The sequence below is a fragment of the Chiloscyllium plagiosum genome, unplaced genomic scaffold (genome assembly GCF_037043375.1).
Source record: "Chiloscyllium plagiosum isolate Xiang-an unplaced genomic scaffold, Cpla_swu_hap1 HiC_scaffold_27, whole genome shotgun sequence".
Taxonomy (NCBI): Eukaryota; Metazoa; Chordata; class Chondrichthyes; order Orectolobiformes; family Hemiscylliidae; genus Chiloscyllium; species Chiloscyllium plagiosum.
Window position 1 is genome coordinate 44,571,678 of NW_028270165.1, and position 51,345 is coordinate 44,623,022.

The 51,345-nt window shown below is 45.9% G+C and overlaps 1 long non-coding RNA gene across 2 annotated transcripts; it reads left to right on the top strand.

The window, feature by feature from the left end:
* Nucleotides 1-11,299: 11,299 nt before the first annotated feature.
* LOC148143840 (uncharacterized) lies at nt 11,300-26,563 on the top strand. 2 transcript variants are annotated; one of them, XR_015751327.1, is made up of 2 exons: nt 11,300-11,496; nt 25,051-26,563. It is a non-coding gene; the product is annotated as an uncharacterized LOC148143840 (long non-coding RNA). The 2 variants fall into 2 exon arrangements; XR_015751326.1 differs by having other exon boundaries at nt 11,300-11,434.
* The last annotated feature ends 24,782 nt before the right edge of the window (nt 26,564-51,345 follow it).

Here is a 51,345-nt window from a genome sequence, read left to right on the forward strand (position 1 = left end):
GGAAGCTATACGGGCTGACTCTAATATAACGGCCCCGAGGGTTGGTACAGGTTAAACATAAAGTTACCCTATATGCAGATTATGACCTCCTTTTTCTTAGTAATCCTCTGATGTCCGTGCCTCACTTAATCCAAGTTATTAATACATGTAGTGCATTTTCAGGCTACAAAATTAATTTTTCAAAATCAGAGGCCATGCCTCACTAGTATGTCCCACTTATTGGATGGAGGATTTCTTATACTTAGGCGTTTTCATCACCCCAGTATTTGGCCAGCTATACAAGGTCAATTTTGTGCATCTATTGAAAAGGGTAAGACAGGGCCTTAAACGCTGGGGAAACCTTCCAATTTCCTGGCTCGGTAGAATAGCCCTAATTAAAATGAATGTCTTGCCCCGTCTCTTATACCCTATGAGAATGCTTCCGGTGATGCTGCCGAGGCATGGTTGGCTGGGTTCTTTCATCTGGAATCCTAGACGGCCCCTCATTAAGTTAAGGAAGCTACAGCTTCCACAGGCAAGGACGTAGGGCTGGACTTTCCAGACTTTAGGAAGTATCAGTTAAGTTCCTTGTTAAGCTACATAGCCGATTGGGTCACGTCTGACCCGCAATCAATCTAGATGGACATCGAGGCTTCTCAAGTACAGTGCCCTCTTATTAACCTCTTATTTTTAGATCAAATGAAAATCATTACGGACCACTGTAGAAACCCTACAGTACTAAACACAATTAAAGCTTGGAATATAATGTTGCAAAACGAGGGTAATTCACATAAAACATCCCCCTATACTCCTATAGTGGGGGCATGGGGTTTTCAACCAGGGCTTACAGATGCCATATTCAAATCCTGGAGATCCAGGGGTATCTCCTGTTTAGGGGATCTGTTTGAGAAGGGGGTCCTGATGTCTTTTGAACAGCTGCATCAGGAATTTGGATTACCTAATGGAGACCTCTTTCGATACTTCTACATTCGAGACTACATACAGAAGACGACTACGTTATTAGATGTTCTCTATAAATCAGATAGAGAAGGTAGGTTGTTGTGGCCAATAGGTCAGCACTCTTTATCATTTATTACGTGATGAAGTGTTGGAAGATATGGGCCGTCCGCTTAGAACATTGGATCAGGATTTGGGGCTGGAAATTTCTACAGAAATGTGGAATGACATCTGGGAAAATGCCAAAAAAAATCTCCATTTGTAGCAGAACCCAGGCCATTCAGTTAAAGATACTCCATAGGGCCCATATGGCACCGGAAAGATTGGAGATGCTCCTGTCCTAAATTTTGCCAGTGTGTCCCAAATGTAAAGCAGAGGTGGGCATTCTTACACACCGCTTATGGACATGCCATAAGATCCTCAAATACTGGACCAAAGTAGTAAACGCCCTGACAGAAATCTTGGGAACGGAAATTACAGTAGATTCAGTATCTCCTCTTCTGGGCTACTCGAGCTTACCTTCTCTGGATGTGCACGGGAGGAAATTATTTTCCATTCTCTCCTTCTATGCAAGAAAAAATATCTTAGTAAACTGAATTGGCACAGATTAATCATGGAATGTATTCCCTTCGACTTCCTTACAAATATGGTGCACCAAAAAACTGAATTATTCTATAAAATATGGCAGCCCTTTTTGAATTTCATAGATACAGATATTTCGGTCATTCTTTCAAGGGTTTTCATCTAGTTGAGGTAACAGTTCTGGCTCGGGCCCCTTGGGAGAGGAATCCCGCATGAATACTGGTTTTATTACGACTTGATGTTAACTCATCCCGAACATGTACTTCACTACTTCATTACTATGTTATCCTTTTTTCTTTTGAATAATGTAAGATATTTGATCATACACTCTGGTTAGTTATAGGTTAGATTAGTAGTTGAGTTTTGTCTTTTTCTTCTCTGTATCTCTTCTTTTTGTTTGACAGGTTTTGGCTATTTATTTAATATTTAATTGTATATTAGTGTTTGTACTTGTTTTTTTTATTTGTAAACTTGTAAAAACATGTTAAATTTTCAATAAAAATATCTATAAAAAGAAAAAGGTTCATCTGTACAGATGCATGAGTAGGGGGAGAGCAGAGGGATACAGATTCAGGAATTGCGTGATAGGTTCACACAGGGGATTTTGATCGGCTTAGGCTTGAAGGGCCGAAGGGCCTGTTCCTGGGTTGTAAATTTTCTATGTTGAGGTTGTACAGGATGTTGGTACAGTTCTGGTCACCCTGTAATAGGAAGAATACTATTAGAGACAGTTCGGTAAGGATTTACTTGGACGTTGCCAGGACTGGAGGGTTTGAGTTATAGGGAGAGGCTGGGACTTTTTCACTGGAGTGGAGGAGGTTGAGGGATGACCTTATTGAGATTTGAAAAATCATGAGGGGTGAGGGTAAGGAGAATAGCGAGGGGCATGCGCGGTTATGTCGAGCTGGGGGTGGGGAAGTGAAACAAAATTGTGGCTCTACCCTTTTTTCCTCCTATTGACATTTGGCCAGTTGAATCTGTCAGTTACACCAGCATATCTACAGAGCCTACTGCGTGTGCTCCTCGGTGTCAGCAAAAAACTGCACATGCTTCTATCTGTCTGTAAAAATGGTGCATGAATTTCATTTGCCGGCCCAATGAGGAGCCTGGTCCTCCTACCATTCAGAACAGCCCTATTGTCTGAATCGGAGACGTCGATTTTCCTGCTCCTCTGATGCTGCCTGACGTGTGCTTTTCCAGCATTACTCTAATCTTGACCCATGAGCTTCTGAAGCTGCTGCTGCTCCTCTCTCTCTCTCTGAATGAGGATTGAGATTCATCCAAGACTGTAATTTCCTTCCTCTGTCCAACTGCACTCTCTTCTCTCACTCCCTTTTCTATTTCTTTTATTTTCATGCTGGGATCCAATTGTTGACTTGCAGCAACTGAAAAGAAAGGGAGTGAATCCAGAAAGAGTACAGACTCTGTAAAAGCTGGTCTTGGTCTGTGCCTCAAACACATGGCAAGTGCAGTACCACAGGGTGAAGTTATAGCCTTTGCTGTGGAAAAAAAAAGCAGAAATGAGGTATATTGTTTAAATGGTGATATATTGGGAAGTGGAGAAAGTGAGGACTGCAAATGCTGGAGATCAGAGTCAAAATGTGTGTGGCGCTGGAAAAGCACAGCAGGTCAGACAGCATCCAAGGAGTAGGAAAGTTGACGTTTCAAATACGAGCCCTTCATCAGGAATGATGTGTGGATGTGCAAAGGGGCCTCAATGTCCTCCTACACCAGTCACTGCCAGTTGTCAGACAGGTGCAGCAAGCAATCAGCAAGGCAAGTGGTATATGAGCAAGAGGAATTGAATTTAGAAGTGGGGGTGTCTTCCTGCAGTTAGGGGGTCATTGAATATATTCAAGGCTGAGTTCATATCACTTTTGAACAACAGAGAAGTGGATGGTTCTTGGGGAAGGCAAGAAAATAGTTTTAAGGCTAGTACAGAACAGTGACAGTCATACAGCATAGAAACACACCCTTCTATCCATGCTGACTATATTCACAAATTAAATTAATCCTACCTGCCTGTGTTTGGCCCATGTCCTTCCGAACCTTTCCTGTTCATGTACTTATCAAAATGTATTTTAAACATTGTAACTGTACCTGCATTCACCACTTCCTCTGGACATTCATTCCACACACAAACCACTCTTTTTTTTAAATAAAGTGCTCCTCATGTCTTTAGACTCGTTCTACTCTCACTTTAAACATTTGCTCCCTAATCTTGAAATGACACCTGCCATTCACCTCACCTATACCCCTCATGATTTTTAAATAATTTTTAAACCTCTCTAAGGACACCTCTTAACCTCCGATGCTCCAGTGAAAAAAGTCCCAGCCTCTGCATCTCGATGTAGGGAGATCCATATCCATTTGTGATCTGTTCAATGCTGGTGCAGGCTTAAAAGACCAAATGGCCGACTCCTGCTCCCAATTCTGTGTCCTGGACAGCAAGAGACTATAAGACATCGGAGCAGAAAGTAGGCTATTCAGCCCATCGGGTCTGCTCATACCATTCAATCGTGGCTGATCAGTTTCTGGGTGCGATTCTGCTGCTTTCTCCCTGTCACCCTCGATCCCCTCAATACTCAAGAACCTAGCTATCTAAGTCTAAATATCCTCAGTGACCTGGCCTCTGCAGTTTTCTATGCCAATGAATTCCATAGATTCACCACTCTGACTGAAGAGGTTTCTCCTTATCTCCATTCTAAAAAGTCTTCCCTTTCCTCTAAAGCTGTGCCCTCGGGTCTTAGTTTCTCCTATCAATGGAAACATCTTCCCAACATCCACTCTGTCTAGGCTGTCCAGTATTCTGTATGTTTCAATTAGATCTCCCCTGAGTATGGCCCTGCTAATCAGCATGAACCAGACCCTTCAGGATGAGGTACAGCAGGGGATTAGGTTCATCAAATTGAAAATTGAGGGAGAGTGTGTGGGATGGAGATCTTCAGCTTCTAAGGAATAAGAGAGGAAAGAGAGTTCACTATAAATTATAATTGATTGGATGGGCTGATAGGCTAAGGAGGGGCAGATGGAGTTGAACTTGGAGAAATGTGATGTGTTGCATTTTGGTCAAGCAATGCAGGCAGGACTTACACAGGGGGAGTGTTGCAGAAGAAAGAGACCTTGGAGTGCATGTTCATAGTTCCTTGTAAGTGGAGTCGCAGGTAAACAGGATAGTGAAGATGATGTTTGGTATGCTTTTCTCTATTGGTCAGAGCATTGAGTGAAGGAGTTGGGAGGTCATATTGTGGCTGCACAGGACATTGGTTAGGCCACTTTTGGAATATTGTGTGTAATTCTGATCTCCATCCTATGGAAGGATGTTGTGAAACTTGAAAGGGTTTGGAAAAGGTTTATAAGGCTGGTGTCAGAGTTGGAGGGTATGAGCGAGAGGGAGAGGCTGAATAGGCTGGGGCTGTTTTCCCTTGGTGTCGGAGGCTGAGAGGTGACATCATAGAAGTTTATAAGGGGCATGGATAAAGGTGAATAGCCAAGGTCTTTTTCTCTGAGTAGGGAAGTCCAAAACTAGAAGGCAGTGGTTTGAGCTGTCTCAATCAGATCCCCTCTGTCTTCTAAACTCAAGGGTATACAAGCCCAGTCGCTTCAGTCTTTCAGTGTAAGGTAATCCCCCCATTCCAGGAATTGACCTCGTGAACCTACGCTGCACTCCCTCAATAGTCAGAATGTCTTTCCTCAAATTTGGAGACCAGAACTGCACACAGTACTCCAGGTGTGGTCTCTCCAGGGCCCTGTACAGCTGCAGAAGCACCTCTTTGCTTCTATACTCAATTCCTCTTGTTATGAAGGCCAGCATGCTATTAGCCTTCTTCACTACCTACTGTACCTGCATGCTTGCCTTCATTGACTGGTGTACAAGAACACCCAGATCTCTCTGTACTGCCCCTTTACCTAAATTGATTCCATTGAGGTAGTAATCTGCCTTCCTGTTCTTGCCACCAAAGTGGATAACCATACCTTTATCCACATTAAACTGCATCTGCCATGCATCTGTCCACTCACCTAACTTGTCCAGGTCACCCTGTAATCTCCTAACATCCTCATCACATTTCACCCTGCCACCCAGCTTTGTATCATCAGCAAATTTGCTAATGTCATTGCTGATACCATCTTCTATATCATTAACATATATTGTAAAAAGCTGCGGTCCCAGCACGGATCCCTGCGGTACCCCACTGGTCACTGCCTGCCATTCCGAAATGGAGCCGTTTATCACTACACTTTGTTTCCTATCAGCCAACCAATTTTCAATCCAATGTAGTACTTTGCCCCCAATACCATGCGCCCTAATTTTACTCACTAACATCCTGTGTGGGACTTTATCAGAAGCTTTCTGAAAGTCCAGGTACACTACATCTACTGGATCTCCCTCGTCCATCTTCAAAGTTACATCCTCAAAAAATTCAAGAAGATTAGTCAAGCATGATTTCCCCTTCATAAATCCATGCTGACTCTGTCCTATCCTGTTACTACTATCCAGATGTGCCGTAATTTAATCCTTTATAATAGACTCCAGCATCTTTCCCACCACTGAGGTCAGACTAACTGGTCTATAATTTCCTGCTTTCTCTCTCCCACCTTTCTTAAAAAGTGGTATAACATTAGCCACCCTCCAATCCTCAGGAACCGACCACGAATCTATCGAACTCTGGAAAATAATCACCACCGCATCCACGATTTCCCGAGCCACCTCCATCAGTACCCTGGGATGCAGACCATCAGGCCCCGGAGACTTATCAACCTTCAGACCTAACAGTCTCTCCAACACCAAATCCTGGCAAATATAAATTCCCTTCAGTTCAGGTCCTTCAGCCACTGTTACCTCAGGGAGATTGCTCGTGTCTTCCCCAATGAACACAGATCTGAAATACCCATTTAATTCCTCTGCCATCTTTGTTCCCCGTAATATATTCCCCTGTTTCTGTCTTCAAGGGCCCAATTTTAGTCCTAACCATTTTTTGCCTTGCACATACCTAAAAAAGCTTTTACTATCCTCCTTTATATTATTGGCCAATTTACCTTCGTACCTCATTTTTCCTCTGCATATTTCCTTCTTAGTAATCCTCTGTTGCTCTTTAAAAGCTTCCCAGTCCTCAGTTTTCCCACTTATCTTTGCTATGTTATACTTTTTCTCTTTTAACTTTATATGTTTCTTAACTTTTCTCGTCAGCCACAGCCACCCAATGCCGCCTCCTGGGATCTTTCTTCCTTTTAGGAATGAACTGATCCTGCAACTTCTGCATTATATGCAGAAATATCCGCCATTGTTCCTCCACGGTAATCCCTGCTAAGGTATTGCACCATTGAACTTTGGCCAGCTCCTCCCTCATAGCTCCATAGTTCCCTTTATTCAACAGAAGTACTGTCACTTCTGACTGTACCCTCTCCCTCTCAAATTGCAGATTTAAGCTTAATGTATTATGGTCACTACTTCCCAATGGCTCCTTCACTTCAAGGTCTCTGACCAATTCTGGTTCGTTACACAATACCAGATCCAGAATTGCCTTCTCCCTGGTCGGCTCCAGCACCAGCTGCTCTAAGAATCCATCTCTGAGGCACTCCACAAAGTCTTTTTCTTGAGGTCCAATACCATTCTGATTCTCCCAGTCTACCTGCATGTTAAAATCCCCCATAACAACTGTAGTGACATCTTTAAGACAGGTCAATTTCAGCTCCTGATTCAACTTACATCTGACATCCAGATTACTGTTTGGGGGCCTGTAGATGACTCCCAAGAGGGTTTTTTTTACCCTTAGTATTTCGCAGCTCTATCCACACTGACTCTACATCCCCTGACTCTAGGTCCCCCCGCGCAAGGGACTGAATATCCTCCCTTACTAACAAGGCCACCCTACCCCCTCTGCCTGCCGGTCTGTCCTTACGATAGCACATGTAGCCTTGAATATTTATTTCCCAGGCCCTGTCCACTTGAAGCCACGTCTCAGTTATCCCCACAATATCGTATCTGCCAATTTCCAAAAGAGCCTCAAGCTCATCCATCTTATGTCTAATGCTTCGTGCATTCATGTATAGTATTTTTAATTTGTTACTGCTCTCACCCTTCCCATCAACCCCTATTTCACTCAACCTTACAGCATGATCCCTTTCCGAGTTTTCTGCCTCATTGGTAGTTGTCTTTCTTGACTTCTCTTGTTCTAACTTTCCCTTCAATTTCCTTTTTAAACATCTAGTTTGTCCCCTCCCCCCCGCTACTTCGTTTAAATGTAGCGGTGCTGCAGTAGAAAACCTGCCTGCCAGAATGCTGGTCCCTAACCTATTAAGGTGCAAACCGTCTCTCTTGTAGAATTTATGTTTACCACAAAATATACCCCAGTGATCCAAGAACTTAAATCCTTGCTTCCTGCACCAGTTCCCCAACCACACGTTCAAGTCCATTATCTCCCTGTTTCTGGCCACACCAGCACGAGGAACTGGAAGCAAACCGGAGATAATCACTTTGGACGTCATGCTTTTCAGCCTTCTTCCTAGTTCTCCGAAGTCCCGCTGTAGTATGTTCCTCCTCTTCTTCCCGACATCATTTGTGCCGACATGTACCACCCACCTCTGGCTCTTCACCCTCGTCCTTGAGGATTTCCTGCACTCTGTCCGCGATGTCTTTCACCCTGGCACCAGGAAGGCAACACACCATCCTTAAATCCCATCTGCTGCCACAAAAACCCCGGTCAGTTCCTCTCATGATGGAGTCCCCTATTACCACGGCTCTGTGCGATGTCCGACTCTTCCGTTCTGCCTCTGCGCCAACTTTTGATTGACAGACCTGGCTGCCTTGCGAACTGGCAGTGTCATCAGTCTCTACTGTTTCCAAAAGCTTCAACTTGTTCCTGACAGGTACTTCTCCCGGGGTCTCTTGCACCTGTCTCCTCTCTGCCTTCCTCATCGTCTGCTCTCTTCTGGTATGGTCAGTGTAATAACCTCACTGAAGGTCTTATCCAGAAAGATCTCGTTCTCTTGGATGAGCCTAAGGTCCTCGAGTTCTTTCATCAGCGCTGCAATATGCTCGGTCAATAGCTGAATATGCACACACTTTCCACACATATACGAGCCAGACACACCAGAGTCGTTGCCCTCCCACATCAAGCACGTAGCGCACTGAACCAGCTGGGCAGTCATGTCTTCACCCTCTTCAACTGTGGTGTAATCAATTCACTCAAACTTCTTGTCAAAGATTCCTGAGCTGAAGCCTCACTCTTCGATCCAAACTTCCTTAGACCCTCTTTTTGTGGCAAGTCTGAGGACCTGGGGTTAGAACTCACCCACTCTAATAGCAATCACTTACCTTCCCGACCGGCTTTGCGCTCCGCTTGAACTTCCGCCCAGCTCCTGCTGCTCTCTGCTGTGAAAAGACTGTTGGCGTCGAGGTAAGTTCTTTATATAGCAATCACTTACCTTCCCGACCGGCTTTGCGCTCCGCCTGAACTTCCGCCCAGCTCCCGCCGCTCTCTGCTGTGAAAAGAAAAGGGTTTTGGTTAACTGATGGAAATATTTTCCACTTGTCCAACAATCCAATATCAGCTGTTTCAGTCATTGAGATGGTTTTGATTAATCTACTAAATACTCTTATTAGACAATATTCATGACAATGTATGCGAGGTGATACTATATATGCAAGTTGTAGACAAGTAAAAAAGGCCGACCAGGCAAGGAAGTGCTTAACAAACACAGGGCATCCCTCTTCGAGTATGCATCTTGTTTGTTTACAAATTAAACACGCTTCAGATCTTTTCCTAGCTGCTTTCCGAAAATCTGGGTACCACCAGGTTTGAGTATGTTAACAATAATGTACATCAACTGAAATAGGCAGCAGCAAAGAATGAACACAAACCAGTCCAGCAGGGGTCACCCACATTTTGGTTTGAGTATTGAGGGATTACCCTTTTTGAGGCCCCTGTGATATCAGTACCATACCCAGGCTAATGTGCATTGAAACCAGATTATGAAGTGTTAACTTTTCTGCAAACTTCTGCCTGTGTGTGTCTCTCTGTAACATTTTCCAACTTTCTTCATATCTCAGTTTGTCAGCTCTTGTTTATTCCTTCCTTCCTTCCAAGGCTAATGAAGCACACACTTTCCAGAACAGTCCAAATTAGGGAGTTGAGCCTCGTAAAGATTAGATTAGATTAGATTACTTACAGTGTGGAAACAGGCCCTTTGGCCCAACAAGTCCACACCGCCCCGCCGAAGCGCAACCCACCCATTCCCCTACATTTACCCCTTAGCTAACACTACGGGCAATTTAGCATGGCCAATTCACCTGACCTGCACGTCTTTGGACTGTGGGAGGAAACCGGAGCACCCAGAGGAAACCCACGCAGATACGGGGAGAACGTGCAAACTCCACACAGTCAGTCGCTTGAGGTGGGAATTGAACCCGGGTCTCTGGCTCTGTGAGGCAGTAGTGCTAACCACTGTGCCACCCACAAATCCTAGCTATGACACATAGCTGCCTAACCAAGTATGCAAACTCGCAATATCTGTAAGCCGTTCCATTTGCAACTCGAACACTCTTTTCAAAGTAAGTTGTTCGTGTCTCTGCATGAGTCCACAACCCGGTGAAATACAACGGAGTCTTTAATGGTTGCCCAATGTGTCCTGTGCCAAATTCATTCAAGTCTAGATGTCCTGAAGCGAACAATTGTACTTCAGATTTCTACGACCCAATTAAAACTAATGTTGGGCACTCTAATGGATCGGGGGCATTTTACATAAATAATTATTCCCTCCGGTGTGGAAACGGGCCCTGCAGCCCAAAAAGTCCACACCGATGCTGCGAAGAGCAACTCACCCAGACCCATTCCCCTACATTCACCCCTGACGAATGCACCTAACACTATGGGGCAATTAAGCATGCCAAATTCACCTAACCTGCACATCTTTGGACTGTGGGAGGAAATCCGCTCAGACACTGGGAGAATGTGCAAATGCCACACAGACAGTTGCCCGAAACGGGAATTGACCCAAATCACTCCAAAAGTTACTGCTTCCAAAAATAGACAAATTATTTTCCCTGGGATCGGGGAGTCCAGAACGAGAGGGCATAGGTTTAGGGTGAGAGGGGAAAGATATAAAAGAGACCTAAGGGGCAAATTTTTCACGCAGAGGGTAGTACATGTATGGAATGAGCTGCCAGAGGATGTGGTGGAGGCTGGTACAATTGCAACATTTAAGAGGCATTTGGATGGGTATATGAATAGGAAGGGTTTGCAGGGATATGGGCCGGGTGCTGGCAGGTGGGACTGGATTGGGTTGGGATATCTGGTCGGCATGGACAGATTGGACCGAAGGGTCTGTTTCCATGCTGTACATCTCTATAACATTCCAAAAGTTACTGCTTCCAAAGAAGCCTGTTGGACTCCAACCTGCAGTTGTGTAATTTTAACCTTTATCCAGGTTAAAGTGGATTAGCCATGCTAAATTCCCCATAGTGCCCAGGGATGTGCAGGTTAGGGTGGATTGGCTATGCTAAATTAGGCATAATGCGCATGACTCAGGGTGAAATGTCGAGCAGTGCGGATAGGGGTGGGTGAGTGACCCTTGGGAGGGTCGGGTCGGTGAGGCCGAGAGGCTTGTTTCCACACTCTGGGAATTGTCTGAAGGAGGAGTTTAGGGAAAGTGTTGTCCTCCCCCTGCTGCAGGGCAGCGCATGCGCAGTGCGGTGGCCCGCTGACGGTCTCGCCCTGTCCTCTTGCCGTCACTATTCTCGCCCCGCCCCTCGTTCCTTTATTGACGTCACAACGCGGAAGTCGCCCTGTCAAAGTGAGTCTCCCTCCCTCTGGGCAACTCTTCATCCTGGGAGGGAGACAGAGATGGGAGGAGGGGAAATTGTTCACTTGTAGCAACTGGAGTGAATCCAGGGAGGGAGCAGACTGCGCAAACTCCGGTATGTGTCTTAATTATCCGGATGAGGAGGAACTGAAGAATCGACGTTGGGATGGCGGAGGGGTAGATAGCTTTTCTATTTTTGTGTTTAAAATGCACCCGATTCCCACCAGTAACTGCAACAGGTGCAAGTACAGCACATGCAATATTCCTCATTGCAGCTTCAAGCCGGTTTTGCACCCTCTGTTCTTCCTCCACCTTGGCTCCAGCACATTCAGCTTCCTTCCCTCATTCCCATCCCCCCGCCCTGATGTTCCAAGCTGACCCTCAAAAGATCGGTTTGTGTCTCCATTCTTTTTTGTGGGTTTTGAAAACTTTCCCAATCCTCTAATTATAAGAGTTGGGAAGTTATGTTGTAGCTGCACCAGACATTGGTTAGGCCACTTTTGGAATGTTGTGTGCAGTTCTGGTCTCTCTGCTAGAGGAAAGAGGTTGTGAAACTTGAAAGGGTTCAGACAAGATTGACAAGGATGTTGTCAGGGTTTTGAGCTGAACAGGCTGGGGCTGTTTTCTCTCGAGCGCCAGAGGCTGAGGGGTGACCCTACAAACTTTTATAAAATCAGGAGGGGCATGGATAGGGTAAATAGACAAGATCTTTTCCCTGGATGGGTCATAGGTTCAGGGTAAGAGTGAGATTTAAAAGGGGCAACTCCTATATTCAGCAGTTGGTGCGTGCAAGGAATGAGCTGCCAGAGGAAGTGGTGATGGCTGGTACAATTACAACATTCGAAAGGCATTTGAATAGGGTAGGGATGGGTAATTGAATAGGAAGGGATAGAGGGACATGGGCCAAGTGCTGGCAAATGGGACTATATTGATTTAGGATATCTGGTCGGCATGAACAAGTTGGACTGAAGGGACTGTTTCTGTGCTGTACATTTGTGATTCTGGCTTGCCACTAATGTTTGCCATGTCTGTATACTCAGTTTCTCTCTGCTGTTAGTGTAAATGCCATTGTTAGAAACAAAACTCACTTATAAATCAGCCGGAGACAAAGCCGTGGAAACAAGGACAATTTATTACAAACTTGCAAGTCTGGGCACCCCGCTAGCCTGGCAAAGAATGCAAAGTTATGCAATCATTTTTATACAGTTTGTGTGTTGCAGGCTCACATCCCTTTCCCTATTCTTACCCTATCATAATCATTTATTTCATTTCATTCCCTTATTTGGACTAACCTTAAGATAATTACTTCACTTGTTTTTCTCTTTCCTTATCTCTGTACCAGGCTCCCCTTGGATGACTGCATTCTTTGTCTTGTTACTATAAGCTTTATTGTGAAAATGCCCTTCCTTCCTTCTTTTTGTGGTCAGCTACAACACTCTATAGTTATTTCCGAGCTTAAAACGATTTTCTTTAAAACTACTTCTTTAAAAGACCCCTATATTCATTAAAGTCTTAGCCTTAAGTATACTACATGCTACAAGAATTCCATGACCGTTTGTATAATGTCTCACCCCTCCCCATCTACAGAAATTACACTCCACTAGCTCTTACAACAACTACCTTTCTATATCGCCTGCAGCAAACTACATTTCTTATTTTCCACACCATGATGTCTCATTTTGCTCCCCACGTCCTGTCAATAGGTACACCTGGAAATGACTCTGTCAATCACACAAACAATTGTCTATTCTTTGATACGGCCGGGTCGGTAGACTCTGATCAGCCCAGAAGGATGAGTACTCCTAGACCGCCAAAAGAATCCGCCGACTTTACCAGAGTTTGCAGAGAGCTTGTGTACATTGTTTATAGTCAGACGTGCAGCATGATCACATATTAACAACCAATCAGATCCCACAAAGTCCTTGTCCACTTTTGACTGAGCCTATCATAATTTCTTGTAAACAACCTGTTCTTGGAATTGTATTTGTCCTCTCTGGTGATTAGGGCTAAGCTGTTACTTCTGCAATTAATGGTTAGGTTCACATTGTTACTTCTGCATTTGCAATTTTCTTCACCGGATTTACGTCAGTCTATGGTTTCATATTTGTTCTGAGTCATGAGTATCTGCCTGACTCAGTTCCAACCGAGTTAGCCAAGCAGAAACCATTTTGTCCTACCTCCCAGATGCCCACACCCTCATTCCTCCCTTTGATCGCACCACGATAATGGAAAGGGAAGGCTAATCCAAACAAATCTATAATACAATCCCAATAAGGTGATCATCCCTTTCTTATTTCTCAGTTCCACCCAAATAACTTCCCTGGATGTATTTCCAGGAATATCCTCCCTTAGCACAGCTGCAATGCTATCCCTTATCAAAAATGCCACTCCCCCTCCTCTTTTGCCTCCCTTTCTATCCTTCCTATGGCATTTGTATCCTGGAACATTAAGCTGCCATCCCTGAGCCATGTTTCAGTAATTGCTATGATATCCCAGTCCCATGTTCCTAACCATACCCTGAGTTCATCTGCCTTCCCTGTTAGGCCCCTTGCATTGAAATAAATGCGTTTAATTTATTAGTCCTACCTTGTCCCTGCCTGCCCTGACTGTTTGACTCACTTCTGTTCTCAACTGTACCCGTCTCAGTTCGATCTCTTTCCTCACTATCTCCCTGGGTCCCACCCCTCCACCTTACTAGTTTAAATCCTCCCAAGCAGTTCTAGCAAATTTCCCTGCCAGTATATTAGTCCCCTTCCAATTTAGGTGCAATCCATCCTCCTTGTACAGGTCACTTCTACCCCAAAAGAGATTCCAATGATCCAAAAATGTGAATCCTTCTCCCATACACCAGCTCCTCAGCCAGGCATTCATCTGCTCTATCCTCCTATTCCTGCCCTCACTAGCTTGTAGCACTGGGAGTAATCCAGATATTACCACCCTTGAGGACCTCCTTTTTAAAATTCTACCTAACTCTCTCTCTAATCTCCCTTCAAAGTCTCAACCATTTCCCTTCCAATGTTGTTGGTTCCAATGTGGACAATGACCTCCTGCTGGCCCCCCTCCCCCGTGAGAATATTCTGCACCCTCTCTGAGACATCCTTGATCCTGGCACCAGGGAAGCAACACACCATTCTGCTTTTTCTCTGCTGGCCACAGAAACGTCTGTCTGTACCTCGGACTACAGAATCCCCTAACACAATTGATCTCTTGGAAGCAGACGTACCCCTGGTTGCATTAGAGCCTGTCTCAATACCAGAAACTTGGTTGTTTGTGCTACGTTCCCCTGAGAATCCATCACCCTCTACATTTTCCAAAACAGCAAAACTGTTTGAAATGGGTATATCCACAAAAGACTCCAAACAGGTATGCTGTTTTGGAAAATGTCGGGGGTGATGGATTCTCAGGGGAATGTAGCAATGTAAGGGGCCTAACAGGGAAGGCAGATGAACTCAGGACATGGTTAGGAACATGGGACTGGGATATCATAGCAATTACGGAAACATGGCTCAGGGGACTGGCAGCTTAATGTTCCAGGATACAAATGCTACAGGAAGGATAGAAAGGGAGGCAAAAGAGGAGGGGGAATAGCATTTTTGATAAGGGATAGCATTACAGCTGTGCTAAGGGAGGATATTCTTGGAAATATATCCAGGGAAGCTATTTGGGTAGAACTGAGACATAAGAAAGGGATGATCACCTTATTGGGATTATATTATAGACCCCCCTCAATAGTCAGAGGGAAATTGAGAAACAAACTTGTAAGGAGATCTCAGCTATCTGTAAGAATAATAGGGTGGTTATGGTAGGGGTTTTTAACTTTCCAAACATCAACTGGGGCTGCCATAGTGTTAAAGGTTTAGATGGAGAGGAATTTCTTAAGTGTGTACAAGACAATTTTCTGATTCAGTATGTGGATGTACCTACTAGAGAAGGTGCAAAACTTGACCTACTCTTGGGAAATAAGGCAGGGCAGGTGACTGAGGTGTCAGTGGGGGAGCACTTTGGGGCCAGTGACCATTATTCTATTCGTTTTAAAATAGTGATGGAAAAGGATAGACCAGATCTAAAAGTTGAAATTCTAAATTGGAGAAAGGCCAATTTTGACGGTATTCGGCAAGACCTTTCAAAAGCTGATTGGAGGCAGATGTTTGCAGGTAAAGGGACAGCTGGAAAATGGGAAGTCTTCAGAAATGAGATAACAAAAATCCAGAGAAAGTATATTCCTGTCAGGGTGAAAGGCAAAGCTGGTAACTATAAGGAATGCTGGATGACTAAAGAAATTGAGGGTTTGGTTAAGAAAAAGAAGGAAGCATATGTCAGGTATAGACAGGATAGATGGAGTGAATCCTTAGAAAAGTATAAAGAAAGTAGGAGTATACTTAAGAGGGAAATCAGGAGGGCAAAACGGGGACATGAGAGAGCTTTGGCAAATAGAATTAAGGAGAATCCAAAGGGGTTTTGCAAATATATTAAGGACAAAAGGGTAACTAGGGAGAGAATAGGGTCCCTCGAAGATCAGCAAGGCGGCCTTTGTGTGGAGCCACAGAAAATGGGGGAGATACTAAATGAATATTTTGCATCAGTATTTACTGTGGAAAAGGATATGGAAGATATAGATTGTAGGAAAATAGATGGTGACATCTTGCAAAATGTCCAGGTTACAGAGGAGGAAGTGCTGGATGTCTTGAAACGGTTAAAGGTGGATAAATCCCCAGGATCTGATCAGGTGTACCCGAGAACTCTGTGGGAAGCTAGAGAAGTGATGGCTGGGCCTCTTGCTGAGATAATTGTATCATTGATAGTCACAGGTGAGGTGCTGGAAGACTGGAGGTTGGCAAACGTGGTGCCACTGTTTAAGAAGGGTGGTAAGGATAAACCAGGGAACTATAGACCAGTGAGCCTGAGCTCGGTGGTGGGCAAGTTGTTGGAGGGAATCCTGAGGGACAGGATGTACATGTATTTGGAAAGGCAAGGACTGATTCGGGATAGTCAACATGGCTTTGTGCATGGGAAATCATGTCTTACAAGCTTGATTGAGTTTTTTTGAAGAAGTAACAAAGAAGATTGATGAGGGCAGAGCAGTAGATGTGATGTATATGGACTTCAGTAAGGCGTTCGACAAGGTTCCCCATGGGAGACTGTTTAGCAAGGTTAGATCTCATGGAATACAGGGAGAACTAGCCATTTGGATACAGAACTGGCTCAAAGGTAGAAGACCGTGGGTGGTGGTGGAGGGTTGTTTTTCAGACTGGAGGCCTGTGACCAGTGGAGTGCTACAAGGATCGGTGCTGGGCCCTCCTACTTTTTGTCATTTACATAAATGATTTGGATGCAAGCATTAGAGGTACAGTTAGTAAATTTGCAGATGACACCAAAATTGGAGGTGTCATGGACAGCGAAGAGGGTTACCTCCGATTACCACAGGATCTTGACCAGATGGGCCAATGGGCTGAGAAGTGGCAGATGGAGTTTAATTCCGATAAATGCAAGGTGTGCATTTTGGGAAAGCAAATCTTAGCAGGACTTATACACTTAATGGTAAGGTCCTGGGGAGTGCTGCTGAACAAAGAGACCTTGGAGTGCAGGTTCATAGCTCCTTGAAAGTGGAGTCGCAGGTAGTTAGGATAGTTTGGTATGCTTTCCTTTATTGGTCAGAGTATTGAGTACAGGAGTTGGGAGGTCATGTTGCGGCTGTACAGAACGTTGGTTAGGCCACTGTTGGAATATTACGTACAATTCTGGTCTCCTTCCTATCGGAAGGATGTTGTGAAACTTGAAAGGGTTCAGAAAAGATTTACAAGGATGTTGCCAGGGTTGGAGGATCTGAGCTGCAGGGAGAGGCTGAACAGGCTGGGGCTGTTTTCCCTGGAGCTGAGTCGGAGGCTGAGGGGTGACCTTATAGGGGTTTATAAAATTATGAGGGGCATGGATAGGATAAATAGACAAAGTCTTTTCCCTGGGGTTGGGGAGTCCAGAACTAGATTAGATTAGATTACATTAGATTACATTACAGTGTGGAAACAGGCCCTTCGGCCCAACAAGTCCACACCAACCCGCCGAAGCGAAACCCACCCATACCCCTACATTTACCCCTTACCTAACACTACGGGCAATTTAGCATGGCCAATTCACCTGACCCTGCACATCTTTTGGACTGTGGGAGGAAACCGGAGCACCCGGAGGAAACCCACGCAGACACGGGGAGAACGTGCAAACTCCACACAGTCAGTCGCCTGAGGCGGGAATTGAACCCGGGTCTCAGGCGCTGTGAGGCAGCAGTGCTAACCACTGTGCCATCGTGCCGCCCACAACTAGAGGGCATAGGTTTAGCGTGAGAGGGGAAAGATATAAAATAGACCTAAGGGGCAACCTTTTCATGCAGAGGGTAGTACGTATATGGAATGAGCTGCCAGAGGATGTGGTGGAGGCTGGTGCAATTGCAACATTTAAGAGGCATTTGGATGGGTACATGAATAGGAAGGGTTTGGAGGGATATGGGCCGGCTGCTGGCAGGTGGGACTAGATTGGGTTGGGATAGCTGGTCGGCATGGACAGGTTGGACCGAAGGGTCTGTTTCCATGCTGTACATCTCTGTGACTCTAAATGCCCTTCAAGGTGGACCAGCCATCAACATCCTGTAGAGTGGCACCACCATCTTTGCAGCTCATCTGGTCATATTTATCATGGCCATCAACATGTGTGTGAGCCATGGGATTGCAAAAGGAGCATCTTCTGGGGCAAATCTATATCACTAAGGGACCTCATAAGCCTAGCAATTAAATACCTAACAATACCGACAAACAGAAGAAAATTATTCTGACATACATAGCTAAATTGATAAGCCAATTGTACCAAGAGCCCGATCCCCATTTTCCCCAACTGGTACCTTCAAGGAATACCTGGATCTCGTCTTGTATCTTAGTAATAGTGCGATCAGGAATGCCCATAATGCATTTATCTTGGACAATGGTGCAGACCTCACCTTCCTGGGCGATTATATAGTCTAAGGCATACCGATTCTGCATAGAGTAAAGATGCAGATCTGATAATCCCAGTTTATTCTGTTCCAGAGCCTCTTTAGTCTTATTCCCGAGAATAGTCAGGCTGTAACAGAGGGAATTGTGGTTCTTTTGACTTATCACCCCAGCCGATCCTTCCAGCCCCCCGGTACTCGGTGGGGGGGGAGGAGGTGGAGAAGGAGTGTTTGACCTTGAGCTATTTAAAAAGCAGCTACATTTTCTCTGCCTTTTTGCTGAGGAGATCTGAAGCTGTAACAAAGTTGGATCGCAATAAAGGTTACCTGTACTTACTGCTGGGCTCAGACTCTCAGTTGAGCTGCAAAGCTTTTTATTTTAAAGCTGTTCATTTGTTTCTGCCTCCTGCACTAAGTTTCGAATGTTGTGTATCAGATGTAAATTTTTCAGGAGTGCAGAGTTTGTCATTTCATCGCATTGTAAAGTTTACTGGCAGCACCGGGAGCTGTGTGCTGTGTTCAGTAGAAATAATGTGGAGGAGCCGGTGTTGGACTCGGGTGGGTAAAATTAAAAATCACGCAATACAAGGTTTATTTGGAAATACTAGCTTTCGGAGCGCTGCTCCTTCGTCAGGTAGTTGTGGAGAATAAGATCATGATCACAATTTATATCCAAAGGAGTCTAGTGTCACAGAAATGTGATACATTAAACAATTCTAGATTTAAATCTTTTAGAATAGATTTCTGCTCTTTGGTTTGTTAATCCCAGAACGTGTTTTAAATAGCATTCTCAAGAATGTAATTTAAATGCAGAGCTTTTCTAACAATGTCAAGTCTGACTCGACATTGGAACCCAGACAGAATTCACAACTATTGTTAGAAAAGTTCTGCATTGAAATGAAATGTATCACCACCACCCACGGTGCCCCTGTGCATTCTTGCCTGCCACCCACTGTGCCCCCAATCCACTGCCCTCCATGATCCACAGCATTGTGTCCATTCCATCTCTCGCCCAACACCTCCATTCTCTCTGTCATGCCACCCTCTGCACCCTTGTCCATTTTCTCTCTCTTGTCCCCCTCCCTCAGCTCACCCCCGTCCATTGTCTTTCCCTGCTGTGTGCCCCTCCTCCAGCCCTCTTTGATCGCTGTGTATCAAGCTGATGAAGAGAGAGAATGGATGCTGGGAGACAGGAGGGGCCAGAAATAGGTTATATTTAAAATTGAGAACAGGTAAAATTATACATTCAGAAACATTATTAAAGTCTGAAAGCATGTTCAATTTTTTAAGAGCTGCTGGAATCTTTCTGAAAATTGCACTGAAATATGTGCAGTTAGGCCACAGCTCAGGATAGGCTGGAAGGGTGAATGGCCTGTTCCTAGTCTTGTGATATTGGTTCTGATGATGCAGAAATAGTCATAGCGTTGTATAGCATGGAAACAAACCCTTCAGTCCACGCCGACCAGATATCCTAAATTAACCTAGTGACCCATTCGCCAGAATTTGACCCATGTCCCTCTTAAACCCTTCCTATTCATATCCCCATCGAGATGCCTTTTAAATGTTGTAATTGTACCAGCCTCCTCCACTTCCTCTGGCAGCTTATTCCATACACGCACCATCCTCAGCTTGATAAGGTTCCCCCAACCCCCACCTTCCCTCTCTCCCTCCCAAGATGAAGAGTTGCCCAGAGGGAGGAGGTTTCACTCTGAAACTCAGAAGATCATTTCCACACAGTGACATCAACAATGGAGCAAGAGGTTGGGGCGAGGTGTCTGGGTAATGTGCTGGGGAAGGGGCAGGGCCAAGCTGAAGGCGGGCCCCCACACTGCACCTGCTGCACATGGCCGGCCGGATGGTCCGCGCTGCCTTGCAGAGTTTGCAAAAATCCCTTCCCTTCAGAGAATCCTCACATTGTGGAAGCAGGTCACTCTGCCCAACGGGTCCACACTGACTCACCGAAGGGTAACTCACCGACACCCGTTTCCCCTATCCCGATTGCTCGACATTTACCCCCAACTAATACACCGAACTGGGCAGTATGGGTAATTTAGCGCAGCCAATCCACCCTAACCTGCACATCCCGGGGTACTATGGGTCATTTAGCATGGTCAATACACCCTTCACCTGGACTAAGTTAAAAAGCATACAACACCGGGTTAGAGTTAAGCAGGTTTATTTGGAAGGGCTCCTATTTGGAGCGCTGCTCCTTCATCAGATGGTTGTGGAGAATAAGGTCATAAGGCACAGAATTTATGGAAAAATATTATAGAGTCCTGCCACTGAAATGATATCTTGACAAACCTGGATTTCTGAGTCTTTCATCTTTTAGAATGGGTTACAGGTATCATTAATGTAAATCTCAGAACTTCCTGTAAGGCACCTTCGAGAAAACATAAGGCTTTATAACAAAATGTGACATCTTAGCTCAGACAATTCTTTAAAAGAGTGAGGTCAGAGTCTGTGTGTATCCCAATCTTGAGTCAGACTGGTTCTATTTCCAAAATGCCAGAAGTTTCTCCTTGCCTCCATTCCCTTTACTCTGAGGCTGTGCCCACTAGTTCTAGTCTCTCGAGTCAATGGAAACTTTTTCCCAACTTCCATTCTTTCCAGGCCATTCAGTATTCATTACGTTTCAGTTAGAACCCCCCTGCTTGTGGGCCTATTAACCAGCGTCAACTGCATCCTTCAGGATGAGTTACAGCAGGGATTAGGTTCAGCAAACTGAGAATGGAGGGAGAGTGTGTGGGATAGAGATTTTCAACTTCGAAGGAATAAGCGAGGAAAGAGAGTTCACTATAAATTAGAACTGATCAGGTGGGCTGATTGGTCCAAAGTGTGGTAGATGGAGTTTAAATCAGAGAAATGTGTGGTTTGCATTTTGGTCAAGCTATCCAGACAGGACTGACACTGTTAAGGGGAGTGTTGCAGAACAAAGAGACCTTGGAATGCAGGTTCATAGTTCCTTGAAAGTGGAGTTACCAGTAGACAGGATAGTGAAGGAGGCATTTGGTATGCTTTCCATTATTGGTCAGTGCATTGAGTATAGGAGTTGGGAGGTCATGTTGTGGCTGTGTACGACATTGGTTAGACCACGTTTGGAAGACTGCATTCATTTCTGGTCATCCTTTTACAGGAAAGATGTTGTGAAACTTTGAAAGGTGTCGGAAAAGATTTACAAGGGTGCTGTCAGAGTTGGAGGGTTCGAGCTACAGGGAGAGGCTCATTCAGCTGGGGATATTTTCCTGAGAGCATTGGAGGCTGAGGGGTGACCTTATAGACGTTCATAAGAGGCATGGATAGGGTGAATATCCAAGGTCTTTTCCCCAAGGTAGGAGAGTCCAAAACTAGAAGGCATATATTTGAGGTGAGTGGGAATTTTTAAAGGCATCTGGATGGGTACATGAATAGGAAGGGTTTAGAGGGATATGGGCCACATGCAGGCAAATTGGAAGTAGATTAATTTAGGATATCTGTTTGGCCGGACAAGTTGGACCAAAGGGTCTGTTTCCGTGCTGTATTACTCAAATCTTCTTTGGTGAAAGCAGAAGTGTGATTGTGAAGGCTGGAGTTTCAGAGCAGCTTTCAAAGATGCTTTGCCCTTAATGGGAGCAGAAGTTACAATGAAACCCTGCATTTGTGAGACAGCAACTGAGTGAGTGAGGACATCCAGGATTTTGGTGGAAAGTGGGAATTCATTGCACGGTGGGGATGAAGCTCAACTTATTGAGTCATTTCTGCTGGTGAGTGAAACCAAGTCTCAAGATTAGGAGTACATTCAGGACAGAGATGAGGAGGAACTGTTTTTGCTGGAGTTTAGTAAATCTATGGAATTCTCTGCCCAAGGAAGCAGTAGAGGCAGCTTCGTTAAGTATGTTCAAGACACAGTTGGATGGGTTTTTGCAATGATAGGGGAATTAAGGGTAGTTGGGACAATGCAGGGAGGGGAGGATCTGAGACAATGGATAGATCAGCCATGATCTTAATGAATGGCAGAGCAGGCTGGATATGAAACTACAACCCTGCATTTCCCATGGCTAACCCACCTAACCTCGACATTATGGGCAATTTAGCATGAACAATCCAAATCAAGGCCAGTGAGCAGTCTAGTGATGTGGGAAATGAATTTTAGAGAATGATAGGGACAAGGAGAGTAAATATACCAGCAATCAAAACTGGATTCTAAAGATCACAAAAATTGAAACCAGAAACGGTATTTGAATGTGTGCTGCATTGTAACAAAAGTGAATGAGTTGACTGCACACATTGAAGAGAATAATTGTGATCCGAGACTCCTTACAGAGACATGGCTTCAGGATGACAAGGATTGGATCCTGAATATCGAGGGTTTGGTCAAATGGGAAGTGAGGTAAAGGTATAGGGTTGGTGCTGCTAATGAAAGCACTGATCACAGGGTAGTCTGGTGTCAGCTCGGATTTCAGGTCCTGATTTCTTGGTCCTGTGCTGATCTCCCTGTTCCCACAGCGTAAGATGTTGTTCTGATCTCCGCTTTGCTGGATTTCTGCTGAAGCTTTGTCCCCCCTTTTTTTTTTTCACTTTCTGGAACAATAAAGCATTCAGCCAATCAAGCCTCAACCCACAATCTCCCAGCCTGTCAACCATCCAGACACATAGTGTAATCATAGCAGGGAATCACATGAAAAATGAAACCAAATTTGAAACAAATAGGTGCTCGTGTTTAATGTTTGTTCATTCAGAAATAGGGGTCTCCCAAGATTCTGATTCTGTCCTACTTGAGGAATTCTCTCTCTCTTACATCTATCTATGAGAACCCAGCTATGATTTACAACAATATTTACACCAACAGAAGTAAGGCACCTGTTCTCAAATAGACATGGAAATAGACATTTTATCTCTCATGTGTGCACACACACAAGTCCACAGGAGTGAATGTATATTTGCAGAATTATATTTGCAGAGCTGAGCAGAAATGTCACTTTGTTATTAAAATTAAATGGAGAAGGTGCCTTCCAGGAAGACTGGGGTGTGCATATTAATGATACCTGCAACCCATTTGAAAAGATGAAAGATTAACAATCCAGGTTTGTTAAATGTATCATTTCAGTGGTAGGACACTGTCATGTTTTTCTATAAATTCTGTGTCTTATGATCTTATTCTCCACAATCACCTGATGAAGGAACAGCGTTCCAAAAGCTAGAGCTTCTAAATAAACCTGTTGGGCTATAACATGGTATTGTGATTTTTAACTTTGTCCAAGTTAGGGGGGATTGGCTATGCTAAGTTATCCATTGTACCCAGGGACGTGCAGATTAGGTGTGATAGTCAGGGAGTAGAGCATCAGGTGTAGGGGAATGGGTGTGGGTGGGTTACCCTTCGAGGGTTGGTTTGGACTCGTTGGGCTGAGTGGCCTGCTTCCACGCTGTGAGGATTCTGTGAAGGGAAGGGATTCCTGCAAACTGTGCACCTTGCCCTGACCCTTTTGTTTCGTCCCTTCTCCCTCCCCCTCCCTCACCCATTGGCGTCACAACACGGAAGTGGCCCTGTCAGTTTGAGTGAAACTCCCTCTCTTTGGGCAACTCTTTATCCTGGGAGGGACAGAGAGGGGAGGGGGGAAATCTATTCACTTGTGGCAATTGGAGTGAATCCAGGGAGGGAGCAGACGCTGCAAACTCAGGTATGTGTCTTAATTACCCGGGTGAGGAGGGACAGAAGGATGGGATGGGGCTGTTTTCCCCATTGCGCCACAGCCTGAGAGGTGACATTATAGACTTTTATAAAATCATGAGCATGGATAGGATAAATAGACAAGGTCTTTCCCTTGGGATGGGGGAGTCCTGAACTGGAGGGTCATTGGTTCAGGGTGAGGGCAGTGGGGAAATGTAAAAGAGACCTCAGGGGCAACTTTTTCATGAAGAGGGTGATGCGTATATGCAATGAGCTGCCAGAGGAAGTGGTGGGGGCTGGTACAATTCCTGCAGTTAAAAGGCATCTGGATGGGCGTATGAATAGAAAGGGATCAGATGGAGAGTGGCCAAGTGGTGGCAAATGCAACTGGAGTCAGAGATGTACGTCACAGAAACAGACCCTTCGATCCAACTCGTCCTTGCTGACCAGATAGCCAACCCAATTTAGTCCCAGCTGCCGGCACCCGGCCTATATAGGGGCCAAGTGATGGCAAACGTGACTAGATTAATTTAGGATATCTGGGCAGGTTGGGCCAAAGAGTCTGTTTCTGTGCTGTGTGACTCTAATTGTATTCAGTGAAAGCAGAAGTGTGGTTGTGAAGGCTGGACTTTCAGAGTATGTTTTGCCCTGACTGGGAGCAGAAGCGTTTGACTGAAGTGTGTCGGTGTTAATGCCTTGATGTCTCATTTTGCTTTCACCTTCTCGGGATCATTAACCATTTTGTGTCTGGTCCTTCCTCAAGAAGCTGCATTGCAGGTTCACCCTGAATTGACACTTTTTTTGCTTCCCAAAATCAGATCTGCTCACTCTCAGCAGGATCCCAGGGTTGTGAAAGATATTAACTTTCAGGTGGAGTATCCAAAATTCAGAGAGATGTCAGTCTTGATGTTTTTGCTCATCTGCCCCTGTAAGAACCTGAATCGGCAACTTCAGGGGAATTAGTTAGATCAGAGGGGGAGAGAGAGTGGGATGGTGCTTTCAATTTTGTGGAATAACAAAAGACAAGAATATTCCACAGAAAGTAGAATTGCTTGTTCAGAATTTCTACCCTGCACTGACAGTGAAGACTTTTGTAATCTCTTTTTAACAGTGTATTTGAAGATAGAAGTTTCAAAATCGACACGTGAAGTCCTTATGCCCGAAACGTTGACTCTCCTGCTCCTTGGATGCTGCCTGACCTGCTGCGCTTTTCCAGTACCACACATTTCGACACTGACTCTCCAGCGTCTGCGGTCCTCACTTTGACGTCAATGTCTGACAGTCACTCAATCCATCGGGACCGGAAACAATTTTCAACTGAGTCTGTGAGAAGGAGCAAAGCGTTTTGGTTCCTGTTTGAGTACGTTTTCAGCATCAGTGGGACTGGATGAGAAACCCTACTGTTGCAGCGCATTGAGTGTGGGGTGTGTAGCAGCAGGAATTGACGGCAGGGAGGGACTGGAAACGTGTTTGTGTGCAGCTGAAGCTTCGGCTATGGAGAAACCCGAGGAATCCTGCCCCGTGGAGAAACGGTGGAAGTGTAGTGATGGCAGGAAAGGCTTCTGTTTCCCGTCTGCCCTGCAGATTCATCGACACATCCACACAACGGAGAGACCATTCTCCTGCCCAGAGTGCGGGAAGGGCTTTGCACAGGCCTCCGCCCTGCTTAAGCACCAGCGGGCCCACACCGGGGAGAGGCCATTCCCCTGTCCCGAGTGCGGGAAGGCCTTCAGCAATTGCTCCGACCTGCTGAGGCACCAGCGGATCCACACAGGGGAGAGACCGTTCCCATGCCCCGAGTGCGGGAAGGCCTTCAGCAATTGCTCTGACCTGCTGACCCACCGGCGGGTCCACACGGGGGAGAGGCCCTTCAGCTGCCCAAGTGTGGGAAGGCCTTCAGCAATTCCTCCAACCTGCTGAGGCACCAGCAGGTCCACACGGCGGAGAGGCCCTTCAGCTGCCCCGACTGTGGGAAGGCCTTCAGCAATTCTTCAACCCTGCTGAAGCACCGGCGGGTCCACACGGGGGAGAGACCATTCCCCTGCCCCGAGTGCGGGAAGGCCTTCAGCGATTCCTCCCACCTGCTGACCCACCAGCAGATTCACACGGGGGAGAGGCCCTTCAGCTGCCCCAAGTGTGGGAAGGCCTTCAGCAATTCCTTCAACCTGCTGACCCACCGGCGGGTCCACACAGGGGAGAGGCCCTTCAGCTGCCCCGAGTGCGGAAAGGACTTCACGCGCTCCTCCCTCCTCCAGAGGCACCAGCGAGTTCACATAGGGTGATTGAAGGAATGACGGCTGAGTGCCATTATCGACTGGACTATTAACCCAGTTCCAGGGGGTCCCGGGTTTGAATCCCACTGCAGCAGATGGCGCTATACAGGGTATGGGTTGAAATTGCTGAGTGAGTCAATACTTCCTCCAGGTTAGGGCTGTACCAAGGATCCAATTACAAAGGGACAACTCAGTGGTGACCAATAGTAAAGAAAGTGGTTGGGGGTGGGGTGGGGAGTGTGCGCGCTTTGACTTTGAGCTGTTTAAAAAGCTACTTTTTCTCGGCCTTTTTGCTGAGGGGATCTGAAGCTGTAATAAAGTTGGGTCGCAATAAAGGTTGCCTGAGCTTGCTGCTGGGCTCAGACTCTCATTGAAAGCTTTGAGCGCCAAGGGGTTTTTGTTTTAAAGCTGTCATTTCTTTCAGCCTCCTGCACTAAGCTTCCAATGTCGCGTATCAGATGGAGTCGTGAATGAGCAGCCAGTATCGTGAGAACTTGTCAATTTTTCAGGAGTGCAGAGTGTGTCATTTTATCGGCGTTATAAAGTTTCCTGGCAGCATCAGGAGGTGTGGGCTGCGTTCGCGAGAAATTATATGGAGGAGCCGATGTTGGACTGGGCTGGATAAAGTTAAAAATCACACAACACCAGGTTATAGTCCAACTGGTTTATTTGGAAGCATGAGCTTTTGGAGTACTGCTCCTTCATTGGGTAACTGTGGAACAGGATCATAAGACACAGATTTTATAGCAAAAGATCACCGTGTCATGCAACTGAAATGACATATTGAACAAACCAAGATTGCTGTTAAGTCTTTCACCTTTTAGAATGAGTTGCAGGTTTCAGTTCATTAATCTGTAAATCCCAGAACTACTATTAATTCACGTTCTCGAGATGACTTAAGGTTTTTTTTAAAATAAGTGACGTCTCAGCCCAGACAATGCATTAAAAGTGTGAGGTTCGAGTCTGTCAGTATCCCAATCTTGAAACTAAAACCAGTCTAATTCAAAGTAGGAATTTATAAAATATTACACTGACTGCCTGCAGTTTGTGCACTTTTTGAGCAAAGTAGAAATATCTGCAACCCATTCTGAAAATTGAAAGGCTTAACAATCCAGGTTTGTTCAATATATCATTTCAGTGGCAAGACACTGTAATGTTTTTTCTATAAATTCTGTGCTTTATTCTCCACAACCACCTGATGAAGGAGCAGCACTCCAAATGCTGGTCCTTCCAAATAAACCTGTTGGACGATAACCCGGGTTTGTATGATTTTTAACTTTGTCCAGTTTAGGGTGGATTGACCGTGCTAAAGTACCCATAGTGCCCAAAGAGGTGCAGGTTTGTGTGGATTGGCTGTGCTAAATTACAGTGTTCAGGGGTGTGCAGGTTATGGTGAACTGGCAAGGCTAAGTTACCCATAGTGAAGATCTTGACCTCTCTTAAGGGGCCTTTTGGTTGGAGATTGGTCAAAAGAATCAATTAAATGCAGTCTGTACAAAGCAAGGTTATCAGTTTAATAAGGCAGCTTGACGCAATTCTGTCCAGCAACACAGTGATTAAAGCTTCTGTGTTCCATGGCGATGTTGCGTGATTACATTAGAAAATTACACATTATTTATTTGTGTTTTTTTTAACAGACAGTACAGTCTTAATTACAAAAGACCAATCAAATGTAATAAGGTGACATGATTTACAGTAGGTTAATCCAATGATATTTCCTGGGAAAGGGGTCTTAAGTACGTAAATCATCATGACATGGTAGCAGTTCAAGGTTAGTTCAAATGGTCAATTAATGTGTCAGTGTTCATTTTAAGAAAAGTCCATTGTCCTCTTATCTTTGGATTTTAGCTTAATTCTGCAAAACAGCAGGACAAGTTCAGAGTTCAATCATTATTCTCAGCCATTTTGTTGTATTATTTTAAATTGAAAAGCCATTTTGTGGTTAGTAAAAATCTACATATACTTGTTGCGTCTGACAATAACCTAAATTCAAATTTTAGATCCTCACCTGAAGCATCAGTGTCTGAGGGGTGACCTCATAGACGTTTGTAAGAGGCATGGATATGGTGAATACCCAAGGTCTTTTCCCCAGGGTAGGGGAGTCCTACCCTGTTTGAGGTGAGATGGGAATGATTTCAAAGGGATCTGAGGGGCAACTTCACACAGAGAGTGGTACATGTATGGAATGAGCTGCCAGAGGGAGTGGTGGTGGCTGGTACAATTACAACATTTTAAAAAGCATCTGGATGGGAATATGAATAGGAAGAGTTCAGAGGGATATGGGCTACATGCAGACAAATGAGACTAGATTAGTTTAGGATATCTGATTGGACGAATTGGACCAAGGGTCTGATTCCGTGCTGTATGACACTAACACTAATTGTCTTTGGAGAAAGCAGAAGTGTGGTTGTGAAGACGGGACTTTCAGAGCAGCTTTCAAAGATGTTTTGCCCTTACTGGGAGCAGAAGTTGTTACAATGAAGTCTTTCATGTGTGAGACAACAACTGAGTGAGTGAGTACATCTGGGATTTTGGTGGAAAGTGGGAATTCATTGCACTGTGGGGATGAAGCCGTGTCCTATCCAGTCATTTCTGCTGGTGGGTAAGACCAGGCCTCAAGATTAGGGGGAGTAGATTTAGAACAGAGATGAGGAGGAGACAGTGAGGACTGCTGCTTTTCCTGGAGTGTAGTGAATCTAGGGAATTGTCTTCATTAAGTATATTCAAGACACAGTTGAATGGGTTTTTGCATGGTAGGGGAACTGAGGTTAGTTGGGGCAATGCAGGTAGGAGGAGCTGAGATGATGGATAGGTTGACCATGATCGCAATGAATAATGGAGCAGGCTAGAATGGCCAAATGGCCAACTCCTGCTTTTATTTCTACGAAACTATTTCCCATAGCTAACCTACTTAATCTGCACATCACTGGGCACTATGGGTAATTAACATGATGAATTCATTCTAACCTGCACCTACCTGGACACCATGGGTAATTTAGCACAGCCAATCTAACCGAATCCGCACAACACTGAACACTGGGTAATTTAGCATGGTCAATCCACCCGAACCTGGACAAAGTTAAACATCACACAACACCAGGTTATAGCCCAACAGGTTTATTTGGAATTACTAGCTTTCAGAGCACTGGTGGTTGTGGAGTATAAGATCATAAGGCACTATGATGATATATTGAACAAACCTGGATTGTTACCTCTCTCATCTTGTACAGTGGGTTGCAACTATTATTCGTATGCAAATTGTGATAACATAAGGTTTTATCACAAAAGGTGACATCTGGGCTCACTGGTTCGCACTGCTGCCTCACAGCCCCAGGACCTGGGTTCGATTCCAGCCTCTGGCGACAGTCTGGGTGGAGTTTGCACATTCTCCCCGTGTCTGCGTGGGTTTTTTCTGGGTGCTCTGGTTTCTTCCCACAATCCAAAAATGTGCAGGTTAGGTAAATTAGCCATGCTAAATTGCCTATTGTGTTACATGCATTAGTCAGAAGTAAATACGGGGAATGAATCCTGGTGGATTACTCTTCGGAGTGTCGGTGTGGACTTGTTGGGCCAAAGGGCCTATTTTGATACTGTAGGAAACTAATCTAATCTCGGCTTAAACAATGCATTAAAAGTATGAGGTCAGAGTTTGTCTATATCCCAATCTTGAATCAGACTAGTTCTGTTTCTAAAGTAGGAATTTATAAAATACAATATGTTCTGACTGCTTGCAGATTGTACATTTTTGAGCAATGTATCTGAAAATATAATTCTGCAATTGCAAATTCACCCCCAAGGACTTGTGTGTGCTTACATGCATGAGACAGCGAAAACGTCTATTTCCGTGCTGTATATCGGTCTATTTGATAACAGGTGCTTTATTTCTGTTGGTGTAAATATTGTTGTAAATCATAGCTATGTACTAACAGTTACATGTAAGGGAAAGAGAATTCCTCAAGTAGGGCATTATCAGAATCCTGGGAGACCCCTATTTCTGGTTTACTTCCTAATGAACAAACATTGAGCATCAGCACCTATTTATTTCTAATTTTTGTTTCATTTTTCTTGTTTGATTCCCTGGTATGATTACACTTTGTGTTTGGTTGGTTGTCAGGCTGGGAGATGGTGGGTTAGATTGCGATTGACTGGATGTTTTATTGTTCTGGAAGATGTAAAGCGGGGAGGGGTCAAAACTTCAGCAGAAATCCCGCAGAGCCGAGAACAGACCAACATCATACTCTGTAGGAACAGGGAGATCAACAGAGGACAGAAATCAGGACCTGAAATCCGAGCTGACACCGACGACCCTGTGATCAGTGCTTTGATTAGCAGTGCCAACCCTCTGACTTTACCTAGCTTCCCATTTGACTACTCTCTTGATATTCAGGATCCAATCCTTGTCATCCTGAAGCCATGTCATAATTATTCTCTTCAATGTGTGCAGTCAATTCATTCACTTTTGTAACAATGCAGCACATGTGCAGATACCCTGTTTTTAGTTTCAATTTTTATGATCGTTGCAATCCAGTTTTGAATCCAAATACATTTACTCTCCTTGTCTCCATCGTTTCTCTGATGTTCATTTCCCATGTCACTACATTGCTCACTGGCCTTGATTGGGTCCCCCCCACCTTATCTCAGTCCCAACCCTCGGACTCAGCACTGCATTTTTGACCTGCAATCTTCTTCCTGGCCTCTCTGCCCACACCCCCTCTCCGGCCTATCACCCTTACCTTAACCTCCTTCCACCTATCGTATTCCCAACGCCCCTCCCTCAAGTCCCTCCTCCCTACCTTTTATCTTAGCCAGCTTGGCACACCTTCCTCATTCCTGAAGAAGGGCTTGTGCCCGAAACATCGATTCTCCTGTTCCTTGGATGCTGCCTGACCTGCTGCACTTTTCCAGCAACACATTTTTCAGCTTCCTTCGTCATTTCCGCCACCTCCAAACAGATCCCACCACCAAGGCTATATTTCCCTCCCCTCCCCTATCAGCATTCCGGAAAAACCACTCCCTCAGTGACTCCCTCGTCAGGTCCACACCAACCCAACCTCCACTACCGGCATCTTCCCCTGCAACCGCAAGAAATGCAAAATGTGCGCCCACACCACCCCCCTCACTTCCCTCCAAAGCCCCAAGGGATCCTTCCATATCTGTCACAAATTCACCTGCACCTCCACACACACCATTTATTGCAGCCGCTGCACCCGATGTGGCCTCCTCTACATTGGGGAGACTGGCCGCCTACTTGCAGAACGTTTCAGAGAATACCTCTGGGACACCCGCCCCATAGTGGAACACTTTAACTCCCCCTCCCACTCCGCCAAGGAATGCAGGTCCTTGCCCGCCTCCATTGCCAGACCATGGCAACACGACGCCTGGAGGAAAAGCGCCTCATCTTCTGCCTTGGGATGAATGCAGATTTCTTCAGCTTCCTCATTTTCCCCCTCCCCCCACCTTATCTCATTCCCAACCCTGGACTCAGCACCGCCTTCTTGACCTGCAATCTTCTTCCTGACCTCTCCACCCCCACCCCATCTCCAGCCTATCACCCTCACCTTAACCTCCTTCCACCTATCGCATTCCAAACGCCCCTCCCCCAAGTCCCTCCTCCCTACCTTTTATCTTAGCCTGCTTGCGCAGTCTCCTCCTTCCTGAAGAAGGGCTTGTGCCCGAAATGTCGGTACTCCTGTTCCTTGGATGCTGCCTGACCTGCTGTACTTTTCCAGCAACACATTTTTCAGCTTTGATTGGGATTGGCCGTGCGAAATTACCCATAGTGCCCAGGGATGTGCAGGTTAGGTGTATTTGTCAGGGTAATGTAGAGCGGTAGGGGAATGGGTATGGGTGGGTTCCCCTTAGAGGGCCGGTGAGGACTCGGGCCGAGTGGCCTGCTCCCACACTGTGGGGATTCTCTGAAGCGAAGGGATGTTTGCAAACGGTGCAGGACAGCGCAGGCGCAGTGTGGGACAGCTGGCTGCTGCTTCACCACGCCCACCCGTTCCTTTTATGACGTCACAACGTGGAAGTGACAAACAGATTGAGTGAAAATCTCTCCGTCTGGGCAACTCTTCATCCTGGGGTGGGAGGGGCGGGGAAATCTGTTCACTTGTAGCAACGGGAGTGAATCCAAGGAGGGAGGAGACCCTGTCAACTCAGGTATGGGACTTAATTACCAGGTGAGGAGGGGCAGAAGGGTAGAGATTGGGAAGATGGAGGGTTAGATATCTTTTCTGTTTTCCTTTGCGAAATGCACCCAATTTCCACAAGTAACTGCAACAGGTATAAGTACAGCACATGCAGCTTCAAGCCGGCTGTGCATCCTCTGATATTCCTCTGCCTTGGTTCCAGCACATTTGGCTTCCTTTCCCATCCCCACTCCATTCCACATTTAAAAGGCGTCTTGATGGGTATATGAATAGGAAGTGTGGAGGGATATGGGCTAAGTGCTGCCAAACGGGACCAGATTGATTAAGGATATCTGATCGGCATGGATGAGTTGAACCGAAGGGACTAATCCTGTGTTGTATAGCTGGTAGACAATGGTCCTCAGAGTTCTGTTCCTATTAGGCTGGTGCTTAGCTCTGTTGCACATGGCCTTGGCGACAGCATCAGATTCTGAAATGAGAAAAGACCTAAAATATGTGCAAGGGAGGGGTTCTGTTCCGGGTCCATACATGGATATGGTGTAGTTACTTATGCCGCAAAAGGCCTGTTGTCCCCCAGCCAATAGAACGCAAGCCGTTGATGTACACAGGGAGGAGGTCTGAGGCTCCTTTGCCTTACGCAAGTGGGTGAGACAAGTCTCAATTAGGCAGGAGATGTTATGTGGAACATGAACAATTGCACACCCATAGCTGGTACCATTAAAGAAATTCTCATATGACAGTGGAGTTAAAAGGTGTCTGTAAACAGGTAGCAGGAGGGCTAATACAGTATTGGAAAGTGATACTGTATTTCTTTCAGAGAGTCGGCAGTAGGGAGTCTGACAAATAGATTGGGATCAGAGGACTGGGGATGGGTCAAGAAAGTCATCTACCGATAGAGAAGAGTAACGTACTACTGCCTCTGGGGTGAGCAGCGTTCTGTGGACCTGTATAAATAAGTTGTTTGTAGACTTAGGAGTTTCCCCAGCAGGCTTCCCTTTTCTCGAGCAGGCCTGTCCTGCAAAAAGGTATGGTGTTCCCAGGCGTCCTTAAAATATTTACCATAATAACGGAATGGATCAGTTTTATCCTCACTCGGCTTGCGTCTGCAGGTAAAATCAAAAAGACAGGTTCGGTAACGACATGATTTCTACTGTCCAGATGGACCATCTGGTCTTTCTGATGTAAGAGTCCATTGTAATAATCAATCTTCATCACGTTCCACACGTCAAAGGCGTCTGGTCCGGTGCACTGGACGACATCTCCTCAGCACGGGTGGTGGATAATCTCTGATCATTCCTGGTCGCATCCATATTTAGTGGCTTTCTCCATCAGGATGTTGTATGTGATCAAACAGGTCAGTAGATATGCAATCTCCCACATGTCCCTCCTCTTATTACAGATACTTGAACTAAGAATAGCATTAGAACAACAGCAAAATTCAAAAACCCAAATGGACAGGGTCCACTCCTTTTCTTGGGATTCCAGTATTCTCTCCTCCTCTTCCCCCCCTTTTGATTGGTGCGGCCAGTCAATTTACAATGGTGCAGGTGGACCCAAGCCGTGCGCCCAGCGACTTTGACCACCGTAGGGGTGGGAAGTAAAACCTAGAAGGAGCCATCCCATCTTAACGAGCACCAATGAACCAGGCTCTACCCGTGACAAGGCTGAAAGGGAGGGAACATTGCCGTAGGCCGCACGCATAACGTTAGTTAGAGCAAGAACATAGCCAATCATTGCTTCGGTCATGTGGTGGAAGTGGACTGAGGAGGGAGCCGAATTGTTCCGAGGGGTACGGAGCGGGCAACTGCAGGGAATCTCAGCTGGAGACAGTCGTGTCTCACCTACAGACGTGGATCGCACCTGAAATAAGGCCACAGGGAGTAGCATAACTAATGCATCCACTAGAATACAGAAGGAGCTTGATACGATAAGGAAATGTTAACCACACTGTTGGCTCTCGATGCAGGTGCAGTGGCACTGAATCACAAGATAAAAGTGACCTCACCGTTATGACCTCAGTTATTTACCAGTTAATATCAGTGGATCAACTATCTGTCAATGAAGTGATATCGTGTATTGATTGGTAATTGTCTGAATATACAATGCGATCACGGCCCATGTTTTCCTTTAAGAAAAGTGTACAAGTGCCTCTGTATTAAGCCATGTGCGCAGTTCCTCTGAGGAATACAGAAATGTTTCCGGACACACTGTATCCAGCCATATGAAGAAATAAAGAGTGAAGTCTAAAACAGTCATACCGATGGTGAGGGTTCATTGATTGATCGCAGAACCGAGTGACCCCACCAGGGGTCTGATTTTCACTTGCAAACTCAGGTATGTGTCTTAATTACACAGTGAGGAGGGACAGAAGGATAAAAGATTGGGAAGGGGATGGGATAGATGTCTTTTCTGTTTTTACTTTATCTTTTCTTTTCTATCAGGGACTGACACTGATGACCTTTGTAATCTCTTTTCACAGAATATTTGAAGTTGTGAAGACGAAAGTATCAAAGTCAACAGATGGAAGGCTTAGGCCAGAAACATTGACTCTCCTGCTCCTCGGATGCAGCCTAACCTGCTGTGCTTTTCCAACGCCACACTTTCTGTCTCTAACTCTCCAGTGTCTGCAGTCCTCACGTTGACATCAAAGTCTGACAGTCACTCGATCCATCAGGACCACAACAATTTTTGACTATGGTTCTGTGCCAAGGAGCAAAGCTTTTTGGTTCCTGTTTGAGTACATTTTCAGCATCAGTGGGACTAGATGAGAGATTCTACTGTTGCAGTGCACGGAGTGTGGAGCCTGAAACAGGGATACGGCCTGGGAAGAGGAATTCACGGCAGGGAGGGGCTCTACACGTGTTTGTGTGTAACTGAAGCTTCGGCCATGGAGAAACCCAAGGACTCCCGCCCCGTGGAGAAACCATGGAAGTGTGGCGACTGTGGGAAAAGCTTCCGTTTCCCGTCTGTCCTGGATACTGATCGGCACAGTCACACCGGGGAGAGGCTGTTCCCCTGCACAGAGTGCAGGAAGAGCTTTACACGGGCCTGCAACCTACTGACCACCAGCAGGTCACACGGGGGAGAGGCCCTTCCCTTCAGCTATTCCACCACCCTGCTGAAGCATCAGCGGGTCCACACAGGGGAGAGGCCCTTCAGCTGCACCGAGTGCGGGAAGGGATTTACCTGGGCCTCCACTCTGCTGACCCACCGACGGATCCACACCGGGGAGAGGCCATTCACTTGCCCAGTCTGCTGGAAGGCCTTCAGTGCTACCTCTACCCTGCTAAAGGGGAGAGACCCTTCAGCTGCCCCGAGTGCAGGAAGGCCTTCAGCGATTCCTCTGCAACATCAGCGGGTCCATACAGGGGAGAGGCTGTTCGCTTGCTCAGTGTGGGAAGGGGTTCAGTCAGCTGAGCCACCTGTGGAGGCATGAGCAGCTCCACGAGAGGGACAGGCCCTTCGGGAAGGGGTTCACCTGCTCGGTAAAGCTGCTGACCCACTGGTGGGGGTAGTGGCCATTCACCCGCTTTCAGTTCAGGAAGGGCTTCACACACTGCACCCAACTGTAGAGGCACCAGTGTGTTCATGTAGGGTCAGGGGTTGTGCAGGTTAGGGTGGATTGACCCATAGTGCCCAGGGATGTGCAGGTTAGGTGTATTAGTCAGGGGGGGTAAATGTAGAGCACTAGGGGTGGGGGAATAGGTGTGGGTGGGTTACCCTTTGGAAAGTTGGCGTGGACTCGTTAGGCCGAATGGCCTCGCTGAAGGGAAAGGATTTTTGGAAACTGTACAGGGCAGCACTGGCGCAGTGCGTGCAAGCGGCCGTCCGGAGTAAGCGCAGTGCGGCAGCATGTTTTTGGGCCTCACTCCATTGATAATATCACAAGGCGGAAGTGTCCCTGTCAGGTTTGAGTGGAACTCCCTCCCTCTGGGCAGCTCTTCCTCCTGGGAGGGGGAGGGAGAGGGAGGAGAGGGCGAAATCAATTTTTGTTTAAGGTGGACGTGTGGGGTGAGTCCAGAATCAGATGGCAGACGTTTCAGGTGAGAGGGGAAAGATATACCAAGGGGCAACCTTTTCATACAATGAAGAAAAGCTCTGCCTTTAAATTACATTCTTGAGATTTGATATTTAACAGAAGTTCTGGGATAACATTCCAAGGAACAGAAACGCATTCTAAAAGATTTAATCTAAAATTGTTTCGTGTATGACATCTCCATGACACTGGACTCGTTTGCCTATACATTTTGTGATCGTGATCTTATTCGCCACAACCACTGCTGAAGGAGCAGTACTCTGAACATGAATGCATCCAAATAAACCTGTTGGACGATAACCTGGTGTTGGGTGGACTGGATTTGCTAAATTATCCATAGTGTTCAGGGACGTGCAGGTTAAGGTGGATTCGCCATGGGAAATACAGGGTAGGGGGTGGGTATGGGTGGGGTGGACTCAATGGGCCCAATGGACTGCGTCCACATTGTCTATAACTTACCCCCACAACGGAGCATTTTATCTGCGTGTGCCCCGTTAAGCCCCTTTCAAAATGTTACTGGTTTCAATAAGATCACTTCTGGTTCTTAGAGTCATAGAGGCATACAGCTCAGAAACAGACCCTTCAGTCCAACTGGTCCATGTCGACCAGGATTCCCAAACTAAACCAGTCCCACTTGCCTGCATTTGGCCCATATCCCTCTAAATGTTTCTATTCATGAACCCATCCAAATGTCTTTTAAACATTGTAACTGTATCTGCATCTCCCACTTCCTCAGCAAGTTCATTCCCCAAACAAACCACCCTCTGAGTCACTGCCCCTCAGGCTCCCTTTAAATCTCTTTGCTCTCGCCTTAAAGAAATTGCCATTCGTTTTGAGTTCCCCTACGTAAAGGAAGAGCCCTTTGCTATTCACCTTCCCTCCTCCCCTCATGATTTTATAAATCTCAGTAAGGTCACCCCTCAATCTCCTACGCCCCAGTGAAAAACGTTCCAGCCTCTCCTTCTATCTCAAACCCTCCAGTCCTGGTAACATCCTGGTAAATCTTGTCCAAATGCCCTTTAATAATAATCTTCTTACAACAGGGCAACCAGAAATGTACTCAGTACTCAAAGTGGCCTCATCAACATCCTGGACAATCTCAACATGATGTCCCAACTCCGATCCATGACAGTGTGAACAATGAAGGCAAGCATGCGAAACACCTCTTAACCACCCTGTCTACCAATGATGCAACTTTCAAAGAATTATGTCCCTGAAAACCCCATGTCTCTCTGTCTTACAACACGACCCTGGGCCTTACCATTTACTGTACAAGTCCTGCCCTTGCTTCTTTTAGCAAAATGCAATCCCTCGATTTGATCCATACCTCTCTCGTACACATGGTCTCTTTCAGACACACACACACTTACACACACCCTCTCTCTCATTCATGCGCGCACACATGTCAATGGGGTGAATTTGTATTGGCAGAACTATATTTACAGATACATTCAATTTTGCTCAAAAAGTGCACAATCTGCAGGCAGTCAATCCATGTAATATTTTATGAATTCCTACTTTGGAAATAGAATCAGTTTGATTCATTGGGGGGGTCATTATAGGTGATCATTATGGGGGACTGTAACTTGCCCAACATTAACTGGAAATGCTTTCACTCTGGTACGTCTTATGGATCAGTTTTGTCCAGTGTGTGCAGGAGGGTTTTCTGGCACAGTATGTCGAAGGGCTGACAAGAAGGAAGGCCACACTGGATCTGGTACTTGGTAATGAACCAGGCCAGGTGTTTGATTTAATGGTAGGTGAGCACTTTAGAGAGAGTGACCATAATTCAGTTAGGTTTCATTTAGCGATGGAAAGGGATAGGAACGTGCCGCAGGGCAAGAATTATTGATGGGGCAAGGGCAATTCTAATGCAATGAGGCAAGACTTAGGATGCATAGAATGAGGTAGCAAAATGCAGGGGATGGGGACAATTGAAATGTGGAGCTGGTTTAAGAAACAGATATTGTGTGTCCTTGGTTGGTATGTCCCTGTCAGACAGGGAGGAAGTGATAAGGTAAGGGAACCATGGTTTTCTACAGAAATTGCATCTCTTGTTAAGCAGGAGGAGACTTTTGTGACAATGAGATGAGACGGTTCAGATGAGGCCATGGAGAGCTACAGATTAGTTAGGAAGGATTTAAAGAGAGAGTTAAGAGCAAACAGAGGACATGAGCAGTCTTTAGCAGGTAGAATAAAGGAGAACCCTAAAGCTTTCTATAGGTATATGAGGAATAAAAGGATGACTAAGGTAGGAATAGAGCCAAAGACAGAATTGGGAAGTTGTGTGTGGGCCCTGTGGAGATCCAAGAGGTGTTAATGAATATTTCTCATCGGTCTTCACTCAGGAAAAGGAGACTATTGTAGGGGAGAAGAATGAGATACGAGATATTAGACTAGAAAGGATCAAAGTTAGTAAGGAGGAGGTGCTATCAATTCTAGAAAGAGTGAAAGTAGACAAGTCCCCTGGGCCGGATGGGATTTATCTGAGGATTCTCTGGGAAGCTAGGGAGGATATGGTGGAGCCTTTGGCTTTGATCTTTGAGTCATCATTGTCTACAGGTTTAGTACCAGAGGAGTGGAGGGGTGCAAATGTTATGCCCTTGTTCAAGAAGGGCAGTAGAGATGACCCAGGTAATTATAGACCAGTGACCCTACGTCTGTTGTAGGGAAGCTTTTGAAAAGGAGTATAAGAGATCGGATTTATAATCATCTAACAAGTAACAAGTTGATTTCAGATAGTCAACATGGTTTTATCAAGGGCAGGGCATCTCTCACAAACCCCATTGAGTTTTTTGAGAAGGTGACCAAGCATGTGGATGAGATTATGGCAGTTGACGTGGTGTACATGGACCTTAGTAAAGCCTTTGATAGGGTTCCACATTGTAGGTGTTGGAGAAAATGCAGAGGCATGGGACTGGGGGTGATTTAGCAGTTTGGATCAGAAACTGGCTTGCTGAAAGAAGACTGAGTGGTGATTTATGGAGAATAATCAGCCTGGAGTCCAGTTACTAGTGGTGTGCCACAAAGATCTGTTTTATGACCACTGCTATTTGTCATTTTTATAGATGACTTGGACGTAGACATAGGTGGATGGGTAAGTTTGCAGTTGACACTAAAGTTGGTAGTTCCAAATAAACCAGTTGGACTATAACCTGGTGTTGTGTGATTTTTAACTTTATCAACCTCAGTACAATACCAGCACCTCCACATAGTTTCTCATGAACACAGCCCACACCTCCCAGAACTGCCAGTAAACTTTACAATGCTGATGAAATGACACAGTACCTGCAGTCGTGAAAAATTTACAATTTCTAACGATACTAGCTCCTCATTCACTGCTCCATCTGATACACAACATTGGAAACTTAGTGCAGAAGACTGAAAGAAATGAGCAGCTTTAAAAAAAAAACCTCTTGAAGCTCAAAGCCTTCAATGAGAGCCTGAGCCCAGGGTAAGTTCAGGTAACCTTTATTGTGAGGAGAAAGTGAGGTCTGCAGACGCTGGAGATCAAAGCTGAAACTTTATTGCTGGAACAGCACAGCAGGTCAGGCAGCATCCAGGGAACAGAAGATTCGACGTTTCGGGCACATGCCCTTCTTCATTTATTGTGACCCAACCTTGTTACAACTTCAGATCCCCCCAGCAAACAAGTGTACAAAAAGTAGCTTTTCTAAAAAACAGCTCAAGGTCAAAGCCCACACACTCCCATCCCCCTGCCTTTCTTTACTATTGGTCAGCACTGAGTTGTCCCTTTGTAATTGGATCCGTGGTAAAGCCTGAACCCATAGGGAGTATTGCCTCACTCAGCAATTTCAACCTATACCCTGTCTCCAACTAAGTTTTTCATGGCTGTGGGTCTGGAGTCATATGCAGGTCAGACCGGATAAAGGATGCAGCTGGGACGACTGAGTGAATCTTTTCCCTAAAAAGGAAGTGAGTGAATCACATAGGAATTTCTCCACCCCCACTCCCCAAAAATGGTTTCATCGTTAGATTCTGAACTCCAGATTTCTGACTGATTTCCAATTCCACCATCTGCCGCGGTGAAATTCAAACCTGGGAGTCCCCGGAACTGGGTTGATAGTCCAGTCAATAATGGCACTCGGCCGTCGCTCCTTCAAACCTCCTGCGATGGCTCTGCAGGTGGAAGGAGTGGTTAAAGCCCTTCCCGCACTGAACCTGTCAGTACCTCAGCAGGGCAGAGGAATAACTGAAGGCCTTCCCTCACTCGGGGCAGCTGAAGGGCCTTTCGCCTGTGTGGATCCACCGGTGGATCATCAGGGCGGAGGAATTACTGAAGGCCTTCCCGCACTCGGGGCAGCTGAAGGGTGTTACGCCTGTGTTGATCCACCGGTGGATCAGCAGGGCGGAGGAATTACTGAAGGCCTTCCCGCACTCGGGGCAGCTGGAGGTCCTCTCGCCCGTGTGGATGTGCCAGTGGGTCAGCAGGTGGGAGGCCTGGGTAAAGGTCTTCCCGCACTCTGGGCAGTGGAGGGCCTCTCCCTGGTGTGACTGCCAATGAGTCTCAAGGTCAGACGGGGCATAAAAGCCTTTCCCACAGTCGCCATACTTCCATGGTTTCTCCATGGGGCAGAATTCCTCCGGTTTCTCCATGGCCAAACCTTTAGCTGCAGACAAACACATATAGAGTCCCTCCCTGCTATGAATTCCTCTTTCCAGGCCGTATAGCTGTTTCAGGCTCCACGCTCAGTAGGCTGCAAAGGTGGGTCTCTCATCCAATCCCACTGATGCTGAAAACGCACTCAAATAGGAACCAAAAAGCTTTGCTCCTTCTCACAGAATCACAGTCAAAAATTGTGCTGGTCCCGATGGATTGAGTGACTGTCAGACATTGACGTCAAAGTGAGGACAGTGGTTACTGGATAGTCAGTGTAGGAAAGTCCGGCGCTGGAAAAGCACAGAAGGTCAGGCAGCATCCGAGGAGCAGGAGATCGATCTGTTAATTTTGAAACTTCCATCTTCAGATCTTCAAATAATCAGTAAAAAGAGTCATCACTGTCAGTACATGGTAGGAATTCAGAACAAGCAATTCTACTTTCTGTGGAATATTCTTTTCTTTTGTTATTTCACAAAATTGAAGCACCATCCCAGCCTCTCTCCCCCTCTGTTCTTACTTCGCTCTAACGAATTATCCTGAAGGTGCTGATTCAGGATCTTACAAGGGCAGAAAAGCAAAAACATCTCTCTACATCTTGGATACCTCCACCTGAAAGTTAATATCTTTCACAACATTGGGATACTGCTGAGAGTGAGCAGGTCTGATTTTTGGAAGCAAAAAAAAACAATGAGTTTGCAATAACCCCTTCTCTTCAGACAATCCCCACAGTATGGAAGAGGCCACTCAGCCCAACACGTCCACACCGACCCTCCAAAGCCACACCCATTTCACTACCCCTATTGCTCCACATTTACCCCTGACTAATGCATCTAACCTGCACATCCCTGGGCACTGTGGGTAATTTAGCATGGCCAATCCACCCCACACAACACCAGGTTAGAGTCAGAGGTTTATTTGGAAGGACCAGCGTTCGGAGCACTACTTCATCAGGTGGTTAAGATCATAAGGCACAGAATTTCTACAAAAATATCAGTGTCCTGCCACAGAAACGATATTTTGAACAAACTTGGATTGTTAAGTGTTGTATCTTTCAGAATGGGTTGCAATTATCATTAATGCGTAATCTGAGAAATTCTTGTTGGTCACCTTCTCAAGATAACTAGGTTTTATAGCAAAAGGTGACATCTCAGCTCAAGATAATGCATAAAAGTGAGGTCAGAGTCTGTCTGTGTCCAAATCTTGAGTCAGACTGGTTCTATTTCCAAAGTGGAATTTACAAAATATTACATGGATTGATTGCCTGCACTTTTTGACCAAAATAGAATGTATCTGCAAATATAATTCTGCAAATTCAAATTCACCCCCATTGACGTATACGTATGTATGTGCATGAGAGAGAAAAAAGTCTATTTCTGTGCTGTATATTAAAAAAACAGTGAGGGTAAACAGCACAACGATTAAACAAACAGTGAGGGTAAACAGCACAAGCGCCATTAAAAGCAGATGGAAAGTGAGTGTAAAATGTCACTATGACAGGACAGGCCCCACATTCCTTCCCCTCCGTCCCCCACCCCCCAACCTGCCTCACCTTTCACCACCCGGGCCCAGTACCTTCCAGGTGGCCCCATACAGCAGCGGTCCTGTGACAACCCCGCTGTCAGATGGAGAACTGGATTATGCGGACCCGACCCGAAGACACCAGAGCGGGGAAATGGCTTCAGCGTGGAGCCGGACAGCTACCTCAGCCCTGGGAGGGTGCAGCAGTTTGCTGTCACCACGGGGATCCACACAGCTACCCCAGAGGGGGCAAGACCAGCAGCAAATGGACAGTGTCAACCTTGTAAACTGTTAAAATGGGGTTAAAAATTGCCAGCATCAATGTACGTAGTATCAAATCGGCTACGCGATGTGTTTCTATGATGGCCTTCCTGGCCAACGTTAAAGCCGACGTCCTGTTTCTGCAGGAGTGTGGGATACCGCACCTCAGCAGCTACAGGAGATGGTCGAGCTTATGGGCCCATGGGCCGTCAGTTTGGTCGGGAGGCAATGTTAGCCACGCCTCCGGGGTTAAGGAGGCGGTGGGTGAGCGCCTCCTCGTCGCCGACGTCAAGTACAGGAATGCTCCCCTGAGACTGATTAATGTGTATGCCCCAGTGGGTAAGAGTGAACGGTTGGCCGTCCTGCAGCAGCTTCCACTGTTATTGGCTACGTCCAGGCCGGTCATTGTGGCCGGAGACTTCAACTGTATCATTGATGCAGATGGACGATCCGGCGGGGGGGACAGTAAACTGGACACCACATCCAGAGCCCTGACGGACACGATAAAAGATGCCAAGCTGCACGACGTCTTCAGCACCCCTGCAGATGGAGCGCAACGTCGATACACCTGGTCACGGGCAGACGGGTCTATCCGCTCAAGGATAGATTACCTGTTTTTGTCCCGAACGTTCTCGGTCAGATCCACCGACGTCAAGCCGGTGTTCTTCTCTGACTGTCACCTACAGGACGAGCACCGGGCTGGTAAGGGAACGTGGAAGCTGAACACAAAGCTGTTGACCCCGGGAAACATTGAGGAGCTCAAGAGGGACTACGCAGGTTGGAGAATCGTGAAGCCCCTCTTTGAGTCCCCAGCAGACTGGTGGGAAACAGTAAAAGGGAACATCAAGAGGTTCTTCATCCTCAAAGGTGTTCAGGAGGCGAGAGAGAGGCGGGGAAAACTGTCCCAGCTCCAGGAAAGTATGCAGAATCTGCTCCTGCTGCAGACGATGGGGGTGGATGTCATGGAGGACCTCAAAGAGGTGAAGGGCCAGCAAGCCTCGCTCTTTGCTTCGGAGGCCTCCAAGATAATCTTCCGGTCCAGGGTCCGCTCGGTGGAGCAGGACGAGACGTGCTCACATTTCTTCTTCCAGAAGGTGCACAAAGAGAGCTCCGTGCTCAGCAGCCTGAAGGAAGAAGATGGCTCGATAACGTCATCTCAGGCTGACGTCATGAGGATCAGTAAATCCTTCTATGCCAGTCTGTATGACGCAAAGCTGACCGACAGCACGGCCTCCCAGTCGTTCCTGTCCACGATCACGGAGGTCTTAGACGACAGAACACGGGAGAGGCTGGACCAGCCGCTATCTCTGGACGAGCTGACCAACGCCCTCGAGTCCTTCGAAAAGAATAAATCTCCCGGAAGCGACGGCTTACCGGTCGAGCTCTATTCCGCTCTGTGGGATTTGATTGGCCAGGACCTGCTGGAGGTGTATGTCAGTATGCTTCGGGCAGGTACCATGAGTGAATCCATGAGGAAAGGCATTATCACCCTCATCTACAAGCGGAAGGGGGAGAGGGAGGAACTCAAAAATTGGAGACCAATCTCACTGTTGAATGCGGATTACAAAATTCTGTCAAAGGTAATCGCCAACCAGGTCAGGTCTGCTCTGGGGTCGGTGATTCACCCTGACCAAACCTGTGCTGTGCCGGGCAGGAAGATCGCTGAGAGTCTCACACTCCTCAGGGATACGATCGCCTACGTGCAGGACAGAGGGTTGGACACCTGCCTGATCAGCCTGGACCAGGAGAAAGCCTTTGACAGGATATCACACAGGTATATGAGAGATGTTCTCTCCAAAATGGGTTTTGGGGAGGGAATCTGCAATTGGATCAGACTGCTCTACACCAACATTGTCAGTGCAGTCTCAATCAATGGGTGGGAATCAGATAGCTTCCCAGTCAGATCTGGAGTCAGGCAGGGCTGCCCTCTCTCTCCTGCCTTGTTTGTGTGTTGCATAGAGCCATTTGCCGAGTCCATCAAGAAGGATGCGAGCCTGAGAGGGGTGACTATTCCTGGCAGCGGGGGCCTGCAGGTTAAGGCCTCCCTGTACATGGATGACGTCACCGTTTTCTGCTCGGATCCGCTGTCCGTGCACAGACTCATGTGCATATGTGACCAGTTCGAACGGGTCTCGGGGGCCAAGTAAACCGATGCAAGAGTGAGGCCATGCTCTTTGGGAACTGGGCCGACCAATCCTCGATCCCCTTCACCGTCAGGACCGACCACCTGAAGGTGCTGGGTATTTGGTTCGGGGGGATCTAGGGCGTGCGCCAAGTCTTGGGAGGAGCGTATCAGCAAAGTGAGGCAGAAACTGGGCAGATGGACGCTACGGTCGCTCTCCATCGCGGGAAAAAACCTGGTCATCAGGTGTGAGGCACTGTCATTGCTATTATAAGTGGCACAGGTCTGGCCTATTCCCAGAACCTGTGCCGCCGCAGGCACCCGGGCCATCTTCCAATTCATATGGAGGTCAAAGATGGACCGGGTCCGAAGGGACTTGCTGTACAAAGATCTGGGCAACGGGGGAAAAAATACACCCAATGCCACCCTCACCCTGATGGCCACCTGTGTGTGTGGCTGCATCAAGCTGTGTGTGGATCCCCGGTACGCAAACACCAAGTGTCACTACGTACTGAGGTTCTACCTGTCCCGGTGTTGCGAAGGATGGGCCTGGCCTCGCTGCCGCGGAACGCTCCGAGTAGTTAGACCGTTCCGTATCACCTGTCCTTCGTGGAGAAGTTTATGAAGAAAAACACCTTTGACCATAAGTCCATCAGGAAGTGGTCAGCACATAGTGTCCTTGAGACCCTTCAGGAAAAGGAGAGGGCGGATCCTATCGAGCGGTTCCCTGAGCAGACTGTCAAAGCCATTTGGCAGAATGCCTCATCACCAGAACTTTCCAACAAGCACCATGACATGGCTTGGCTGGTGGTGAGAAGGGCTCTGCCTGTGAGATCCTTTATGCACGCCCAGACTCTCAGCCATACCGCACACTGCCCTCGAAGCGGCTGCGGGGGGGAAGAGACTGTCACACACCTCCTTCTGGAATGTGCCTATGCAGAGGAAGTCTGGAGAGGAATGCAGTGGTGTTTGTCGATGTTCGTCCCGAGCAGCGCGGTGACGCGGGACTCCGTGCTCTACGGCCTGTTCCCCGGGATGCACACCGAGACAAACATCAACTGTGCCTGGAGGATCATCAACTCGGTGAAGGACGCTCTCTGGGCGGTCCAAAACTTGTTGATCTTCCAGCTGAAGGAGTTGACCCCGACTGAGTGTCGCAGACTGGCACATTCCAAGGTCCATGCAGTCATTTGGGCTCTGACACCTCAGCTAATTATATGGGCATATGATTGAAAAATGCACAGACCTGTATATAAAAATGATAAATTGTGATCTCTGTATGTACATGTTTACATATGTATGGCATGACCAACTGTACAGACCATCAAATTATTTTATGAATAAAGTATATTTTTGAAATTAAAAAAAAGGTGGCCCCATAGTTGACACAGGGGCCGCCCCACGACCAGTAGAACTCCACCACCCAGGTGGCCGACGAGTTCCCAAGCAGGCCCTTAACCCCATCCGCCTCCAGAATGCTCACCGGCTCCTGCCTGCTGTACAGCCGGCCGGTGTGGCCGTGACACAGCAGCTGCGCCAGGAAGGCGGCGGTGCCCAGTGACGGGTGTCTGCCCCGGGCCGCACGGCGCCATTTTCCTAACGGCCGCCCTCCCGCCGCTTCCCTGCTCGAGCGACTTCTCCTCCCAACCGCCTTCACCCCCGCGTGACGTCTGCACGGGGGGAGCCTCACCGTCACCAAGCAACAGCCACCTCACGCTACAACTGCTCATTCACAAAAACAAACTCTCCTGTCTCGCTCTGCAGCTGCAGGGGGGACACTGCCACGTTTCCAGGAGCCCTGTCTACATTGGGAAAGCTCACGGCTCAATTTAAACAGATATTCCGACATCTAACGGAACGGCGTCACATATAAAGTGGGCAATCTGCATTTTAAAGGGACGTGAACATTTTAATGGGCTATTTCTGCAAATAAAGAGGGTTAAATGGACAAGATTACCATTCAAAGGGATGGGGGCACATTCAAAAGGATATCTTACTATGTGAAGTGACGCAGTTATATCTAAATGAATCTACATTTCGAAGAGATGTTGCCTATTTGTAAGCAGAAATATCCCTTTAAGAGACATACTCATATCTAAAGTGGTAAATATACATTGCGCTTAGAGGAGCAGAACACATTTAAAGGGCTGAGCTACAAGTAACGGGGCATTTTTATATTTAAAACGATACATTGAAATCTAAAGAGACTTGGACATAATTAATGGTATATGGTAATATTTACAAAGCATGACCATATTGGAAATAGTGCAGCCACTTTGAAAAAGGGGTTTGGGGTGGCCGTGAGATGGTTAATTTTTAAGGAAATAAGCAATTTATTACGATTTGAAATGATCTTGAAGGGGTAATGTAACCAGTAAATGGCAAAGGTAATTGCAAAATTCTTGAAAAGAAAACGATTCCAGATATATGCGGATGCAGGAAAATAATTCAACAAAAGAGCCATTATTAATTTGATGGACCAAACAATCTCCTTTTGAGAGATCTAAATGGGAGCATCAATATTTGAAGAAGAAATTCCTATTTTTGTCCTCCCCCCAAAAGTCTCTGTCTTGTCAGAGTACAGTGCAAGCCAGTACAATTTGTTATGCCACAGTAGACCTTGCAACTCAACCTCACGGTGGCACAGTGTTTAGCACTGCTGCCTCACAGCGCCAGAGACCCGGGTTCAATTCCCGACTCAGGCGACTGACTGTGTGGAGTTTGCACATTCTCCCAGTGTCTGCGTGGGTTTCCTCCGGGTGCTCCGGTTTCCTCCCACAGTCCAAAAAGATGTGCGGGTCAGGTGAATTGGCCATGCTAAATTGCCCATAGTGTTAGGTTAAAGGGGTAAATGTAGGGGTATGGGTGGGTTGCGCTTCAGCGGGTCGGTGTGGACTTGTTGGGCCGAAGGGCCTGTTTCCACACTGTAAGTAATCTAATCTAATCTAATCTCACCGAATATTCATATCTGTGTTCTTAGCAGTCAAATACTGGCTCTACCAGTGATGCTCACATTCCACGAACAAATAAAACAGATTATGGTGCTGCTATCACTGCATGTGCCAGAATTAAAAGGATCAGAACAATTCTGAACTCACACTACACACAGTTTGTGTACAATACCATTATTTCTACTTAGTCTGTACCAAATTAAGAGCAGCCAGTTTACATTTCAGTGGCAATTCTGCATGTTGACTTTCTATCATCACAATCTCTTTGATGTTCTTGTATGTGCCTAAATTAATCTTCAGATTATTCAATTGTGAAACAATGTTACTAGACTAAAAATTCACAACTTCACCAACTGCCAAAACATTTTTTTTAGGCTATTTGGGCAGTAGCACTGACAAATGAAACATCAAAGAAATACAAAGGTATGAAGAGGGTTACATACATTTAACCAAATACAATGGCAGTGCAGAGAATTTCAGAAAAAGTGCAATAAATATTCACTTTTTACCCCTTGTTCAACTCATTCAAGAATTTCAAATTGAATTTGTGGTAATTCAAGAGCAAATGGCAACATTCGTTTGTTAATAGATTCACCATAAATTGTGAAAGATCACTTTTATCAAAGTCACAATGTTTAATCCCAAACGGAGCAATTAAGTACAAAGTTACTTTCAACTATTTAATAAGACACTGCAAACTTTATTTCAAATGAAAATACAATCATTTTATAATTTGGATAAGATCTTTAGAAAGGAAATATATTAAACAAAATAAACAAAATAGCTTTCCTGGGTATCAATATTGATAACAGTTGTGCAGCAATTATTTGGCAATTGACCAACTAATTGAAATGATTTCAGAATAAATGAGCTGCTTCATTATTATACATTGAGATATTTTAATACCAATCACATGAAAAGAAAATGGTTGCCTTAAAGAGCCAGGTAAAGTTAAATAAAATAGAAAAGCATCTTACAGAATTCACTTCAAATCATCTCTGGTGAATCACAAAAAGATGATGCTCAATAAACCAAATGATGGACAATCACTGGTAATGATGGAAAAACACTATAAAGAAGGTAGATATCTCAATTATACCTTAAAAGAATATCTACTCTGCCTTGGACAAGAACAACTGAAAGTTTTTTTTTGTCTGATTGAAATCTACAATAGCCAAGCTTTAGAAAATCCATCACTGAGCCCGATCTTGAATAAACGTTTTTTTCCCCAGGAAATCCTTTTCAACTTTCGGGCTTCTCCAGCTACAATTAGCATGAAGGAAAGGTGAAGCTCAGTGGGGAGAGGCTAAGTAATAGCATATCTAGGCTCTCACCTCAGTATTCTCCGAAGAAAAACATACATCTGGATGGGGACATGAATAGGAAGCATTCAGAGGGATATGGGCCAAATGCTGGCAAATGGGTTACTAGATTAATTTAGCATATCTGGCTGGCCTGGACTGAAGGGTTTGTTTCTGTGTGCTCATTACAGATACCCCTCTTCTGGGATCCCCATATAAGCTGTTATTTTCATAAAATAATCTGACAATTGTTGACTTCCATCAACCTCCCGAGAAATTTCCTCTCTCTGCAAAGTGTTGTTCACGTTGGCAAGTTCAATCCTCCTCCGGTCCTCAGGAACACACTCTATAATGCACAACGTTCTCAATACCTGTTTAACATTCAGTGGGAAACTACTTTCAGTCCAACAGTTAGACAGAATTTCTCCGAAATGTTTTTGGCAAATGCACTGCTCCCACAAGAGCTTGTGGGCCCACAGTTCAATTGCTTTTAACAGCCTTTTTTTTTTAAATTTCCCCACCTTCCCAGAATACAGAATTTCTCCCACCAGAAACTGTTTGCCCTGAAAAAAATCCAGCAGGATGATGATTATGGAGCTATCAATAAAAATGCCTCATATGGTTCACCCATGGAAGAACACCTCTTCAAAGTTACTGTTCCATTTGCCCTTTCAAAATTCCTCGAATTTAAGGTGTTCCATTGTAGCATTTAATTATGATCCATTAAAAGCAGTATCCAGTCTCATCTGAGTGCGGAACCAACTCAACTGACTGAACAAGCGAAATAACTTTTCTGTCTGCTCTTCAGATGTGACATCCTCTCCCTCTCTCTGTTGATGCAACAGGATTACCAGAGCTGGAAGTACCACTCTCGGAATACAATTGCTGATCAACAGTTTACTTGAACTGTTTAACATAAGGATTTAAAAGCTGCTAGCCCGATCTCGCACAAAGCACAAAAGCCAAACTGTTCACCCGTGCCTGCGCAGAGGAGAAATTTCACTTGGAATAGATCACAAAATAAGAACCGTTTCCAGTCCCACAACTCATGTGCTTCCCATGGACAAAGTTAAACATCACACACCACCAGGTTATAATCCAACAGGTTTGTTTGGAAGCACTAGCTTTCGGAGCGCCGCTCCTTCATCAGGTGGTTGTGGAGAATGAGATCATGATTATGGAATTTAGAGCCAATGGAGTCCAGTGTCATGGAAATGTAATGCATCAAACAATTTTAGATTAAATCTTTCACCTTTTGAATGGGTTTCTGTTCTTTGGTATGTTAATCCCAGAATTTGATTTTAATTACCTTCAAGAATATCATTCAAATGCAGAGCTTTTCTAACAATAGGTGTGAATTCTGTCTGCGTCCGAATATTGAGTCAGAGTGACATTTTTCTTAGAAACTCTGCATTTAAATTTCATTTTTGAGGAGGTAATTTATAGATTAGGGCGTAAAGGTTAGGGTGGATTGGCTGTGCTGAATTACCCATAATGACCAGGGATGTGCAATTTAGGATGGATTGTCCATGGGAAATACGGAGGATGGGAATGGATATGGGTGAAACTCTTCGGAGGGCCAGAGTAAAATAAATGGGCTGAATGGCCTGCTTCCACATTGTCGGGGGAGTCATAGAATCCCAACAAAGGAGAATTTTGTCTGCATCTATCCTGTCAAGCCCCTTTCAGAATTCTACTGGTTTCAATAAGATCACTTCTGGTTCAGAGAGGTATACAGCACAGAAACAGGCCCTTTGGTTCAATTCATCCATGCCAATCAGGATTCCAAAACTAAACTAGTCCCACTTGCCTGTGTTTGGCCCATATCCCTCTAAACCTTTCTGTGCATGTACTCATCCAGATTCCACATGCAAACCACCTCTGTCAAAACGTTGCCCCTCAGGTTCCTTTTAAATCTCTCTCCTCTCACTTTAAAGAAATATGCCCCTGAGTCTTGAGCTCCCCTACGCTAAGGAAGAGCCCTTTGTTATTCACCTTACCTCCACTCCTCATGATTTTATCAATCTCAATAATGTCACTCCTCAACCTCCTGTGCTCCAATAAATAAAGTCCCAATCTCTTCTTATAACTCAAACCCTCCAGTCTTGGCAACATCCTGGTAAATCTTTACCGAATCCTCTCTCATAGAATTCTTCCTATTACAGGTTCACCAG